Genomic DNA, 59258 nt, shown 5'->3' on the forward strand with positions numbered 1-59258 from the left:
ATAGCGCCACATCAGCACATTTATTAACAAGGCTACTTGTTTGATCACAACACCTCCAACCCCGACTGGTATGGCACTCTGCGCTGCCCTGTGATGACACACTAGCATGGCGAGGCTAGTTCAAAGACAAACCCCGGATTAAGAAGGTCCAATAACAGATTAGTTAGTAGCTCCAGTAATGAATAGAAAAAGAAGGCAGTATTACTAAATGCCAAGTTCCACAGAGAAGTAACAAATTGGGGCGGGTGATGGCGAGGAAGCAAAGAGAAAATATTCAACTCAAAGTATTTTCTCTCGTCCTTCGATGTGACGGCTGATCAGTAAGGCGTGCTTTGATGATGTCACTAGAGTTAAATTTTGAGGCTCGTGATGTTGAACCTCAAGATTCACAGCGTGGTCGTCGTCCTTCTCCAATCAATGACGCAGTTCTTCTATCCTCCTTCCACACAAAAACGGATGGACTGAGGGGGAAACAGAGAGAGAGAGAGGACAAGTTAACATCGAGACAGTGTCGGAATAATACACAAGCAGCGGTTGTTAATCTCAAACGCTCAATTCACAAGGAGGATGCAGGAATGTGACTGACTCCCCTTCCTGAGCAGCCTGAAGATTTTAAAGAATGAATTCATTCATTGAATTTAGCAGACGCACAAGGGCTGAATTAATTGGTCCGCAACAGTTGTAGCCAGTTTCCATGGAATCAATACTCAATTTAAAACATTGACGTCATGTGCATGGTGTTACCCGAGGTGACGGGAACATTTTTATCTGCTACATCTCAGTGCTTTGAACAGAACATCCCAAAAATACATCCACCTCCACTGCACTAGTTAGGGGGCTGGTTTCAGTCACAGCCATCTTCAAAATAAAACTCTCTCTCTCAAACATGTTCAGTGAGAGAAGAGGTCTTTTTGTTATTTGGGGGAATGACCCTTTACCTGACCTAACAGTAGTTTAGATAGGACAAAGTGACATGTAGAGTATACAATGTGCTGCAACGTTGTAGGCACTGCTTTAAATGTTTTGAATAAGATATTCAGGCCGAGTCAATCTTAAATGATCTGAACTACCTGCTGTTTGTTGTTCATGTTGCTTCAATTTGGCTGCAGATGCATTCAAAACAAACAGGGTTGTCTCAGTTTCCATCAGCCTTTTATATATTTATTGCCATTGTCTTCTTTTAATCAATTCAGTGTGTTTTTATTCTTTATTTTTAATGTCTGTGATGGTTGTGCGATACTGCTGGCTGTAAAACAATCTGCAGCTCCGGGACAATAAAGATATCCTTTATCCTTCAAGTAAAAAAACCTTGATGGATCCCTCTTTGAGCTTAAACCTGCATCACTACTTTGAAGGACCTCTTAAAAACCTCAGTCACTGTTTTGATTTCATGTTTCACTTAATTAACATGTACAATTTTTTTTAAACTCTGCCCTGTACGGTGACCTTGAGTGCTAAGAAAGGTGCCTTTAAATAAAATGTATTACTAGTATTATACACTTATATGTTGTGCTTGTTAGTAAAAAGCAGATTAAGATTTTGAAAAATGTGTCGATTCTCACATTTCTCTTTACACTGGAGTGTTTAAAAAATTGAATTCATGTCTTTTTACTTTAACCACTTCAGCTCACTGTCTGTACATAACTCCTCCTTTGCACACTGTAGTCCATGCTAAGGTTTTTTGAAGCTAAAGGTGCATTTCGACCAAGAGTTCCGGGATCTTTTAGCCCCCAGAACTACTTTACACTGAACTAAAAGGTTCCTGTGCCCTCATTGTTGTCTGTGTTTTGACCACAGGCTGAAGTCCCGGGTAGATTGTGCAAATCAGGCCAGTGACGTAGGGAGAAAAAAAATTATTATATTGAATAATATTTTGAAATCTTAATAAAAAACTAAACTAGTATGCATTCCCAGGTACTCCCTCTGTGTTTCAACAACTGTGTAAACTCAACAAACACTGTTTCATTCAACTGAACGTCCCAGGACCTTTGAAAAGTACTAACCCCCAAGCAGGGGCTTTTCAGGGGGGAGATTATGCACCCCTGAACTGAATTTAGACCCTGGTTCCTCCGGTTGAAATGCGCGTAGTTCAGGTGTAAAGTCCCTAGTTCCGGGGTAAAGTTCCTGTGGTTGAAGAACACCTAAAGTTACCTGCGTAGGGGACTACAGATCTCCAAGGGGAATGATTTCTTCGTTGATAAAAAACTCAATGGTCTCCTCCTCCCAGTCTTCCACGTTGCAGTCCAGTTCATCAGATTCCACTCCTGGAAGACAGAAAGGAATGTCAGTAACTGTTGCTAATTAAAGATAACAGCCATGAAGAGAGGAAGGGAAATGTTTCAGGATAAGAAGTGAGGGCAGTCCCACCTCCTCTAAGCTCCAGGCGGAGGCTCTTCTGCTCCAGATGGGTCTGCTGCGCCGCCTCCCTGTAGCGACGGTAGTCCTCCATCATGGACCTGCGCTTGTCCACCAGCTCCTACTCACACACACGTCAAATGATCAGCTTAGTATCAGAGGATGAATGCATTTCAAGCATGTTAAGCATTAAAAGGGCTCTAAAGGAGATACATTATTAAACCATGCTGCTAGTATAAAAAACACAATTATGGTCTGTCAGCTTCTGTGTGATAGAAAGAAAATGACAACAGGTGGATAAGTTAAAGAAATGAAAGAAGTGAGACCTTGGAAGCCTTGGACTGGCTCAGACGATCCTTCTGCTCAAAGATCTTTGAGTACTTCTTGAGATCCTTCTTGATCAACTGTAGGACACAGGGAACAAAAAAGATGAAGACATTCTTTAGACACAGGATCAAAATATTAAAACTTCAATAACAAGTAGAAGACAGAAGACTCAGACACCTCTTTAGACAGTGATATACCTCAACTTATATGGAACTGACTCCTAACTGTGGTTTTCTGTTTGCAAAAGTTGTGAATATCACTTTATTGTGACATCTCTGTCAAAGGGAGCTGAGCTGATGCTGAGTGTGTCGTCCAAAAACTACAGAGCACCGATCAATCACAGCATGGTCACTGGAATCCCCACTTGCACAACAAGGAATGCAAGGGTAGGGATGGGTGCCGAATTCGATACTTTTATAGGTACCGACCGAATTCCATCAGTACTACAGAGTACCGATTCAGGTAAAATCAAATGGTACCATGTTTCGGTACCTAAACGCATCCTTGTGACTGTGAGGGAGTGCAAGAGTAGGCGATTTTCCATACTTTCGCCCTGTAATAAAGGTCGAGACTGATCGGGTGGACATCTCTGCTTTCTGCGCGCCAAACAGAGCCTGCAGATGACGAGCGCGCACACTCACCGCGAGGCAGAGCTGCAGGAGGATTAAGTTGAGACGGACTCTCTCGCTCCGACTACCTGCCCTGTTTATAACTGTTCTTGTGTGCCTGAATGCCCAACAAGTAAGTCGTGTATCCTGTTATTATAAAGAGACGGCGAACTGACTTTTCCCCGTCCGCAGGCATTCACGTGTGTTAATTGATAAACTTCCGAAAGAGCAATTAGACGCCAAGAGCACGTGTCAGCTAATATATCTAATCACCTATATAATCCTGTTTCTGTTCATTTCATGTTGAAGACATTTATATATACAAACAGTTGGAGGTTGTTTTGATATATTTGTTAAAGTTTATATATTGAGAAATAAATATGTTAAATTAAAAAAATTTAGATTTTATTATTAAACAAATTAACATTTATTACCACCTAAACACAAAAGTACAGAAAATTGGTACCGTTGAGTACCAATTCCGATTCCCAGGTACCGGGCAAAGGTACCATATCGGTTCAAATGTGAAAGGTACCCATCCCTATGCAAGGGTGACTAGAAGGGGGACACTAGCTAATAGCTAACTGACCCAAGGGGAAATATAGTGCTGCACAATTTTGAATAGAAAACCTGATTATTGTTATCACAGTTTTTTTTTTTATTCAACCAACCAATTTTAAAAAGGTAGCTAGTTTGAATGTCAAATGCCCGGAGCACGAAGGGCAGTGATCACGACTGGTTTGCAGATGACACCCAAGCTGGGAAATGTACTTTGTATCTATAGCAAGTTGTGACACACCGAGCTGTGCCATGCAGGACGATTGCAATGCAAACATAGCTAACATAATCAATACCTTGATCTGGTCCATGCTGAGCAGGGTTGGAGGTCTGGGTCTCCAGAGTAGCTGACAGAACCGGTCTTTGTTGTTCTTCTGCAGAAGACGGCCCTGGAACGTCCACAGCCAGTACGCATTGTCCACCTGGAGCAAACATGACAAGGTAGAGGAAAAGGTGAATGACTCTTCGTCCGTCGAGCGGGAAGTGTTTTGGCAGGAGAGAAAAGAAAGAACTCTTTCTGGGGTTAAGGAGCAGCACATACCTTGTGACTCCACCAGGAGACGGAGGTGACAATGTAGCGACCGGTCGGGTCCCACTCCACGTCAGAGGCCATGTAGTGCTCGGCTATGTTCATCAAGGTGCAGTCTGACGTGTCCACAAAGGCCAGAGCTCCGTTCATGCTGCGCACACACACACACCGAAGAGATCATAAATACACACAAACAAACACACAGACACCTGGGTGCCAATCAAGAACACTTTGAGCCTCAGATTAGAATTAGAATCAGGAGCTGAGCTCTCATACGAGGTGTCAGAAAAGTTATTTAGTTCGTCATCAGTGGCTTTATGTGTCCATCACTTGCATATAAAACACACAGAGAGAGTTTTAACTAACCTTCTGAGTCCAGCCAGCACCAAGAACTGTCCCTGTGGGCTCCAGAAGATGCTGTTGGCCTGCTGCTTGTCAAACATCTCTGCAGAAAAAGGAAACATTCAGGGGCAATTAGGAAGATATCCTGGTCTGTGAAACAACAGAAAAGGTAACGAGTCACCCGAATCCACTCACTTATCAGCTCGATCTTGCCGTTGTTTTTGACATGATAGAAAGAGACGCTAATTCTGGGAACCTCTCCATGGAGAACAGCAAACTTGCTGCCGTTGGGTTCCCATGCAAACGCGATGATGCCTTCTGTAATGACGAGAAATATATCATGTTAGGGTGTTTCACTTTAATGGGAAACAATCATTGCTCTGTTAACTCATCATGTTCTTACCTTTCATCTCCACCACATCAACAGGAACCTGCTTCTCTCTCATGCGGAAGATTTCAAAGTTGGTGACCACACCCTGAGAGAGAAAAAAGAAACACATTTTAGGTTTGTTTTCCATGTGATGTCTTTGCTGTTTTTCCTCTCTCAATCCACACGTGCGTACCTGTGTTCCCTTAGGAGTCCTGTCCACTTTGACACACAGGTAGTCCCCGTTTCTCTGCCAGTGCAGCTTGCAGTCGACGACGTTGAAGAGGTTACGGACACGGATCTCCTGACGGGAAGGCAGCTGCATCAGAGTCACTCTGGCTGGGATGTCTTTGTCCTCAGGTACCCAGAATGCTATGATGTTGTCACCAGGAGACCAGGAGAAGTCCCTGTAGGTACACACATAGAAACGCAGATTGTTGTTACTGAAATAGAAAATAATTGTTTGAAAGGGTAAGCATTTAATGGAATTGATCTAGGACTCTTACTTGATCCCGTTAATCTTCAGACTCTTCTTGTCGAGCAGGCCCATAGACTGGAAGAAGCAGAAAAATGGCTTTAAAGCGACTGGCACATTTAACATTGATACAGCTATATTTATATTATTTTGTAAGTCAACTCACTGGAGTCTCATAGATGCTCAGAGTGTCTGTGGTCATCCTGGCAAAGAACTTCCCATCGTGGCTCCATCTGAGAACAAATATTGTCCGTTACAAAATATTCAAATCACTGCAGGAGCGAAAAAACATAAGTTGAAAGATCTGAAAAAAGAGAGAGGGAATAAGAGAAAAGCTCAGAGTACTGACTTGAAAATGGGCCAGTGTGCTGAGCTCTCGCAGTGGAAGCCTCTCTTCTTCTGTCCAGTCAGAATGTCCCAGATGATGATGGCCTGTGGGTCCTCCTTGGTGTCCATCAGAGGACTGAAGGTCACCACATACCTGGAAGACATCGCAAGAAGACATGATACATCAGAAACTGCAACAGTCACCTCAAAGGATCTGTGCTTGTTGTATTTAACTTCCAGGTTTTTTATTAAATATCTCATTATGACAAGCTGTGTCAGATTGATCTTAACACTCTTCTCTTAAACTTTTGTTTTTCATAAAATGTGAATTTTCTTTATTCACTGAGCATTAGACTGACTTTGCCCCCCCCCTTCTTTTAAATGTGTTTTTTTACAGGTATCATAAATCATGGGTCATTTCTTCAGATCGGAAAATCTGGAATTCCAGACAAATACAGAAGAATCACATCCCTAATTCATTTCATTACATTAAGCACTGTCAGCTGACAGCTCATTAGAGGTGCTACTAACTAGAGCCTCTAGTTTAGTTTATCTAAACGTCTCTGCTTGAGAAAATTGACAAAAAACGACTGACATAAACCTTGTTTGAAAATGTCCTAGTTAACCAAATTCTGCCACATTTCATTTTTCAGACTTAAATTCTGACAGCTGCTCGAGAAACTCTTAGCAGAAACCAATGCATCGACTTATACTTCAAGTCCTCACTTCTACAAACTGACAGTGAAAGCACATTAGTACTTCAGTGTTGCTTACCTCTCACATGGTGAGAAGTCGATGAGGGAAACACCCTGATGGCTGAACCTCTGAATCTGCTTGAACTTCTCACCGCCCCACAATGCAATGCCCCTTTGATGGAAGGTGGCCAGGTAGGTGCCTTTAGGAGACCAGCGCACGTACGTCTCTGTCCAGCGCTGCAACCGAGTAACAAAAAACATCATCAGTCCACAAGCAAACCATCACTGTGGAATATTTAATGCAACATCGTGAGTGCAGTTCAGAGTCTGATCAGGTGCTTACCGCTCTCTCTTCAACTATGATCGCGTCCTTTGCATCATTGTTAAAGATGGCCGTCCTCTCTCCAGCTTCGTAGATCACACTGAATTGGTCACGGCAGTCTGGGTCCTCGATCCAGTGGCGCATGTTGCCCTGAACAGACAAATACTTGAGTGTTAGAGGTGTTGATATTCAGAAGGGATAACTATAAGAGTGGAAAGATGATCAAGGGTGACAAAATGTGTTTGTATAAAAACAGAAAAATTCTCACAAAGTCTTTGAAAGGCTGCTTCTCCGGAGTTACCCACTCATCACTGATGTTCATGTACCTGTGAAAATAAGCACACAGAATTAATCCACTTGTCACACTTTCTTTTCATATATTCTCCTTTTTTTTTTTAAATCAGAAGCTGTTCACTTACTTGTCAAAGTCAGTGAAGAGGTTGACCCTGAATGTATGCTGTTTGTCAAGTTTGTACCCATCTGCGTTCTTCACCGCCTCCAGAGCCTGAGTAGGAGCGGCATACTCCAAGAAGATGTACCTGCATGAGAGAGCAGCAGGAATTATGAGTCTTTTATGAAATCAAATCCCACATTAAAGCCATCCACTGCCAGAACAGAGCAACAGAGCACAAGAACAAAACACCTACCCTTTGGTCAAGCCTTCAGCCTCCGGATAGAACTCAGTGTTGATTTTACCGAATTTGGAGAAAATCTTGTGGATGACGTTTTTGAGTTTCTCTAAACGCTCCGGGCCAACCTGAGGGACGTTATCCACCACCACCACCGAGTCGATGCCGTCAGCCTCTTGGGGCTTTTCCCTCAGGATGTCTTCCAGGAGCTCTGAGAAGAAACAAAAGAAGGAGGGGAATATTAGAAAGTGAAACAATGTTGGCATGGGTTTGATTATCATGGGAGCGATAATCAGCAGAATGTTATGTAGGAATCAAAGTTCACAGGACTGTGGCAGAATCACAGGACACATCAGCAGAGTAAGAAATGTGACATGAAGGTCCACAGCTACATAACATTAGAGTTAGAGTTGCAGGGTTATGGATTGAGCCTTAACTGATGCATGAAGAGTAAGCTCCACCAGATCAAATTGCCATCTAGAAGGTAGATAACTAAAGACACCAGTAGCTCATAGCCTACATTTGTAGCATCATCCATAACAGAGGATTAAATGTAATTTCCCGTCTGGGGTTAACAATGTTCTACTTTTTCTTCTCCCTCAGATGAAGTGATGTCTCCTTTGACACGTACACACACCTCTGTTGCCATCTTTTTAACTTGTGCAACTTTCTGCTCTGGATCAGAGTTGATCCATTTAAATGCAGTTACAGTGTGTTGAAATATTGGTTTAAGCTAATCTAAACAGACTTAAACATGGGAGTACAAATATTCCTCATTTGAGTTGGGCATTTACACGAATCACTGCAGTCAGTTTTGCAGACCAATCCATTTCATAGAAAACTATCAGTCTATTATAACACATCTGACATTTGTAAAGGCCTGGGGCCCCTTTCTCCAATATGTCCAAAGTACTACGTTTTCAGATATTCAAAGTTAAAGGAAGGTGAAATGATTGTGTATTGTATGTAGTGTGGTAGGATGTGGTAGCATGGGCTCTATTTATTTATTTTTGAAAGTTTGGTATAATTTAACTTTTGGTGGGCTTTTTTGGTTCGCTGTTTTCTTTTTTGTTTTGGAAATTTGGATGTGTGTATGTCTATATGTTTTTGTATTTATATTTCTGTATGTATTTTGGATTATTCATATTGTTATCACACTTTTACCATTATTATTATTTGTACCTTTATTATTATTTTTTTTTTCCTGATGTTTTATGTTAAAGCTGGAGTCACAAGTGTGGTCATTGTTATTTGTAATCTGTTCGACATCAGCAAATATGTTAATGCAGCAATAATTTTCTCTACTATCTCTACTTGTATATGTTTAACATTGTCTTAGGTTGACAGGATTTTTGTACTTTTATTTTTTTTTTTACAATCTAATCATATGTGCACTGTTGATGCCACTATACAAAAGGCACTCATATATGTATCTGTTACCATTACTGTATGATCATGTGAATGCAAATAATAAAATAACATCTGAAATATCTCTGTGTTTTATTTGCTGACATAGGGAGGATTATGAACCATTTGTACCCCTCCCCACTGGGCCAGGTACACCTGATACTGCTGAGAAAGCTGGCCTATATCACCAGCTGCTTCATGCAAACACCACACTGCAAAGTCAGAGTGTTGGTCTTGACCCCTAATGATTGACATTTATAAAATGCAGAGTAATAAACAAGCTTCAGCACTTTTTCATTCCCATAAAATGACAGCGACAAGGCCACAGTGAGTGGCTGTCTGGGGTCTGGGTGAGGCTTCAATGGGGCGTGATAGGAATCGTTGATAATACCGGTTACTTCTGGTTATATGTGGGTGACACGTTTAATATAGTAACGATGTTCGTCCTTTAGTTCGTCTTCAACCTGATAAATGTAGACATTAGGGATGGAGAAGAGACGTGGCAAGCTAACTTTTAGCTAGCACCAGGCCCAAAAGCCGGGGTGTTTCCTGCTCCTGCTTACCCTCATCCTCGACGTCATCCTCGAAGTCCTCTGGATCGCTGAAGGAGGGCTCTTCCTCTTCATACTCTGGGTCGTCCACCATATCCACCGTTTCTTGCATTTATCACGACTAAAAGACGGATTTCACTCCACCACAAAGCAGAATCAGGGAAATTAAGAGGCTGGCGGTCCTCGGCCGGTGCGGCACCATGTGCGATAACGTGAAAATGGACGATTGGACGGAAACGTGACACCGGAAGTGGTTCGGGGGGAAGCACGCGCTGCACGTAATGCGTAGAGTTGTAAAGCATATGGATGGTGCTCTAAAGCGTCTTTTTACCTATCAGTGCTTCTATAAATCACTGAACTGCGCAGTTGTTGTTGCTGCGACAATTTTACTCTCGCAGAAGAAAGAAGAGGGAAGTCATGCGCCGGTAAATGTGAAACTACTTTCCCGCGAGAGAGTAGTCGGCTAAACTACAAGGAATAAAACAACCTGTCATCTTTTAGCTTTCTATTCTTGTTCATTTTAACTTCATGACACAAAGCTGTAGCCATGCTTCAAAGTGAAACGAGTCTGCGTTCACCATGTGTGCCTCAATGTAACTGAACTTAGAGGTAAAGGTTGAGGAACTGCGTGGATTTACTCTGATGGTTCATTAAGCATACACACACACGTATATATACAGTAGTACCATGGATAGAGAGTGTGTGTCGCTGCTGCCCAGAGTGTGTGAGGTTCTGGCGGACTCGGGGAGGTCTCTGCCCGATGACACCAGTCTGGAGAAACTGCTGGACTGGTTCACAGGGCTCAACAACAAGGCTGGTCAGTATATTATGAAAGTTTGATTTGGTTGTTTGTCATTGTAGGTCTGGCTTCTTCTCTTGCTGGTCTGTGCTTTTACACTTGTCTTTGTGTGACAACCAGGGGCGTCACCAGGAATTCTGGGCCCCATCACCACAGCCAACCCTGCAAAATATAACATTGCTGCTATAATACTGGTTTATTTGCATTAAACATAAATATCTGCTTAACTGACTCAAATCCAAGCTACATCTCAATATTTATTTAGTTTTTACAATTTTCCAAATGTAACTGCACAATATTGACCTTCAAACTGTCCACCTCTGTAAACAAGATTATTTGAAGCCAAGTGACTTGTTGAATAACAACAAGGGGGCATTATTTGGTATAATCTAACCTCATCAAGTAAAATACAACTCTATAAACCTACAGTTTACTTTCAATCAGATTCAGCCACACTTGATGCTGTGAAATATGACAATTCCCCACTTTAGGCATGAGATGCGCATCACACGGAGCCGATCAATCTACTCGACAGGAAGAGACTCCCCTTTTTTCCAGAAAGGAATTCTGAATGTTTGTTTATTTATTCAGACAATTTTAGTTATCTTATTACAGTTATAACAAAATAAAAGACAAGTGTAGTAGAAAACACATTTTATTTCAGGCCCATTAAGGGCCCCCCTCCCCACTTGGGCCCTAGTTAGTCAGTCCCACTTTTCCCCCCAATACGACGCCCCTGGTGACAACTTAATACCAACGTAATAGGATGCATTCAAGGATGATTACCAACTACAGTCACTATTACAAGGGCCCCAGACTTTCAGAGTACCCAAAGACTCACATTTCACAGTGAAAATGCATATGAGATTACAATTTAACTTGCCCCTGTTTGGGAATGTGCACCACATGAGCTCTGTGTGACCTGGATCTGCACCTGCATATTGTTGTATTAATATATCCAGCAGTGATTTTGATCCTAAAATGTCAGATAATTGTGAACATGCTCAAAATATTCCACTGAGTCAATGGTAAGACATTGATATAGCTTTACATCTGTCAAAAACATCAGGGTTTTTTATAATGTGATTCAAAAAGGGTGCTGGTTTTCTCTGTTGGTGGTTGCACTGGTTGTGAGATTGATTCCCATTCTCAGCAGGATTTAGTGAATGTCATCCCACATTCCCTCTCTATCTCTCTCTCAAGCTGTTCTGTCTAATAAATGCCAGAAGCCCCTACCTGCAGCAGTTCATTCAAATCTTGATTGAACTGCTGCAGGCCTTGACAGTCTGGGTGAAAAGGCCTGTGTCTTGTGATACTCTCATGGTGTGCATTCAAAAAGGTGTCTTGAATTTAAGCTGCCATACGTGTTGTGGCACAGGCAAAATGATACACACAATATCAATAAGTTCACAAAAATTTGGAGGGACATTGGGGATCTCCCTTACAGCTTTATTCCAGCCATTCTTTGAAACATGTATATCATGTATGCACCACTGTCTGATGTTTACTTCCTCTCCTGATGAAGGTGATTCTCTGCTGGAGTCTTGCCCATGTCTGATCAAATTCATCTCCGCTGTGATCGACGACAAAGACTCAGACCCCAGTGTCCTCTCCTTCACTCTCAAAGTCACAGGATTAATTGCATCCACTGAGGACGGCTTCAAAACACTTCAGGTAGAGTGAAGGGCGTGTACATTAACTAAATTGTTTGGCCTTTGAAAATTCACTGATATGTTGATTACAATTTGTTGATATCCACGTGCTGCAGGAACGCTCGGTTCTGGACGTAGCATTCAGCATTCAGCACTGGAGAGATGCAGAGCTCTGGGAGGATCCCTGTGTAAGGATTGGCTGGATCCAGGGCTTAAATAACTCCCTGCAGCACCCAAAGGCTCTGAGTTTCTTTGTAAAATCAGGTAACACTAAAATATGACTCTTTCCTCATATGTTAGGTATCATATAAAAGAATATTATCAGAGAGAGGCAGGCAATATCTAGGAATAAAGATCTAAACTGTTCCATTTCGTAACTGTCCTCTTTTTTCCCACCTCCCTAGATTTTATTGAACCGCTCCTAAAACTCCAAACAGACTCAAGCTTGTTTGTTGCCTCGGCTGCCAACCATATGCTCGCCCACATCATGCTCTTCTTCCAGCCGGCCTCATCTGCAGGATGTAACAGTGTGTACAAGAAAGACAAAGCAAATGGGAGCACAAAAACCCTCAATATAGACTCGGAACAACCAGCAGCAGATCACACAGCTGTTGTGAAGGTGATCTCTGAGTACCTCAGGGAGTCACTTGTACCCAAAGACAACACACAGCTTCATCAGAGTTTGCAGACCCTCAAGATGCTGGTCCTGCTTCTGGCGCAGGCTGGACATCCTCTGAGGGACGAGCTGCTCCAGACTGTCACAGGGTCTCTGGAGGAGGTGGTGACAGCAGGCTGCAGTCAGCTGACATCACTGCTGATGAACGTCGTTTTGGCTGCATACAGGTAGACCAGCTTTACAGACAGCTATTTACTATTAAAGACCAGCTTGTCCTCTTGGATCAGTATTCTACAGATAGCTTCATTCTAGAAAATGCAAACGGGATCCAAATTCTTTACACAAATTTAATCTGCCTGTGAGTTTGTTTTTAAATTTCCTCTGTAGACACAAATTGAGCCATATTTTTGAATTCAGGCCTCTACACTTACTCCTGTTTTTGTGTGGACTGGGAGTCAAACCACTGGCCTCTGCAACAAGGACTGCAGACTCTGTTCATGAGGCGCACCCTAGTCCCTTAACCATACCGACGCCCCAGTCTCTCTTTGTTCTACAACAAAACTTCTAAGAAACATTTTTCATGCTGAACACACATCTTAAGAAATATAAATGCTTTGTCTCTTCATGGGATATTAGGAAAACACAGCCCCCAAAATAAAAGCCTAAACATCCATTGGCACCTTTACAGACAGAATTTTGTCAATCATATGTATCACCTCATCCTGAAAGGCTCATGTCAATTAATATACTTATATACAATGTCTAAACGTTCCTTATAGAAGACAACACTTATATATCTGTTTTTAAAATGTAATGAAAGCTGCATTTTGTTCAGGAATGTGCAAGATATTAACCAGAGAGTGTAGAATATATAACATAATCCTTTTCATGTAAGAACTGACTTAACATGACCTGGCACAGGGGACTATGTGTTGGTAAGCATTCCAATGGAAGCCCAGAATTAATGTTAGACGATCATTTCAGTTATGCATCCGGGGTTATCATGGTAATAAGTCATCTTAGCACATGATAGGACTTCAGCCTTATAAAATAGGCAAGCCTGTCTAGATTGATAGGCTTCACTTATGTATGAATAGATCTGTTATATCTTAGTTTAGTTTTGGAGATTGAGTGGATGTCTGTCTTTACTTGCCTGAGTTTAAAAGACCAGTCAAAGCAGATTTTAAAACCTGTATATGAAAATAATTAACATACTTGTACAAATTAAATCTCACGTCTTCATGTTAACACTGAGTGAAAGGATTGACTGATTTTGAAGCATAACTTTGCTCTGTGATAATGATGTGATATGATGAATGGTTTCTGTACATTGTCTGCAGAAGCTCCAGCACTGATGAACGTGTCCCGGACCAGCGCGTCGACCGTCTGCTGTCGTCCATGTTGAACATTAACAAACCCTCTGACCTCATTCGGGCTGCAGCTGCCTTTCTTCACAGCGGCCATCAGTAAGTATCTGTTGACTGCACAACTTCACACTCTCCTGCAGAATGTGTTTCCACCCTCAGCGGTGCAAGCTCATATTGAAAAGTTTATGTTCTTTATTTACCCCTGGAGGCTGTTCTCTTCTTCGTCTGTGTTTCTGTGCAGAGATGCTTCCCACACAGCCCAGGCTGTACGAATACTACTGCTTCCTCTTGAAATCATAACTGGTCACAATCTGCTGGACTCTAACACCACTGGTAAAACACTCAGATAAAAACATTGAAGAATAAAGCATCTCTCGTGTTATCCTCCTGATAAGAAATGTAATTTTGTCTCTACAGCCAAAGACCATCAGGTTACTGTGGCAGAGCATCTGAAGAGTAAAACCTCCTGCATCTCTGTGATCTGTACCTGTCTGTCAACCACAGCAAACATCCCCCTCCTGGTGAGGCTGTAACAACGTGACAACAGAAATAAGAGGTTTAAGGGTTTAATGCGAGGCCGCATTACATCACTGTCTCTCTCTTTTTCTTTTCCTCACAGCCCTCTGGCCTCCTCCCCTGTCCTCCGGTTTTAATTATCCCTGCAGTTCTCTCCTTATTGAGGATCTGCAGCGGTGTCTCTTCCACCCTCTCCTCTGGTTGCAGTGAGACCTGCAGGAATGTGATCGGCAGTGGCAAAATTCAGAAATGTGCCCTGGAGGCTCTGATGTCTCTGAGCAGCAGCCCAGGTGAAATTGTGTTTCTGTGTGAGATGATCCAAATAGATAAAGAAGTACATTTATTAATTTCCTTACAGCCTCACTGCAGCTTTATGGAAAACTTTACAGGAAAGACAGACGGACAGAATTTACCTGCACTCAGGAATATTAAAATAAAACAGTAGGGAAGAAGATGAAATATCAAACAAGAAGATTAATTCATTTGAACAGTTTGTCGACAAAATCCATCAATAAATTAGAAGAAAGGATTTTAAATATGACCTTGAACTGACAAAAATAAACGCCTCAGTATAAGAACACCAGGCCTGATACAGTTTGTGTTTTAAAAAACTGTGACACTTTAATGTATCCTCTGTTTTTGTGTTTTAGGAGCACAGGAGGAAGTCGGTGAAGTTTTTGCAGTGCTGATAGAATATCTGAAGAATCCTGATTCTGACCCCACTGTAAGTCGTTTGTTCTTCATTATGATAAACACAGCTTCTTTTATTGTGTCCTGTCAACGTCAACATAGTCAGGAGTAAAGGCCTATAGTTTTAAGGATTTATAAGACTTTTTTTAAATTTATTTATTGGAAAGAGTCATTTTGTTATCCTTTTTTATTCCTTGGTAATGTTTCTTTAATGTAATAGTCACCACACAGCCACACATGGAAAAATAAAAACAGTGCTTGAGATAAAGGACGGTATCAGTAATGAGCAGGTTTGTGTGCTCCAGCTTTTTGGCTGAAATCAAAATTTTCTCAAGTCTCTTAACAATTTTCAGTTTGAGCCTCCAGATCAGGGTGATACAACAAACAGAAGGTCTTTTATTTGGTACCTCTCTAATTCTTTCTCTCATTAAATTGACTTTTACTTTTTCTTTGTCAGGTTCTCCATAAGTCCTACCAGGCCTTAGTAAAGTGGATCAGTGTGTGTAAAGATCTTTCCTTTTCTATCATAACAGACCAGATCAGACAAGGTAAGCTCATCAATTCTGTCATGAGCGATGTTGCCACACACAGCGCACTCCATTTTCCATAGATATTGATGGTGTTTCTGAAACTAACTGCACGTGTGTCCCTGTCAGATCTGTCCAACGTGGTGAGGAAGCGTGTGTGTGACATGCGCTGGGAGGTGAGAGACTCAACCGTAGAGTTTCTGGGACACGTTGCCGACATACGTGTCCTAAAATCAGCAGGAGAAGTGTGTTCAGCGTCTGAAGCTCTGCTGGGAGGCTGCTGTGCCACCTCGCTCTTGAGGGAGGCGCTTCAGGATACAGAGAGTTACGTTAGAGCAAGTGCTGTCTCTGCTCTGGCAAAGACACTGACACACAGCTGGCAGCAGGGGGCAGAACTCACTCAGGAAGAGGTGGGTGGACTAGTAAACATTCAAATCTTTAAAAACAGTTGATTGAAGACTTAATATTCAACATTTTGGTTCATTTTACTTTTTATTATTATTTTTTGCGTTTAACTTCCTGCAAAAACAGGACTGTCATATTACATGGTTTTATAACTAACCTGCATGTGAGTGCATAAAACATGTCGGGGTACGTCTATATTTGGAGTCCTAACATCTTTTGAGCAGCTTTTAAAATTTTATATGACTTGAAAGCTGCTTTTTACTCTTTCAGACAGATTGCTCACAGGGCTGTGGATAAATCAGAGCCCTCACAAGATGATTAAAAAAGCATAGAGGGAGAAAAAAGTGGCAATTCTTTTCAAAACTTTGATTCTAAAATAAGCTTTTAAAAAAAAAAAAAACGTCCTCAGAACTGAATATGAAAGTACCACTAACATGTATATTGCTCCAATGTGTGCTGAACTTCTCACTTTGGCATGTGGTAGTATTATGTATTTATTATTTAGTGTATTTTTGTTGCATTGTTGTCTGTCATTGGAGGGATATTACAACATTTTAATACAACTCTCCAGACCCTTCCTTATAGAATGAGACAAGAGTTATACTTTACAGCACTGTATATGACAAGATGCTGCAAGTATATCTTTATTAGTTATATGTATGAGAGTAATCGTTATTGCTATAGCACTAAAACACGATAACTACTTAAAACCAGATCTACAAGTTTCTTTACAAGTGCGCTTGAAAAGCAACATCAGGGAACATTAGCATGAGTTAAGATTTTCAAGACAGCCAGAGCAGAAAAAAAGTATCAAACAACTTAAAACAAGTGAGTAATCAATCATTAACGAGATTATGAAAGCTTTTTCAATGTGACAATCAGCTGATCTGATACCAGCGAGGACTGTTTCACAATGTTGTTGTAAAATAGTAAAAACATCAACCGTGCATTTGAAGGGTTTGGTCCAGAATCAAGATAAACAAAAACCTGAAACAGAACTCGGGAACACAGAAAGCCTGATTCATCAGAGAATGGCACTACACACTTAATCACATTATCCTCTGTAAATAAACAACAAAAACACACTTGTTAATGTTCATATTTTATATTCAACCTTCTTTTTACATATTTAAAATGTAATAAAGTGAACTTGCACGTTTAGACTAACGTTGGTTTCCTGCTCAGCTGTGAGCTTTCAGAGATAATTACAGAAATAAAAACAGGAGGTTCAGAGCTTTCAGAGTGCTGCAGAAGGTTTGCCATGATAACAGAAATGTATACTCTGAAACAACACTGTTGTTAAAAAAGAAGAGAGTGTGGAAACCTCTTTTCATAATAGCAAAAAAAAAAGTCCCACCTCTGCTTTGTGTTGTTAGCTCACAGCAGCTTCGACAATAATACATCTGTATTTTTTTGTACCTTTAAAAACAAATGAATGTAAATGAAGTTTGTATCATTTTTAACACAAAAGGTGTTAAAAAGTATGAATGTATCAACACTTTCAGCTTCATGTAATGTCTGCTTGGCTCTTCTTGACTGTCCTCTCCTCCGTGTCCTTTCAGACTGAAATTGTGAGCCGGCTGCTTGAAATCCTCTCTCAGGATACAGAGGGATTTGCTAGGAGGGCTGCGGTACGATACTTCATCACCTGGTTTTCCTCCTCCTCCTCCTCCTCCTCCTCTCTCCTGATGCAGAGTGTTCGCTCCATCCTCTCTCAGGGAAGTGCAGATCTGGACTGGGAGGTCAAAGTTCACACTCTGGAGCTGGCTGAGCATCTCATGGACAAATCGTTTTCAGGTCAGAAGGGTTACAGGAAGGACTCTGTCACTACTGATACCCAGCCTCACCCTTATGGCGTAGTTTCTGAGCAGACCTCCACCCTCCACTCTCACACACATAGTGTGGAGTCAGGTTTGGTTGTAGCGTTGAAGGATCTGGTCGAACTGGGAGTCGTTTCAGCGCTGATGATTGGTCTGGTTGATTGCGATCGCCCTGTGGGTCTGAAGGCCTGCCAACTTTTGATAATACTCAGGGAGACAGTCTGCCCTCTGTCGCTGGGTGCACAGGATGCCACCATGGCAACAATTGCTCAAGTGTCCTGTGAACTTCCTGGCTCCGGCTGGGGGCGGGAAATCAGAAAGATTCTGGCGATGAAGACGAACGATTTGGCCCGAGAGGAGGGCAGAAGTTTGAACGGAGCAGGAAGAGGTGGCACTGAAGAAGAGTGTGAGGTGGAGGAAGACAAGAATGGGAAAGTTAGTATGACTGTTGGTGTGTGTGAGGTGTTGAGGTCTCTGGGTTTAGACGACAGGCTGGAGGTCCTGAATCAGAGCAGTGACCACATCCACAACTCTCCCCTCTCTCTGCTGCAGGACATTCTGACTGCAAGGGTGGCTCACACTAGTGCTGACACACAATCGGGGCAGGAGGTGATAGTGGACTGTTACTGACACACACACAAACTGAACCCCCACACACTCTGCCTTATGATGGCTGCTGTCAGTGATCAACAACACCCTCTAATTCCAAGTTACGGTTGTCTTCATGTTTATTGATTCTTTTTCTACTCGAGTGAAAGCTGGATTCCCTTTGTTACTGAATTCTACTTACAGACCGACTCTGACTTGTAACGGAGCACTCTTTATGTTTGTGTTGATGTAACATGAAAAGATATATTGAAAAACATACAGATTAGACACCTCGTAACTCATATTCTCCAACCAAACAGAAAATAGTTTATCTTTGTTGGCTTTTTCCTGACAATATGTACTGTTAATTGGTGACACAGTTTGGTCATATTTGTCTTTCCTATCACCAAAGATTAGTCACAGCTCAACAACCAGACTTCCACTCGAGCACACCTTTCCTCTTGGGTTTGAAAAGTGAAGCTGATGTAGAAATGTGTCGGAAACCTGCACCCTGTTCTAATGGCCAGCAGGGGGCGACTCTACCGGTTGCAGATTGAAGTCAGACTGAACAGAAACACAAAAGTGAACCTCACTAAAAATGTTCCTATTGAGTCTATGCTCTGGATTTATATAAGATTGATCAGGATCAGCTTCATGTTGTGGGTACCTTTTGATTGACTTGTTTGTACCATGACCAGCTATCATTCAGGATAGAGTTGCAAAAGAAAGAAAGAGACAAATGTGTCTATACCATAGACTGTATAAATATGGACGTAGGATCCGTGACGTCACCCATCTGTTTCTGAAGCGCTGTTTTGAGGCCAATCATCAGCAGGGGCTATATTTTTGCTGTCGAGCGATTGTGTCGTAAAGAGGCGGGCTTTGAGCCTCCTAGCCAACAGCTACAGTGTTCCCGCCTGTCAATCAAGGCAGCTATGCCTCTATCCAGACTTCACTCATATTTTGTACCAGGATGTTAACATGTTTATTTCTGCTGTAAAGATCAGCTTTTTTGAATTGGTGTGTATGTGGTTTCCGGTATTTCCAGAGCCAGCCTCAAGCGGATCCTCGATGGACTGCAGTTTTTAGCACTTCCGCATTGGACTCATATTCTTAGACCGGAGGTTGCCGCTTGATCTATACGTTACACAGGAGATTTAACAATCAGACACCTTGTTTGGATCTTTGATACCAGAACTCATGAAACATTTTATTACACTGCGTATGTGTCCTGTAAATCAAAAATGTCTGTCAAGCATAAAGAAACTGTAATATAAGAGCATCATCAGGTCTAACTGTAAACTGTTGCTCTTCAAACTAATTATTATAAATAAATAAAAAGATTAGGGTTTGTAAAAGTGGCTGCTTCCTCTGAATCTGTGCTGCTGTTGTGATGTCTTGTTTTTATGATTAACCTGTTCTGTATTTTTGGTTGGATTATTTTTAGCTGCTCTTGTGACACAGTTTTTATTACACTTCTTAAGAACCATTTTTATTGGTAAAATATAATCCTTAAGGTTTCATAAAATCTGCACTGAATTATACTCAATGGTAAAAAAAACAACACCTTTTTGTTAATACACTCATAGACCCAAATGCAAACAAGGTTACTTCATTGGCTGTATATAGAAGACAATGTTCCTTCATTTCCGCCTACTGTGAGATGTGAAGCCAAAAGACCGTCTTCATGCTTCATGGATGCTGACATGTATCACGCTGGTGCAGCTAAAGTACACATAGAAGCAACCTGGCTTGTGCCTCAGGACTTAAGTGACCGCTAACCAAAACACATATTTACCTTACTGATAGACCGTCAAAGATCCTTCAGGTTTGTACAGTCCACAACAGAACAAATTCTTGTGTTGACCTGAAGCAGACACTCATGGCCATGGAAATGGCCATAATGACTCTTCTGAAAGTGTTTGTTACTTTTTCTCTCATCATTCTACTCTGCTGATATGGTACAGACGCTGCAGGAGCACACATTTGTCAACAGAGCTGTCAATCATCTTTTTAAATTCAAATAACTTATTAAAAGTACACTTCTCAGAAATATGAACACTTGGGAATAAAATAGGATGATAAGAACTGACTCTAATGACAGAAAACATGTTTGAGAAATAATTAATTTCTCATGTATTAAGATTTCATAGTATGACCCATGTTCCATCTGTTAACATGATGAAGGCGGGGTTAATGACATATACTGCAGCCAGTCAGCAGAGGGAACTCTAAATCTTTTTGGCTTCACAGTCAGTGAGCAGTTATAGCATTTATTTTAATATACAGTCCGTTGGTTACACCTCTTATCTGGTGTTCACTCTTTATTGGAGTTAAAGTGGCAGCATATCTTCACAAAAACATTAAATTACTGGCAAAATGAGCTCATTGAAAACCCAACTAAAGCAAAAGTATTGAAATATTAACAAAGTTTCAAAATAAAAACATTCGTTCATCAACATTAAAAGCCTGTTTGTAATGATGTATCACAATTTAAACACAATGTAACTTGTAGCTCCTCGAGGTGTGAGGTGTAGTTGATCACTTTGCATATCAATAGATAGTTTGATCGATGGGATCTCAGCTTTCCAGGCCTTGCCCATTATCTTTCTTGGACAGGGATGATGAACATAATGTAAAAAATAAAATCAGTCTGTTTGATTTCTATTTTCTTTTATTTGTTTAGTGACATATTTAATCATTTGAACTATTTGAGTCTCAAAATGTCAAAAACTTCCTCACTGAAAAGTGGAATGGGACAGATTCCTATAAAGGATCTGAAATGTGGTGCTGTGTAAGCTCACAGTAGTACAGTATTTTACTAAATAAATGCCACCACTGATTTTAATTTTTTTTTGTTTCTGCTAATTTAAATTCATTAAACCGTTAAGATTATGATAAATGATGAGAAACAGCTGGAAGAACTGTGTTAAGCCTTCAAAGATTTATTCTAATCAAATGAAAATATTTATAAACACCTCAGGTCATCGCACTCTCCTCTGAATTATTTTTATTCCTCCCCTCTTTTCTTCCTCTGTCGCTGATTTCCCTCGAGGAGATGTTTCGTTAAAGCCCTGGAGTTTAAAGTGTGTGTAGACTTCCACGTGTTCACACACTCTCCGGCAGAGTCACATGGAGGAACAGAGGGACACACGCGCAGAGCCAAACTCTCCTCATTAACTAATGAGCAGCAACTACACACACACACACTGATTATCTCATCGTGTAATAGAGTGTCCTCACCCCGCTCTGCTGCACTCACACAGCTGTATTCTCTCTCTTCATTCATGAAGTGAAACTATTTTTGTAGCCGACTCTTTTCATTTGTTCAGCATGGAGGCGGTGGCTCTTTTCTCCTTCACAGCATCAGAGGCGGACGAGATCAGTTTCCAGAAAGGAGACATCGTCAAGGTAAGTGTGTGTCTCAGTTTGTGTGCATGTGTGTGAATATTCAGTTGATCTAAAAGTTCAAACTGGGAAAGTAAAGAAAAGCATTGCATGTTTACATCACATGAATAATTGTACATGTGTGTTATAGGTGACAGAAATGGAGGATGATTCTTGTTGGTTCACAGCAGAGATCCAGGGGAAGCGAGGCTACGTGCCAGAGAACTACATTTCCCTTCTTCCTTATTCGTAATAACTCACTTTACTTCATGGTTTCAAAAAAAAAATCATCTATATTATGATGAGAAACTGACATTTCTCTCTGCAAATCATAATGTTATGCATTTGTTTTACTACCAGAACTCTTTGGCTTGTTGCCCCTTTAAAAAATGTCCACCAATGAAAATGTTCCTTTTTTGGATGTGAGCCTGTATGAAAGTTTTGAGGCATGAACAAGTAAAAGGATTTAGTTTTTCACATGACTGACAGCACAAATAATCAATCAAAGCTGCACAAAGCTTGCGATCAATCAAAGCTGCCACTTCTTGGGGACCCACTCCGAGTTTTGGAACCACTGACGTGTAAAACTTTTATTGATTTATTTCATCCAGAAGCTGATCTCCCTCATGCTTACACCACTTAAAACAGTATCATGATTTTCAGTTCTCCTCAGGATCTATTTAAAGCTGAAGACGAGAATATAATTGACCTGATTTTGTGTTTTTTTAAGGTGGTTTTCTGGACGGGTGTCGAGGCTTGATGCTGAAAAGCGTCTCCGCTGGCAGGACACTGGAGTGTTCCTGGTGAGGGAGAGTGAATCAGCTCCTGGAGAGTTTTCTATCTCTGTTAGGTCAGTAAACGCACCACACAAACACAAAGAGATGAGTGTGATTACATGACGTTTTCTGTTTACACATGATGATGGTAATAAATCCTGAAATGTTTGTGCAGCAGTTATATCTGTTGGATTTGATGCACAGCTCTATGTCTTTATAACCAGGGATGGAAGCATATTCTCCTTGTTCCATCTGAAAGCCCATTTTAACACCTTAGAGATGGAATAAATTACACAGCCACATTTAAGCTGGCAGTAGCGTCTACATTTTGTATTATGCGTTGCATTTAGATGTTTGTTTTGCATAACATTGAGCACATTTGCAAGCCAGGGCATCCACGTGTCTCTGAGTGTGTGTCAGGCCAAGTCAGACTATTTAAATATGCTCTACAAGAACCCATTGCACTAAAAATATAACAGCCGCACAGACAGTGTGTGTGTGCGTGTGTGTGCGTGTGTGTGTGTGTGTGTGCGTGTGTGTGTGTGTGTGTGTGTGTGTGTGTGTGTGTGTGTGTGTGTGTGTGTGTGTGTGTGTGTGTGTGTGTGTGTGTGTGTGTGTGTGTGTGTGTGTGAGAGAAGGGATGTAATTAGGTCACCAAAAGTGACGTGGGACACATTTAATCATTGAGGGTACATTCAATAATCAGGCCGTTACATAACAGCACTCAGTGTTTAATTAAACACAGGTACATTATGCAATTGACACATGAACACATCCATGCATGTCCATTCTGTTAGTGTATTAATGTTTAAAGGCTCAACATCTGTCTGCCTTCCAGGGCTGACAGCTAAGAGTTGTCTTTTCTTTAAGTCCATGAACACTCAAGACAGTGAATGCAGCATGAAGTGTAATCCTGAGAAATGTCAACAGAGGGAGGCGGTGTTAAAGAAGATGTCAGAGTCACAAGATGTGCTTCATGGTTTTAAACCACGGAGACTCATTAAAGGAGATTCTTTCAGTTCTCAGCGTGTCTGCGGTTAATACGGATGACACCATGGAAAACACAGACGTGCTTTTTGTGAGAACTTCCTCTGAACTATTCATCAATTATCTACACCTGCCTGTGTCCCAATTACATCATCCATGCTTACTTCTTCTTGTTGAGTTTGATTGAAACTGAATGTGCACACTAAGATTCACTTTATCTTAGAGTTTGATAGACACTGTGAAGTCCCTCTGTATTATGTCCAAGGGAAAATGGAGGCGCTGCTTACATCTGAAGACATCAAAATTACAGTTTTGTTTGTTTGTCATTGTTGAACAACTCAAGAGACACCTCAGAAAACTGAACTTTTATGTGTTCATGAACAATAATTGCTGTTTTTTGCTACCTCTGACTAGTTTTAGTATTCCAAAGGTGCATTTGTATTGGTCTCTCTACAAGCCTCAGTTAAGTATAAAGTATTTACATTAAACGGGGGCACAGATCTGTCTTAAACTGGGTCCTATTTTCCCCTGCTCATCCAAATATGACTTAAAATACAACTTATCTTTTGCTTTCAGTTTTTTGTTTTTTTCTGCGAGTGCAACATTCAGAGTAGATTTCTTTTAACCACTACACTGATAAAATGATCCACCTAAAACTTTCTGATGTCCTACTCCTCAGATGATAAACCCTTAAATTTGGAGGCCATGCAAGCAGACACTATTACCTCCACATTAATGAGCATGTGTTCTAAGTGTATTTGAAACACACTTACCCTCTTGATCATTTGCAACTTGAACAGTAAAAAAAAGCAGATAACAATTTCTAATAATGTCAGCAAACAATGCACCCTGTAACAGGGGGATGAACCTGATTTCCTGTAAACAAAATATGCAAAAAATCATTGACTACAAACATTATCATCATGACAGAGAACATTCTGAATGCATTTAAGTTTGTAATTTGGAATAAGGACACAGCATTATACAGAAATATTTTAAGAAACACACCTTTGAGCAGTTTAGAGGCTGTAATTAACCTATTGAAGTGTCTTTGGACTGTGGAAGAAAAAAAAACTGGAGAAACAAGAAGCACAAAAAAACTCTGTATAGAAGATGGAATCAAAGTGATGACCCTCTGGTATAGATAATGGATGGATGGATGAGAGAAGGGGTACACCCTGGACAGGTCGCCAGTCTGTTACAGTACTAACAACAGCTCTAACCACTGCAGCCCCCAAAATACCCAGAGCCCTATATCATCCTGACATCTCTCAAACATCTCAGTAAACAGGCCTAATGAGGGAATCATGAGCAGAGCCGTCCTCCTCTCAGAGTCATTAAACTATTACCTTCAGGCGTGTAAGGGAGGGACACTAGAGCTCATTGTGCCTGTTTGTTTTGAAATGTAATTGCATTTCAATCTTAAAAAGAAAAACAACACAAGGGCACGTACTCTGTACAAATGTCCAGCAGAAAACAATACAACTAAACAGAAGGTTATATAAAGGTGCTGATTAAACCTAAAACTCATTACACCACCCTGTCTGACAAAACATCAACCAGGAATGTCTTTACAACAGTTTCAACTCGTCATCCTTAATTCAGTAGATTATTTTCTCAACCATTTCATGTTTAAAGGTTTTTTTTTTTACGTTATATTTTTGGGCATTTTTGCCTTTATTGACTGGACAGCTGAAGAGAGACAGGAAACGTGGGGAGCAGAGAGTGGGAGGAAGAAATCCAGGAAATTGTCACCTCTGGGAGTCAAACCAATGATCTGTGACGAGGACTATAGCCTCTGCACATGGGGCGTGCTTAGACCGCAAGGCCAGCAATGCCCCGTTTAATGTTTAAAATCCCAAAAATGAAACAGTTACAGTAAAGATGTCCACCGACAGAAGATCAGACAGATGTTTATCAATTTTATTTTTTATTTTTTATTTACTTTGTTTTACCAACCAGAACCAAACCAGAACCAAACCAGAACCAAACCAGAACCAAAACGAACCGAACCAGATCCGAACCGGAACAGAACCAGAACCGAACCAGATCCGAACCAGAACCAAATCAGAACCAAACCCAAATTCAAGCAAACCGAACCAGAACCAAACCAGAACCGAACCAGAACCAAACCAGAACCGAACCAGAACCGAACCAGAACCGAACCGGAACCGAACCAGAACCGAACTCAAGCAAACAGACCAGAACCAAACTCAAGCAAACAGAACCAGAACCAAACTCAAGCAAACAGAACCAGAACCGAACCAGAACCGAACCAGAACCGAACCAGAACCGAACCAGAACCAAACCCAAACTCAAGCAAACCAAACCAGAACAGAACCAGAACAGAACCAGAAACGAACCAGAACCGAACCAGAAACGAACCAGAACCGAACTCAAGTAAACAGACCAGAACCAAACTCAAGCAAACAGAACCAGAACCAAACTGGAGCAAACAGAACCAGAACCAACTCAAGCAAACAGAAACAAAAACCAAACTCAAGCAAACAGAACCAGAACTAAGCTGGAGCAAACATTATTAATGTCCTCAGTGCAGGTTGGCATTGAGAAAAATCAGATTCCTCAGCTTGGATGGGCTGATCCGGTTTCTCCTCTCAGTGAGAATTTGCCCTTTCTTTGAGAAGAACCCTAACCCTCTCAGAAGGAACAGATGAAGCCACGATACGCAGCCTCCCCTCCATCACCTGTATCCTATATCCTCACATGGGATTGGCCACATGGCTGCCATGCTGACCAATCAAAACAGAGTTCTGCTGTGAGCAGAGCTGAGGCTGAGCACTGTGAGAGCTAAGCAGTGAAAGGAAAAACTGGGAGCCGGCTCTCTCCCGATGTGAGAGCCGCAGCTTATGATCATGACACATCACTAATGTGCTTAATCTGTGTTACAATTATGAGGGGGCCTTGGACAATTTTCTCACCTGTAAGGGGTCCCTGGCTCCAAAAAGTTTGAGAACCCCTGGGGTAGGGAACCGGTATAGAGTGGGGGAATGGCATCCAGTGGGGCCACTGGCTGGAATTGAACCTGGGCCGTCTGCTATATTGGTGCGCAACTTAACAATTATGCAAAATCTACACCCAGGACAATGATTTTTAAAAGTAATCAATGTAATCAACAATAGTTTTTGGTGAGTTTATGAATGAGTCAGCCATAAATTTTTGGTCTTCTATACTTCTGCCATGTGCTTCTGTCTGCTTAGTCCCTTTGTAGGTACAATGAAACAAAAAACTTACTCACCTCTGAACTACTGGGAGCTTCTGAAAACCGCCCAGACTAAATTAATGCGTGTTTATTCACGTGTATGTGTTGACATTTAAGCGTCAGTGCTTGTGAATTTACCGCCTGTGATGATTGAGGAGAAACACCTACACACTTCAAGTGATTGTGGTTGCCTTTCCCACACTAACGGGGATGTGCATAAAGAGTCTGCATGAGTATAAAAAGAACAACAGCCAGAGGAACGAAAACTGTAACCTCAAGGTCCAAGGTGCTTCCCGCCTTTCTTACTTCTCTCACCTGACTTCTTCTGCAGCTATGGTGACAGAGTGGAGCATTTCCGGGTGCTGGAGGGGGGAGGTCAGTACAGCATCTGGGACGAGTCTTTCAGCTCTCTGAATCGTTTGGTGGATTTCTACAGAACTCACAGCATCGCCGTGGAGAAAGTGGTCCTCCTCAGAGACCCCCCTTTGTCCCCTCACCTGCTGTCCCACCCTGGACGTAACCCTTACCCCAACCCTTACAAAAGCAGCTCTCAGGAGTCCCTCCCCTCGGCCCGCCTCTTCTCTCACCCCTCTCACCCAGAGAGAGAGCGTCTGCTTGAACCAGTTGTGGCGGTACGATGAATCATTGTGTACACTGCTTTAAAATAACACACCTGTTTTTGTGATGTCAGGGTTTAATCTGCTTTGTCTTTGTGTGTGTAGAAGCCTCGTCTAGCTCACGCCCTCTGCGACTACACCCCCCCTCACACCGCACACCTCCACTTTCTGCGGGGTGACATCATCGACCTGCTGGACTGCTCGAGTCATCTGTCCTGGAGGGGGCGCTGCAGAGGCCGAGTAGGAATCTTCCCGCCAGAATTCGTCCAACCGCTGTACCACTGACACCATATCAGACTGTAGTACTGTGGCTGTATCACGATCATCTGTCAGACTGTAGTGACCTTCCTTGTTTATCCAGCGACTGAACTACAGATGAATCAATTGGTCCGATCAATTGATCCATTAATAGCAAATAATCAACAGCAGTTTCTGTTGTTGATTAAGCAATGTGTCTCCCTAAAGAGGTTTGAGGCCAACTGTGAAAACAACTGTTTCCTGCTAAAGTCAGCACAGTTTGGGTTATTTCACATCAGAAAACGTGTTACCTCACTGGTTTGAAGTGGGTAAGGCTTCAGGTGAGGAAAAGTGATGTCACATACCTGTGCCATTCAGCATCTAGCAATATATAAATGAAATGAAAGCTGGCAAGTGTTTTCAGCCACAACCACATAGTATTCAGTTCTTTCAGACCTTTATCTATACTCCCTCGCTGTTATGTCAAAGGTTATTCTCTGAGGAGTTTTATACCAGTTAGAAAACAGACCGGAATTAACACCTATGCCTCCATAGGACCTGAAAAAGCAAATAAGACCATCAGCAACAAGACTGATTATTTCTACATTATTTTTAACACAGGAAACCGCTGCCACAGCGTAGGTGTCAGTTGAACTGATTCACAGCACGCTGCAATAACAGCCTTGTTTACTTCCAAAGCAAGGAGGCTGAATGAGTGATGAGCTTCACTGTTAAAAGAAAGCATGATGAGTTTTATGTTTAAAAAGTACTACTCACAGGGTAAAATCAGCAATGAGATTACAGGTCCACAAAAATGTACAAAAATATGACAAAGAAATATCTAAAAAAATATATAAAATCTTGTTTCATATTTTGAGGGTTATGACATACAAAGTTTAAGAAAGCTGTCATTGAGCTGTATAAAAATCTGATAAATTACCTCAAGTGAAGTCACTTAAGACAGCTGTATTGGACCGAAGACTTACATTTTAAGAGCCTGTGTCCACTATCAGCAATTTGTGTGCTGGCAGGGCCCACAACCTGAATTAAAGAGTGCTTCTCATCAGTGCTTGCTGTTGCTAGATTGGGAAATTTGTCCAGCATCACTACCACTTCTGTTCTGTAGGCTTAATATTTTCTTTTATTTGATGGAAAAGATGTATAGTTTAAAAACAATAAAACCGAGTTGTAGCATTAGCAGCAGCTCTGAAACCTGGAGATTGTACCCTTGAAGTGCGGTTAGTTTCTCCTCAGTACTGAACTTCAGCATTGTTGTTGACTAAGTCAGTATCAGAAGTCCCGCCCCTTCTTGATTTTGGCTGGTTGGTGATGGAGAAGTGACATTTATGAGTGGTGTTCCAAAAGTTTCAAAATCTATTTTTAACTGAGAGTGCTGTGACCGCAGCTACAAAAACAGATGACACTTACAGCATTTTTGCACTTCTACAGAAAGAACTAAAGTGCTGAAAACACTGAACTGTTTTGATGTTAGAAAGAAAATGGCAACTCAAAAGAAACAAAACACTGTTAGTGGACACAGGCCCTAAAAGTAAATTAAACATAGGATATTAGAAGTTAGAATAAAGTCAACTTAGCAGACCTCTGTAGCTTTCTTCATTGAAACATTAGCATAATATATAACACAAACAGATATTCAACCAACTTTAGCTCAAGATGCATTGTGGGAAATGTAGCTTATTATCAGGCCCGGGCAGGGAAAAAAAGGTGGTTCTACTGTTTGATTATTAATATAAAAAACATTCAATGCAAGTCTTACAGTGAAATACGATTAAATGGTAATTGATGCAGGACTCTTGTGATTTCAAACCAAGGTTTAAGAGGATTTTAACATTTCTGTCTCATCAAGTATGGCAGCTTGCTGGATTTTGTTGTTTCTCCCTCTCATTATTATTACTATTATTATTATTAATAGACATGTTTAGAGATTTGACCATTGATTGTGCTAAGCTAGGCACTTCAAAGATGTTGCTTCTCAGTTTTTGGGTTTCAGAAATGTAACATTTTCACATTACACAGACCAGTGGCTTAATCTTAAAGGAATAGGACTCAAAGATTTATTACAAATTAATCTAATAGACTCTTAAATCTGTGGAGTGATTTTTTTTTTTTTTTTGCCATACAGTCTTGCTTTCATGAATAGATTGAATTATATTAATGAAAATTTAAATTTAACTTAATGTTTGCTTTTATACCATCTTGTGTGTCCCCTTTCTTCTTCCTCTTTGGTAAATGTAAGTAAACTGTACAGAAGCCAAATAAAGAATTGTATTATCTGCTTGTAAATCATCTTACATTGATTCATTTGCGGACAAATACTTTGGCTTAAAATTATGCTGCATGCTGCCAGAAGGTCCCTGGGCATTGTGGACATTATTTGATTGGATAATACACAAAGGAAAATACTTTCACAGACAAATTGGATATGTCATAAAGGAGATTACTTCAGGGGGACATCGTAAATAGGTCGATGTAAAACGGATACAATCCAGTAGTTGGTGGTTATCCAAAATTGTCAACCTCCATAAAACTCAACAGAAGAAGAAATACACTTTTGGCTTTGATGCACATATTTCAGATTTATTTGAGCATGCATAAGGCCACAGACATTACTAAAGAAATTCCATTAAGAATATAGACTCAAAAGTGTATATATTTACGCAAATCACATACAGTCAAAACAACACTAATACATTCTCACTGTATAATCTTACAATGTTTGGTACGTTCTTAATGCCCTTTTATTGAGTGATCAGTTTAATCCAACATTTACTGCATATTCGCTTTAGCTCGCTGAAAGCCACAAGCTTTATTGTGCACAAAAATGGGAACGGAGGATTTTGGAGCAACCCAATGTCCTATAATGGGGCGTTAGTAAGATGATAAATATAAGATCAAATATCTGTAGAAATACTTTACATCCAAGAAAGAGGTTTAAAAAAAACACAGAAACATTTAGAGATAGTTCACATTTTGACCCTCGGCATTGTACTTCTACTCAATGAAAAACTTGACAATGTGAATCTGATGATTTACCCTCATTATGTGTAATTTTACAGAAATGTGGAGATGATTAAGATCATCTTCTAACCAAAATAAGCCATTAGAGGTTTGTGCAGCCCTTAGCAGAGGTATGTGCTCTCTGACTTTTTGTCTGGTTTAAAATGTGCATCATCTGAAGCTATACCTGCATGATTCACTCATAATCCACTGCATTGCTTTGATTTTGAAGTATGTCTTAAATCTGTTAAAGGATATCCCAGTTTTCTTCTACACCTTCTTGTATCTAAAAAAATATCAGTGACTGTTTGGCAGACAGGCAGAGTTTCCAGTTCATGTTTGAAAGACTGGCAGGAGTTCAGCACGAGGGTGAGGCAGGATGTTAAATCGGATCCTTGACTCAGGCAAAGTATGCATAGAGAAAAATGTTAATGCTAACCAGCAGGAGAGCGTTCGCGCAGCAGAACCTGGACCAGAACACGCTCTCTCTGACGCTGAGCACTCTGGGAGCTGGAGTCTCCTCTGACCGCCGTGCTGCTGAGATACACAGTCCTGCAGCCTGACCACATGTAACCCGGCGGGTTGGCTCAGAGCCTGTAGGATCACACAAACACACACACACACACACACACACGCACACATGCACAACAGACACATTCACAAAGCAGAAACAGGAAGTTACTCAAGCAATATCAACCCAGATGACTCTAAATCACATGATGGCTGGTTTTCTTCCAAGCAGCCTGAATAATCATATCCTCACCCTGGGAGCTACGGTGGCTGACAGAGGACACTTTCTGAAGAGGAATTTCTCTTTGTGGCTCTTCAGTTATCGTCCACCAGGTCAGATTACAAATCTAGGGGTTGAGATAATGTAAATTATACGCTTCATTAGAATAAGTTAAAGGAGAAGATACACACCAACATTTCATATCTGTGCAGTAAATATAAAAACATTAGCCTTTCAGCTTAGCTTAGTTTAGCACAAAGAATACAGACATGATGTTAATTATTAAACATTTAGGGGTCCTTGTAGGTGAATCTTCTATTTCAGCAGGACCAGGGTAGCCGTTCCCTCTGTATTTAGTCTCAATGCTAAGCTAGACATTCCAGCTGTTGTCTGGAGATTTATGTTTAACAAACTGACAACAGATTGGTTTCAATCTCTACTGCGAAGTCTCTAAGAAACAAAAACTAGGCGTGTTTTAAAACTGTTTCATTGATGATCAATCAGGTCAATCAAAACTGGTTTTGTTTCCATGTGTGATCCAGTTTTATACTCTCTGAATATTCTGGGAAATAATCAAGCAGCAACCTCCTGTCTCAAAATATGAAGCCCATGCGGAAGTGTTATAAACTGCAATTCATCGAGAATCCTCTTGAGGCTGGCTGCAGAAACACCGGAAACCAAATACACACCAATTCAAAAAAGACGATCTTTGAAGCATGAATAAACATTTTTACAGCCTGGTACAAACAACGTCTTGGCTCTACATAGCTAATTTCTCTATCGCCACACACTGTACGGGGAGTGAATTGTTTTCTAATGCAACGGTTCAGAAGATATTAAGATTACGAGTTTTTGCCCAAATAAGGACATGACTGACTTGACTCCCGGACGGGAACACATAGCTGTTGGCTAGGAGGCTCAAAACCTGCCTCTTTATGTCACACTATGCCTGGTTGAGATCCGCATTTCCAATATGGCTGCCGCCGCCTGACTTCAAAACAGCGCTCAGGAACAGATGGGTGACATCACGGATACTACGTCCATTATTTATAAAGTCTATGGAAATAATTCCTAAACTTCTGAAAGTGTCACAGGGGTTACTGTAACACCTTTAACATTTGCAAATGGAAGTGGCCACACCAGCCAAGCACCAGAGCAATCTGTCTGAATGTGCACTAAGTCTTATTGAGTTTGCCTTTAATACATTGTCACTAAATGTACTCTCACACCTGTAAGCTGTACATCTCTTCTTCAATGTACAAAACATCTGTGGCATGTATTCTACGGATTCGTCTACTCAGTTGAATTCAGAACTGAATAAATTGTACTGTGATGTTATTCCATCATAAAAAAGACAGATAGATGAAAAGGTAGAGCTATCAAAGTTTGCATGGATCATATTTTCAATGCGATGAGTCTGACCATGAGTAGGTGTAACAGTCACTGAATATATGTCTGTGTGTTGTCTCTTCTGCATACAGGGGTGGTGAAATCTGCCCTTTTACAGCTTTGGCTGATCCCCCTGAAATGTGAACTGTGACAGAGTATTTCATCAGAGCGGCTCCTGTTTGCACGGTGAGTTCACACACAGGCCAGAGGAATGTCAGATGAGACAAATGGGTCACCAGCTTTAGTAAAGCTTAAAATATCTCTCATGAAGAATATATGTCTTTCTATTGAATCTGAGAATAGTTCCACTGTACTGTAAAGAATTGGTCTGTGGTGGTTGTTCTTCTGGATTTAGATAAGCCAGGCATATGTTACTGTCAAATAATACCTGTTCCTTCACCTCAGATTCATTTTCATTTATGGAGATTGAATTACATGTGTTTCAACAGCAAATTCTTTCCCTATTAAGTTCTGTCATTCTTTACGTTTATGTGTACACACCTGTTCGTGAGTGGGTGGTGGTGTAAGCAGTGTTACTATAACCACAACGATAGTGGTCAGCCCACACAACAAGATGGCGAAATGGAGGTAGTGGACGCTTCGCAGCACTGCAGGAGCCGAGTCCAGGACGCCACATCTGGCAGGCGGGAAGGCAAACTCCAGCACCATCCTGCACACACCTACCACCAGCCCCACCATGAGGCCCCAGAATGCCCCCTGAAAACACCAAAAACACACACATAAACATATTCAGGTTACATTACATGCCTTAATGGATTGACAGGTTTGAACTTCCTGCAGATAAAAGTATCAGAATAGTTCCTGCAGCAAGCCCAGGTCACACTTGGGTGTGTTCAGCTTGCAGCACTCTCACTTTCCCACCATGATAATCTATCATTGTCGTGTCAGTTCTCACTTAAGTACACACACGTGCTGCAGTGACACAAATATCTCTCAGTCTCCTTTCTTTAACCTTCAGCAAAGAATGTGATCAGTGCTGTTTGACTAAGCACTAATGAAAATAATGCAAATGTCACGAGACAAAAAGGTGAAACAACTCTAACCTACTTTCGTTATCCTATTTCTCTCTTCGTCGCTCTGAAAAACATTTAAGTTATTATCAAGTTGCATTTCCAACTGCTATGCAGTGATCTGACTTTAAGGTTTAATTAATCTCTAAAGCTTAAAAAAGCAATTATTTTTTAGAGGAAAATTCCTAAATGTTAATTCCTAGGATTGATACAAAGAGATTGAGATAAAAACATCACAAGTACCACATGAGCTTGATTTACAGACATGATTACAGGGTAAATAAGTGCTTTATGAGTTCGACTTGCAGCTGTGGTTCAAAGACACGTCATGTTCCCACTGAAATAGTTTTGCGTTGTTTGCTCTCTGCAGTGTCAGACTAGTCAGCATGTGACACATCCTGTGCACTAATGTGTGGCCTTTGACCCCATGAGTCAACAACATTTAGTTCTTACGGCGATTTGCTCACAGCATTTACACGAACAAAACCCCCCCACACACCTTTTATATAACAGTGCTATTGACCCTTCTCAATAACTTTTTTATGAGTTTAAAGTGAAATGGTAACGGATGGCTGTGACATTTAACAACCCCTCAAGTGAGCATCAGTTAGGTCATTCGCAGGTCTACAGACGTTAAGCAATTCAGACTATAATGTTTACATTTAAAGACATCTGGGTCAAACATATGCTAATTTCAACTGCATTTGGATACTTAATTTTGAGCATGACATTAGCTATGCTGTTAAAATACGGCTAACACCTGCTCACAATGTCAATGCCAACACTGGTGATATGTTGCCATAATGTTAATCACTGTCATTTTCTTACTTTTGTGTGTTAGCATGCTAATGTTTATTTATGAGCACTATCATCAAACCACAGTTTTAGCTGCATCCTATTGAACAGTTATTTTGTGTTATAACAAACAAATCTATATAAACATTATGGAACAAATAGGCACTAGATGAAAATTTAAAGGTTGATCAAAATCATTAAAATCCATCCTCAGGGGGACACGAATGTTGTTAGCCTACCAAAGTTCATCATGTTATCAAATGGCTGTTAAAGCTAGGGTTGGTAGTCACAGAAAACTAGCATGAATTTGACTGTAGCCTGTCCTCAAGACTCCATCTAACTCCTCCCCCCTCCCCTCAGAGCTCCTCCAAAACAACGCCCCCACTCACATGCACGAGCGCCGCTGACCATATGATTGTGACTGATTCATAACCGGTCCTCAGCACATCGTTACTGTTTTGCACTACATCAACTCATGTCTCACTCAGCCGTAAGAAAACACCAAAACATTATCATAGTGAAAGTTAAAACACAATCAAATATGAAATGTATGCGCAGGAGGCGGGCAGAACGGCAGGACAGGATTTGATTGGTTTCATAATTTGGCTCCTGATGGCTGGGATTGGTTCTCCGGCTGTAGATAGCGACTTTTTTTCGGTCTTTTTAAAGAACACATTATGTATTGATTGCCATAGGGACATAAAGATCCCTTTAACCAGTATAACAAAAAGTGTATCTAAATCTGACTACCAACCCCAGCTTTAAGATATTTTTCAAAAAATGTCAAGTTGCTTGTCGTGTTGTATCTTTGTTTCATCTGGATTACTAGTTATATTTAGAAGAGTTGAGAAGTTAATTATATTAGTGAGTTTTGCTGTTATATTAGTGCTGGAGAGGCTACAGTCATGCTAGCTAGCAGCTGTGTGAAACTGCAGAAGCCAATATCATGATGCTAACTCCATCACAATGACAATGCTTGCATTCTATCGTTAAACATCTGTATTACTATCATTTAAACTTTTGTGTAAGCATGGTGAGACCCGGTGAAGAGAGCACAATTTGTATCATCTTCAATTTCCTATTTTTTTAAACTAACACACACAACAAAAATGCAAGCAAAGCAGCTATAGCATATATAATCCTGTATCTAAATTGTGTGTATGCATTCTGACATTTGCTATTTAGCACTTTGAGGTGAGGTAAAATTGCTCTGGGTGAAAAACTAAAAGGTTTCCTGAAGTCATTGGAGCTCATCCTCAGGGGGATATGAATGTCTGTAGTGTCGGAGTTCATCTTCAAGTTTAAGTATGTGACATTTTTCAAAACATGTCCACTATATGATGGTTTAGCTGTAGATAAACTGTGGGAAGCACCAAAGTCAAGGGCTTCTCCTCTGGGGAACATGAATATCTGTTCAAAAAAACATGGAATCCATCCGATTGTAGAGATAAGATACTCAAGTCTGGAGTAAAGGGGTGGGGTGAATTACATTACCATTCAGTTAGCAGCTAGCACAGCTATAAGCTAGATCATTTAAAAGAGTCAGTCAGCAAATCACAGTGTTTGCTGGGCTTCTGCCAGTCCCTGTTGTAGTGCATAAGATAGGAACTGACACAGAGCCTTTGAAACTTCATTCTGAGTTACAAAAGGAAAATATTGACATAAGAGTGAGGGGGAAGAACCTTTCATTCTGAGAAAAACAGAGAAAATCCTTCATATTTAATAACTAGACAGCATGTCCACAGAGGGCAGACACACCCAGTCCTTGCTCTATTAAAACAGATTTTTAAAGCTTGCTTTCCAGCAGACTGGTCCTTACTTGTAGTCGAAAGATGTCTCAACATGTGTGTTATTAGCTCTCGGCTGATATGCATTCTTAGCACAGAGGTTTTATCTCATTTGTCTCACTCTGTAAATCTTTATCTTTTAATAATCACACTCTCCCTTCCTTGCACTTTGTTATCAGCCAGCAGCAATAACTCTGATTGTTCCAGTGAAGGAGCTGCACAGTCATGTCGGTGACTACAGAGGAAATGATAAAACAATACACTTCATAAAAATGAGTTGCTAACTTGCACGGATATGTCCTTGTGCACACACATCGACTCTCACCAAGCAGTAAGGGATATTGGCAGCTGGATCCCATGCGAGGCTAATTAAACTGTCCTCCAGTACAGTGGGGGAGGAAGGACAAACAGAGCGCTCAGGAAAACTCAAAACTCCAGAAAGTTCTGATCTGTGGTTTGTTGTCAAGAGTCGAGTAAAATCTGAATGCAGGTTGTTTTTATTTGTGCTAATGTATGTTGGCTTTGTGTGTTAAAAAGCAGTCCTGTGTTTATTTTTCTTTTTAAATGTAATTGGTGCCGTAATGTTTTGTTTATGATTGGATTATTATGATTGATTAGTAAATGCTATCGATGTTGTTTGAGTCATTTCAGTCAGAAACTTCACATCTTCTGGTTCCAGCTCTGTAAATATTAATACCTGCTTTATTCATCTTTTTTATTATATGTGTGAGTATAACGTACTGGGGGTCTGGTCTGTTAATGACACATAATCAATTTAGAGATATCCCACTCAGCATTTTGAATATATTTGCTGAGAAAAAAATGAAAATATTTGCACCTTGCAGCTGTAGTTGTATCATATGGACCCTTGTTGGGCTTCTGTTACCTGCTCATTGGTCCTCTTCCAGAAAACAGCCAGAGTGAAGACAGCAGTGACGGGCGGAGCGAGGTAACTAGTCACAGACTGGATGTAAACATACAGCTGGCCACTGTTGGCTGACTGCAGGATGGGGATCCACACCACGCTCACCACCACCAAGATCACAGTCACGATCCTTGAAATGAACATGCAGCTCTTTCAATTTCAGTATCCACAAACTTCCCTTTTCTGTAATGAGCCTGGGACATATAGTTAACCCTTCGCTCACATGATCAGAGTGAGTGTTTCATGTTTTGATCAGGGAGGCTTAAGCAGTCTTACCTGCCAACCAGTAGCAGCTCTCGCTCTGAGGCCCGTGGACGATGTTTTTTCCAGATGTCCATGGTGAAGAGAGTGGAGCTGCTGTTGAAGATGGAAGTCAGGGAGGACATCAGAGCAGCCATCATCACTGCTATCATGAGTCCCCTCAAGCCTGTAATACACACATAAACACACATACAGATAGACATATTCAAAAATTAAGACTCAAAGAAACTTTTTTTTTTTTTTTTTTTAAGCCACAGTGTTCTCACCGCTTGGCATGAGTTCAATGACCAGTTTGGGAAAGGCGATATTGGAGCATCCAACCTCAGCTCCACACACGCGCACACACTCTTCTGGATCCACACATCCCACAGAGTCTGAAATACGAAGACACAGGTCACAGGTTGAAACAAAATATTCTACTCCTGCAGAATCCACGAGTCTTTGCTCTGCTTTCCTTCTTATGCAGCAGAAGTTCAGAATCTGGGGCAAATTCTACTTCGAGAGCAAAGGAAGCTCACATAAAGGGGCAACATTTTGTGTTTTAACATTCATTCATGTTGGACTTTATTTCTGCATTTGAATAATCTTGACAATGTTCAATGTTTTGATCCCAGTCATGAGGGACTATCACAGGTGAAGACAGAATCATTAAATGTTACTGTGCTGAAAATGACTATCACTGATTGATTGATTGATAGGACTTTATTTTCAGAATCTGAAATGTTTCTAGCATCACAGCAGCTCTACTTACAACAAGGAGGACAAGTTACAAAGATGCGCATTAGTCACAACTTTTCAAACACAAGGCAGCCTATTCAGAGGCCTTCATCTTACTTTTGATCTGGGATTTAGCTCAATATTCAGTTTCAAGATTTAAATCTAGGCTGGGGACTTTCTGTGTGGAATGTGATCAAAAATTTTGATCTACCAGAATGCACTGCAAAGTCAGTTGACCTAAACAAGCAACATTTGCTTGGTGGTGTACTGGCACAAAGGTTAGCACTGCTGTTTCAGTGTTCAAATCCAGACTGGGGCCTTTCAGAGTAAACTATAGTGTTCCAGCTTTTTCCCACTGAAGTGTGGTCCATGATTTTAAACTAACAGGATACATAAAACCTTACTAGGCAGCCCCGACAGGTGGCACAGCATTGTACTGGATAAGACTGCTGCCTATTAGTTAAAACAGTTCTGGGTTCAAAACCTGGACTTTCAGATGAAAGGCCTGTTATCAGTTCCTTTAATTATTTTGTTTTTTGTTGTCTTTCATAAAAAATTGTTTGGAAAATGTTGACTCAGTATTGAATAAAAGGACATTTTGTTACAAGACATTTATCTTACAGGTTGATGATCAAAACACAAAAAAAACAGCTTTGTTCTTTTGATAAAATGAGATAAATGATCCCATTGTCATGAGAAAAATAAGTAGAGATTTCAAGATAAGTTTTGTTTTCCTAAAGAAAACTGATTAAATGAATTGTATTTAATCACATCATTTTAGGGCTTCTGTATAACAACAAAGTGGCAACATTTAAATCTTCTTCTGTTGAATCCTTAAATATGAAACAAAAGATACTTGTTCAAAGTAACAATTTAAATTACTTACAAAAAGAAAATATGTTACATTGAAATGCAAAGAAAGCTGTTGTAACACATTCTTAATAGTTTATTTGACTTAACTACTGCCTCTGACAAAGAGAATACCCAATTATTGTTCTGGAGTTAGGGGTGACATCTGGGGAGTAGAGATGTGACGTTCACGAATGAATCGGTCTTTTGAACAGCTCTTTTAAGTGAACCATGCCCATGCTGCCTTCCCATGTTACCTGCATGCCCCATGAGTCTGAGCTGTCATGCCGCCTTCACGTGAACGACCAAAGCCATCTCCAAGTATGAGTTGTCCACAGCACGCTCCATGCACGTGAACGCGCCTACATATTTATATATTCGCAGATAACTTAGGAGAGGAGATTAGTCAGCGCCGCCGACTGGAGTAAAGACATTTATTTACTGCTGTATTAGGGAGGAGGAGATATTAATGAGTAGGGACTAAAAAAAACAACACAAAATGAGTCAAAGGAAACGTAGCAGCATTTGGATGCTCTTTTCTGGGGACGACACGCAAGGTGAATAATGAAGGTCCATCCATCCATCCATCCATTATCTTGACGGCTTATCCCGCTAGGGGTCACGGGGGTCTGGAGCCTATCCCAGCTGGCTTTGGGTGGAAGGCAGGGTACACCCTGGACAGGTCACCAACCTATCACAGGGATAACACAGAGAGACAGACAACCATTCACGCACACACTCACACCTACGGGCAATTTAGAGTGATCAATCAACCTAGTAAGCATGTTTTTGGACTGTGGGAGGAAGCCGGAGTACCTGGAGAGAACCCATGCATGCACTGAGAGAACATGCAAACTCCACACAGAAAGGCACCTGCCTGGCCGAGGATTTCAACCAGGAACCGTAGCTTTGAGGCAACAGCGCTACCCACTGCACCACCAGGCAGCCCAATAATGAAGGTAATAATCAATATTTAGGAATAATTCCCACCAATAGAGTATATATATTGGTAGCATGTGTACATTTGAATTATTCTGATCCAAATCTTATCTTATAACTGCTACCAGTGATTGTTTCCTTGATAAAAACGAGTCTTCTAAAAAATAAATAAATATAACAATGAGCCAAAGAGCCAGTCTTTTGAACGGCTCTTTGAAAGGAACGGCTCCTCAAGATCTGGTTCCCTTCAAAGAGCCACAAATCCCATCTCTACTGGGGTGGCCATTTGATTTGAGGAGCCATGGCCACCCCCTTTAACTGCCCCTGTCAGTTACATCCTACAGTAACACTCTGCCTCTGAACTTATCGACTGTTCTTTAATTAATAGGCTGTTAAATGTTTTAAGCTACACCAATCATTTTACAGACCAAGCCTTCCCAAGGAAAGAATGCTGTTCAGCCTCATTGGTTTTTCTGCTGCTAATAATAAACAATTAAGTCCGGTTGTTTGAGCAAACTTGTCACACTGGGTTAGTTTCTGAACTGTGGAGGTTTCCTCTCCGTCTGTGCAGACAGGAGGGTGGAGTTTGCAGCCTCTCTTTCCTAACCAACTACCGGACACCCCCGCCTTTCTGTCCCCGGCATCAGAGCTTCCGTTGCCGAATTCCAGGGTCAGACACTCGCCGGCTGCTCTGGACTCTGGTGAACTTTGTGTCTGGAGGACTGGAGTTTTTAGAGGAAAAAGAAACGACAAACTGACGTGATCTCGCAACAAGAGGAAGTTGGGACTCACATGCGCCACGTCGGTGTTTTGAACAACTTTAGGGGGCTTCGGAGAACTCATCAGAAGTTGCCATTTTTTGTGTCTGTAACAGCTGTTTGTGTTCAGACTTCAACAAAAGAAGAAGAAAAGTGATTCGTCAGCGCAGTAGCTCGCCTGAGTCACACTGAGTTTCAACATTTAAAAGGAGGATTAATGACTTATTTCTTTATCTCAAGTGTGGGTTCCGCTCGGGCTTGACTCACTGGCAGCAGACACACACATCTCAGACAGCTGCCTGCCTACATGTCTGCCGGGGCCCGAGGCTGGAGCAGCTGAATCGGGTCGCTGGAGTCGTCCGGCCCCTGTCAGGTGAAAGGCGTGGCTTTCTGTGGAGGTGCTTTGTTCGGGAAACACCTGAGTATGTGTATGTGTATGTGTGTGTGTGTCAGTCAGTAAGATGAGACCTCAGGTGAGCTGAAGTCCGTTTTGAGGAACTAAAGGTTTGTCCCCTTCACATGAGAATCTTCCCCCAGTGGAGGAGTCTGTTTACCACACCAGGTCACACCAGGTCCAGGCGACGCGGACGCAGCATGGACCGTTCTGAGAAGTCTTGTTTTCTCGAAGTTTGACTGTTTGGACCGACTAGAAAAAACTGGGTCAGAGTGGTTCAAGTGCTTAACTGTTCACTGACCGCTGGATATATAACTTATTGGGGTCATGGCGTTGTCACAAGTCCAGTGCCTGGACGACCACAACGTCAACTGGCGCGTAAGCGAGAGCAAGCCGGAGTTTTTCTACAGTGAAGACCAAAGACTGGCTCTGGAGGCTCTCATCACCAAGGGCCGCGATGCATTTATGGACTACATCCGCGAACATAGCATCCGGGACTTCCTCTCGGAATCGGAGCTGGAGCGGATCTCACAGGTAGCGGAGGTCTACCGGCCTGGGCATGAGCACCACGTGAAACCAGAGACACCCATCCCAGGGTGCACCAGCCCAGGCCTGGGGAATATCACCCCGGGGTCTGGGGACTTCGGAGGGGACGGTGAGGTGTCGCTCCAGTACTGGCCAGACCGGTCTGAGGCCTCGGTGGCAGAACTGGACCTTGGTTGGCCCGATTCCATCTCGTACAGAGGGGTTACGCGCGTAACAGTTTACACCCAACCTCCAACCGGGGCGCAAACTCACATCAAAGAGGTGGTGCGGAAGAGCATTGCATCAGCCCAGAAGGTAGGGAGAGAGGAAGATGATGATGGTGATGATGATGATGATGATGATGGTGATTACAGTGCAGTGTTTAAAGGAAGTGGCCTACAGTAGATCACCAATGAATCAAACATGGAAAAGAACAGAAACATTTCACAATGTTTGAGTGAAGAGAAACTGAATAGTTTGGCAGTTCACCAGTCCTGTATTACATAGTTTTCTTTTTGTGAAACTCAAGATTACACTTGTGTTGTTGTTGGATTTCATTATTTTTGCAGGGTTATGTTTGGCACTTCCATGTATGCAGGTCTTGTGGACAAAAAAACACCTTAATATGAAACAATCCAACACAAAAACACATGAAAGAGGCTCAAATTAAGCCAGCGTTTGCAATTTTGCATTAGTTGTTTTTGGATTTTGCATAGCATGCATTATTTTGCTGTTCCCATTCACACTGCTGAGAGCTATGCAGTTGCACACTTAGTCATAACTTGCAAAAGTTATCTCTGAGTGTTATCCAGTGCATCTCTGATTTGCAGCTGTCAAGAGTTAACCTTTTCTATATATTATTTAATTATTTGTCAGTCTTTTCTAACAGACCTACTTTCCTTGCCTGACTCTCTCATACCTTGCACTCACTCAAACATGCCATCAGCAAAGCTTTAACGCAACAAGTCTGATCCTGACATGCCAGTGGAAAAAAATACTCTGATGTCATTAAACACATAGTTGATGCCAGCCATATACACCCCTCTGACATACATAAATACTTGCACATGTTGTCACGCTTTGACCTAAATCAACAAGGACTCAAATTAATTAGACTAAGCTCCAAAGTAGAGTACTTTTTATGACTTGGAAAGCACTTGAGGCAGTGATCCAGCCAATAAAATTCCTTCCATAGTGCTGTTTTTCAGCCAAGCTTACCTGAGCTTACATTGTTCTTGGTTTTAAAAGTTTTGCACAAGAGGTTTTACAAGTTAGCTTCTTTTCTAATTTTATTTGGATTGACGTGACTATTTTCCATCGTACACACACGTTCACTGACAATGCTAGTTTTAAATCTGTGGTTCACTACTCCTCCAGGCCTCTGTAACCACTAGTTTTCTCAGTCACTGGTCTTTAGGGCCACAATTGTGCAGTTCTAAAAATTCCAACTGGGTCAAGTGAAGAGTGAATGGACAGCTCTGTGTGAAGAGGTGCCATGCTGTCACTAGTTTTGCTCTGTTGTCGAACCCACATTGTCCACACTCTATCACCGCTCTGTGAAGCACTTTGTCTCCAGCAGTTTCTTTATGGGATCTTCTCATTCTCCCAAATTCTTTCACTTTTGGGGGTTTAATTTACTTTAATCTGGAGTCTCACAAGTGCACAGCTTCCTTTGAGGATTTATTGGGTATAATACAGAAGTCGCACAATTCTGAACACACCCTCACAGAGCAGGAAAAAATAAAAGTTTCTGGTTTCCTCTGTTTTTTTAAGGTGATAGCCGTGGTAATGGATGTGTTTACAGACGTGGATATCTTTCGAGACCTGCTGGATGCAGGCTACAAACGCAGAGTTCCTGTATACATTATCATTGACCATGCTGCAGTCCCATCCTTTCTTTCCATGTGTGGCAGAGCTGATATGCACCGTGGACACCTGAAGGTAAGCATGCACACACACACATGCACAACCAGATGATGTTTTGATAAGCGGGGGGATGAGTTCGTCACATAGATGGATACTTTGGATAAGCGTGTAATAATAGAACTGTTTGTTTTATAAAGCTTAAGGTCCAACATTAGAAATTACATTTTTTCCATGAAAGACACTTTTTTTAATCTCAAGCATATCACTATAAAAGGGAATTAAATGAAAGTAGGGCAGCTGAAGATGAAGGTGTGACATGTTTCTGCTTGCAGGTCTTGGCAGTGTGCATGCACCAGCTAGTTTTTCACCACGGGCTGAATGTCTTTGTTATTCTTTGCCTCTAAGAGCTGAACTGGTTAAGGCACTAACAGAAATTACTTTACGTGTATTTGGGAGCTTTTTCTAGAAATACTTAGGACTGCAGGCCAAAGTAAGACACTTCAGCACATTCCCCTCTGTGCTGCAGGCAATTAGAAAAACCATGCACACACTCTTTGACATTCTTTTCTCTCATTTCTCCTTCTCCTTTCCTCATAGCATCAACCGCCAGACCTCCCCTCTTTTTCAACTGCTTTCTTATCTGCCATCTCTGCTGTCATCATGAGCATTTATGACTTCTGTGCTTTGCGTCTCCCGTGAGATTTCGCACTGAACGTTTACTTACGAGGTAATGCTCGGCCAGGAACCACACCCTTATCACAGGGCCAAAGACAAACACAGCAGGGTGTGTCAAACAAGCATGCACATATATCAACACAATCCGTGCTCTAACCTGTAGAGTCATGGGGGTTATGTGGATATTAAAGGTGAAGGGCTGTTCTTGAAAAGTCATTCTTTTCTGCTTCCACATTCTCTTGACGCAATTATTTCCCTTTTGTTCACTCAAATCCTTCCTCCCATTTACACTAAATCCCCAAGAGCCTCCCTGTACGTAGCATTAACCCTTTAGTTATGTGTGTGTTCATGTAGAATCTGCGTGTTCGCTGCTGCGGAGGTGTGGAGTTCTACTCACGGTCGGCACAGAAGGTGCGTGGATCACTGAGCCAGAAGTTCCTCCTGGTTGATGGAGACCGAGCCATCTCTGGCTCATACAGGTGAGCAGTTAGTTGCACATGCATATTGTAACTCAAGCCAATGAGCTCATGTTTTTTTGTCATTTATTTGCCCTTTAAGCACAATTACAAAAAATATGCTGGCTCAATTGACATGACACTTGGTGGAAGCAAAATAAAGGTCCAAAGAGAACTCCAATTGAATCTTGGATCATAGTAGATCCAGCTCATCAACAAATAATGATTTCTTCCTTGCGAACAGCTGAGGTGATGATTATTTGAAAGGAACCGCCCCTAAAAGACAAACCCCTGGAAATCACCACCAGAATCTGCAGCTCCCCTTCACCCCACCAAGCGTCTTAGCATCTTGCAGCTCATTGTTTTGGAGTGTCAAGTCAAGTCAAGTCAAATTTATTTATAAAGCACATTTAAAAACACAGCAGAAGCTGACCAAAGTGCTGTACAATACATACAAAACACAATGTGAGACCAAACCAAACAATTATTTAAAAAAGAGACAAACTAACAACAAGGAAAGCATTTGGGATTGAAACCTATTCGGGGCTAGAGGACTTAAATGCTAAAATATAGAGGTGTGTTTTGAGGCGAGTCTTAAAAGAATCGAGAGAGGGGGCGGCCCTGATTGAGGAGGGGAGGCTGTTCAAGAGATGCGGGGCCTTTACACTAAAAGTGCGGTCTCCCTTCAGTTTTTATTTTGACCGGGGAACTGCCAGGAGACCCATGTCAGAAGACCTCAGAGGCCTGGAGGTTTTGTAAGGACTCAGGAGGTCACTTCTATAAGGTGGGGCCAGACCATTCAGAGCTTTAAAAACGAAAAGCAAAATTTTAAAATCAATTCTGAAGTGAAATTGGAAGAGTGTGTCTAAAGTGCTGCTTCACTTCACTGTTAAGCTCAAGTTTTCATCCAGTCTCATCCCATTCAAGCAGCAGCAAAAAAAGTAAACAGGCAGCTCTTGTCTGACATGTTTCCCTCAACAACCTGATAACAAAAGATGATATGTCAATATTTAGATTACAGCTTTGTCCGCTGCTCCATACTTGGTGCAGAATGTAGACCTTTATCTGTAAGTTCAAATCTGAGTTGATGGATCCTTCTCTCTCATGGAAACGTTCTCTTTAACACATGCACACAGCCTTATTGTGGTTTGTAGCTGCCTACAGGATTAATCCACACCTCAAGAGAAGTGTGAAAGAAACACGTGAGCAGAGATAATAACCTTGATCATAATGTAATACATGACTTCAAAGTAAAAATATGTGGTGTAATCATTAACTTATAAAAGACTTTCAGAGTAAGAGGTGTGACTTAAAAGAGTTTAGATGGCATAAAGCTGCAAGGGGATAGATAAGTTAAAAAGAATATGAACTCTGAAAAACTCTTTGGATTAATCCATTTAATCTACTTGTGAGCAAATTTGTGTGTATTCTTTCATAAGGATTTTAAGCTTCACAAAAAAGTGCCTTGTATCTGCACTCATACTCTGCACGTATTATTATGACATTTTTACTGAAGCAGGGAGGCAGGGCCACTGAGAACAAGTGCTCTTTTATAACGACCCTGATTACAGTGCATATAAAACAATAAAATGTTACAGCATCAGCATCAATTAAATAAACAGCAAACCGGGCAAAGACATCTACATTTAGGACAATGGTGATACAAAGACGACACGTGTTCACGCTGTCCTATGTCAGCTAAAAGAGATTGTTAGCTATGGTTAGCTCTTCTAATTTTATAACCCTCTGCAAGTCGTGTAGTGTTTAGGAGCCAGTTTCCAAATCTCACTTCTGAACAGATAATTACAGAGAACCAAATCATCTTTCATCGTGGTGCAGTGTGAAATTTATCCATAGTTATAAAGGCATCTGAGTCACCGGGGAGGTTTGCCAAGAGGTTCTTAACAACTAAGGAGAAAGCAACTTTTACTGCCACCAAGAACCACGTGCAGTATATTTCTTATCAAGTCAACAATGCTTTCTCAAAAGTGATGATACACTACATTAAAGGCTTTTAAGGTACTTTCAAAATGTTGTGTAAAAATGTAAGATGTTAGATGATGGCAAATGATATCAGTTGAAGAATAGGTTGCCTGTACTGAATTTACAGACAGCCTGTGTCTGGGCTTTGCTGCACTTTGTTTGTTTAGCCAAACAAAATGATCCAGTCAGTTTAAATATTGTGAAAATGACTGTGCTCAAAGAACATCAGATAATGCAGCTACAAACAGCTGCTTCCCAGAAACACAGAGATAAAATTCATTGAGCAATTTACATTTTACACACTACCTACCTAACTTGGTTAGATAGATGCATGGTTGAAAATGGTGAACAGTTACTTTTAAAGTAGAGGCAGTGCATCCAATTCTATCTCTACAGTTAAAAATAGATTTTAAAAAATTGCATTGAAGATCTGTTTTTGTAGTTCTGGGTAATATGTGCCTTATTTTTTATAAGAAATTACATTTCTTCTAGTTAGTAAAGATGCTTCTGATTCTGGTTCTAACTGATATATTTCTGTGTTTTCCAGCTTCACCTGGTCATCCTCTCGTCTAGACCGTAACCTCATCACTGCGATCACAGGTCAGGTGGTGGAGACCTTCGACCTACAGTTTCGTGAGCTCTTCCTCCTGTCCAGAGGTGTGTCTCTCAGCAAAGTTCCCATGGAAGATGAACCAATCCCTGATCCGATCCCTCAAATCACTCCTGCTCCGGTTTCAGCTGCTATTGCTAGGAAACTTATCAATCCCAAATATTCCCTCGTTACTTCAGGAACACACACAAGTCAAACCTCTTCTGATCAAAACTCCAGCAAGCAAGTTCCCCCCGGGGTAAAGATTGTAAAGGGACGTTTGAGGGGGGTTATTGAAGAGCCACCCTTACATCCTGGATTAGCTCATCTGGAGAAAGCATACCTAATCCCATACCTGCCCACCTGGCCAGAACCAGACCCACCAAGCGATGTGATTGGCTTCATCAACATCAGGGATGAAAAGCGAGCCCATCAGGTTCACTTACAGAGGTCTGAGATGTTTCAGGTCAGCCAGGCTATACGCTTCACCTCACCACTGACTCTACAAGCACAGACTGAGGGACCTGCTCCAGGCAAGGATGCTAACAAAGCAGGAAAAGCAGAAAATCCCCCTGCTAATAAAGGTACAGAGGTCTCATCTCCAACCAAGAAACAGCTTACACAACCAGTTTCCAATACAGACCAAACTGATGCAACAGACTCCAGAGGACCTCCTCAGCAGCAAAACACACCTGTAGCACAAGACACACACAAACCAAATGCACAGACTCAAACATCACCAGCCAAAGTTAGTGCTGAATCAGAACCAACAGCGAAGGCAAAACAAACTCCAGAGAACCCCCAAACTGTAGCGCCTCCTATTCCTAAGCCCCGCACACTACAGCTAATCATAGACCCCGCCCTGTCGGAGCAACCTGGCAAATCACAAGTCACCCTGATGAGAATGGGCCAATCAGAAGAGGAGGACGTTGAGATGAAACCGGGCCGCCTCAATTTAACATCAAAGGATGACGGCAGAGACTCTGGCAGCAACGGTAATGACAGCCAAGACAGCACAAAGGTCATATGTGACCGAGCAGCCGTTGACGATCCTTCTAGCAACTCCACGGCATCAGAGGAGGAGTTTTATGATTGTTCCCAGCCGGGAACTAGAGACCCATTGACCAATGGAGTGTCTTCAGGGTCAGGTCGCGGACATCGTCTTGGGGATGGGGTCAACATGATGGCTCGCCTCTCCCAGAGCATGTTGGACTTACGGGAGCCGAGCAAAGTAGAGGACAGCGCTGACCTGATCCGCCAATCACAGCAGCTCCGCAGACACGCCTCGCCACATAGGCACATAGGACAGGTGAGCATACAGTAGAAATCACTTGATATTTCTTATTGTAGAGGTTTGAATAGGGCTTCTTAATATGATTATTTGCAATGGGTTATGGGTTAAGGGTACGGATTAATGTATATTAAACAGGTGCTTATGCAAATTAGAATCCTGATGGGGTGAGCAGGACCCTGATTTGTAGTGAAGGGGTCTTGGGTTCTTTAGGCTTTGCAGTTCACACACCTTTAATCTTAATTAAAGCAAATGCTAACCAACATTTTTGCCACAGTGTCAACAGGCAGATGTGGAATATGCTGGACGCTTTTACATGAATTTATATAATATGAAGGCGTGACCAGGTTGTCCCTGGCATCACTTTTGCTATTGAGAATTCATTATTGTTGGGATTTTGACCAATCAGAATCAAGTATTGAACAGTGCTGGCTTTAGAAAATATTTTATGTAAACAAGGAATTCTTTCTCACTTGACATAGTAACTATTGGATGATGGCCTGGATATAATGGCAATACTGTCTCACCATTTTGATGCAGTCAGGTGATGCTTAAGTTAGCTTTTGGTTACTCTCAGATGAACTGATGAAAATTAAGTTTAGATTTAGGAGGCACATGTTGTAAACACGGGCACTGTGTGAAACAGGAAGAACAGCAGAGGGACATCAAATCTGTGAGTCATACCCATTATGCACACATTAATATTTGTTAGCTGCTCTTTGTATAGTTATTGCATTACAGAACAATGCTTTCACTCATTTCTCACATGGGAGTCTTTGCTCCTTTTTCAACTTTAAAACATGTAAATCTTCAGATTTCGTGCTGTGTTTTGAGTCTGGGTTGGAACTTCAAACAATGATTTTCAAAACCTGTGATGAGTGTTTAACTGGTCAGGCTTGAATTAATACTAACGCTTAGTTATGACCTATAAAAAGCAAACCAGACCATAAGGAAGAGGGTTGAATATTTCTCTGTTGGTATTTTTGATGGCTCTGACTGCTGTCGCTTGAGTCAGAGTCAGAGCAAGTACTTAATAGCACTTGATCTTGAAGTGCCTGCATTTACACTCTCATGTTTGACAGTTAAAAATGGAAATTTGGTGTCATAAAACACTACCTTCACATCCACAGGGAAAGAGATGAGATTGCTTTTGCTTTTCTTGATGAGAGCAAATCGTCTTTGTTTTTCAAATGAAATATTTTCTTGTTCTGACAAAACAAGCCCAATGAAAACATACTCATGGGAACCTTTAATGGTATTGATACACTATGTTCAACATCATAAATCAGACGGTTATCATCTTATATAACACTGAGAAGTAGATGTTGACATCATACCTCTCTTTATCTTTGACACCTTTTAATTATTCATGACTGATCCCTGTGAAGGAGTTTACAGGATTAGCATTAGTTTTGAACAAGTGGCAGCACAGTTCAGTGATTCAGGAAAAACACGAAGCGAACACATTTACACAATCCTAAAAAAGGTGTGCTCCTCAAGTGGTGTCACAGCAGGTTAGTACCTGCTTACAGTAAACATGTCAACCCCTTTTTCCTATTTTAAAGGCGTGTGTCTCTGTGTGAAAGTGTCTGTCCACATCTGTGTGCACGCACCTGGATAGAGAGCTCGGCTGATCATTCCAGGAAGGACGATGAAGATGAACGGCAGCATTTTAAGATAGGCGGCCAGGATTGATGCTCCTTTCACATGACTCATGTTCTTGGCAGACAGGGATCGTTGTACAATCACCTACACATACAAAAAAAAAGTAACGATTATTGTACCTGACAGACACAAGAACAATGTAAATAATGTATGAAGTACTTTCAAGTTAAGACATTAAGTAAAGGTAAAGGGATTTGTAGTTTGTTTTAAGTGATTGAAATAAAAGAAGTCAAGGCGCATAATAAATTCAGATTTAGACTATGAGAATCTAAAATTATGTGTTTTTGAAAATGTTAGTGAGTCCCTGTGAATCTGTGGAAAGGCAGTTCAATTCATGCTTAAAATGGTACTAAAACTGATGCTTAATTGTAGGCACATCTGAAAGGGTACTTGGTATTACACAGAAAACTTTCAGGGGATCTTGCAAGTACGTTTGATAGTTTGTAATGAGCCTGATAGAAGCTCTTTAATCTGGATGTAAAACGCAGATGGATAACCATTGTTTGAACACTGAAAAAAAAAAACATTGTAAATGATAAATGTGCAGGGCAAAGTAAATCTGTTAAGATATAAAGAAGTTCTAACAAATGCAGCAAAATGTGAACATTTTTCGTATTTCAAATAACTAAAATAACATTGATACTTGGGAATATATCGCTGAAGCCTGCCAATGTTTACTAACTGGACACAAAGCATTGGTAATGCAGCTTTAAATAGGATTCACAATGCTGATGATTTAAGGAAAGTAGCTTTCACACATGAAGAGGAAGTTGCTTTATGTTCAGGTTAAAACAACCTTCACCTTTATTTCACTAGGGATATTTCCATTGATATGCAACATATCCTTTAAAAGAAGTCCTTCCCAAGACAGCAGCACAAAAGTTTCATACAGAGAATAAACTGTAGACAATAACAAGCAGAAATGATGTTCAGCATGGGCACTGACATTCACTGGTCAAATGATCCTTAATCCTGATTTTAAAATCTTTTAAGTTAATAAAACTCTAGTTTAGGTGACTCTGTAAATGGGACCAAGATAAGGAAGCAAAAGCATTTTTAACAAACACAGAGCAAGTTCATGGAGTGACGTACATGATCTCTACATGAAACCAAAGGTGAAAGACTCTGCTCTGGGTCTTAATGTTTGAAGAGAGGAAACTGGAGGCTAAGATTCAAGTGTCAGACTCTTTGACTATCACTTCTGACTTTTCTGAGATAGCTGAAGGAAGTTTGGATTTTACCTCTGTAAAAAAAGGAGACGTGTGGTGTGCTTAGCTTCAAAGTGAATCAAATATAAAGTCAATCTAGGTATCAACTGCATGAAAATGGAAATGGAAATAGTAGTTCTGTGATGTTTGAGGATGTAAGCAGAGAATGATAAGGGGCTGAGAATTGATCCCTGAGGTACTCCATGTGTGAATTTGGTGACCGTACGCTGCTGGCCTCCATGATAACCTACATGTCTCTCTCTTCATCCTCTCTTTGTGTAGTTGTTCCAGACCTCAAGATCTCCAGGTCGTGATGGGAGACTTAGAGGAAACACAGTAGTTCTTGCTAAACCGGGAAGTTTTCACCGTCCTGCCCGAGCAGCCGGTCCTGTGATTGGTGGACACCGTTATTGGCAGGGTCAAACTCTGCAGCCGGATTCGTCTCAGCTGCGTGTGGATACACGGTCTAGCCGGTCGCCAAGACGCCACAGTCCTGGTTACAAGAGGACAGATCATGCCTCGGCACAGCCACCAACCAACCCTTCAGGGTTCATGGGAGTCTCTTTCTCGAAACTGAATAATTTAAAACACTTAAGGGCAAGACCTGGGGCGCCGCAGAAGAAACCGTCTCAAAATAACAAGGCTACCAGGTAGAACTGTCGGCAAGCACATGTACAAAACGGTGATTTAATATTAACAAACTGGTGACTCTTGAGTGTAGAATATTTTCTATTTCTGGTGTGCAAAGTTATTTCCTGCTTGTAAACCTTTAGGCTCAACAAATAGGACCACTGTAATTTCGATGTTTTGACTACGTCAACATGGATTGGCAGTTCTTTTTAGAGGATTTGTTTGAAGAGGTTTTGTCTGTAGATAAATTACATAACCTTTCAATCCGGTGTTTAGTGGAAAATGTTTTCTGATTGTATTGGTACAGTTTTAGCTTGTTGATAATGAATTTTAGAAGCAGGAACACATATCTGGAACAAAATAAGCTCTGACAAAGACACATCAGAAAATATTTGTGAGTTTCCAACTGTGTAGATAAACACTTTTGAGTTAGTTTTCTGAAATGTGTTCATCTAAGTTTTGTGATAAGATATCTTCTTTAAGCAGGGTATATATTTGTAAGTGAAAACAAGTCTTCAGAGACACTGTGACGGTGCGATCATTGCAGATAACCCTTTGAACAAGTATTTCTTCATTACCTCAACTGCTACTCTTTTCAGAATTGTGTACTGTAACCAACACAGACAAATGTGTTGTATCTGTGACATGTAAAGTTAGCTGAATATGTCTCTCCCCACTGATACATGAGTCTTGCTGTAGTGTTGATATCACTGTGATTGGTTACTGATGTTGTGAGGGAAAGGCTACTGTTTGTATTGCTTTAACATGTAATGGATTACTTGTGGAGAGAGAAGTTTAATCACTGATGTGGGACCAAAAGGGAAGGTTGTAAATAAAAAGACAGATTGTTGCTGACCAAATGCTTCTGTTGTCTGAAGGTAAATCAACAAAAGTTGATTCTATAAAAGAACAAATGAATCCTTGGTCAACTCAAAGTCTTGGCACCATGGAGGAATTTTACTGTCTAGTAGGGCTACTTATATGAACAAAACCACACTAATTTCACCATAAGATTGAAAGGCAATTTTGCCTTGCAAACAGTTGTCATAACAGTCTTACCACAGGGTTTCATTTTTGCCTGTTCTGCAGCAGTGATGCACTCAGGCTGTTTGAGCGTCAGAGGCAAAAAAAAAAAAAGGGCACTTCCTGTATGCCACGAGGCACCAGCGCACATACATTTGTGGTCAACAAAGATCTGCCTGTACCAGAATTTTAAAGACCAGTTTGTATCTCTTCTGTCTTGTCTTAGCATTCTGTAACCATAAGGAGGCTGCACAACAGGCCTGGTTCTAGCCTGTCAAAAACAAGGGTTGGTTACATTTTAATTTGGGCAACCTGGGCAGTGGGTAGACTGGAAGTTACAGAATTTGACTCATTTTGAAACCCATGATACACACAGTGTTTGGTTCATTTAACAAGAGAGACGTCTTGGGGTCCTTCCCCAGGAAATTATCAGCATGTTACACTTAATTCCCTGCATTTTGGGAAATATTTATGGTGGAAATTATATTTCGGAAAAGGAAAAATCAAAGTTTTAAATACATAATTACCAAAAGAAGTAGATTTTATTTTCTCTGAGATGCATTCTGTTTTCTCCAGCAGGATCATTTAAAACTGAGTTATGAGCACACTGGATTAAAAGAGAAGACTTTCTTGAGTATTAAAGTAAACTAGAAACCTGGCATGATAACCAAACATGTATAACAAGTTCAAGTTACCAATAGGGCACCAGTGGGCACTTTTTTTTGACATGTTATCTACTGAAGAGGCTGAGAGTATTTTTGTATGTATTTTTCCACTAATGGGGCACCAGAGAGGGCACTTTATGATGCTTTCTGTACTCCATGAGGCCTTTAAGAGAGCACCTCCAAGGCGTTTTTCAGACATGAGGGCACCAGGGAGGAATGCCCCCCTTGCCTCTGAGTACACCACTGGTTGAATACTTCACCATACTTGCTTCAGAGAGAGAACAGAGACACAAACTAAAGGAGTTAACAAAACTATGCATGCTTGCAAATGCATCATCAATTCTGACCCACTTACCCACTACAATAAAAGTTTACTCCAGAATTTTGGACATACTATTAAATTAAATTACTAAAGGTAATAAAGGTAATTTTTTTTATGGGAATCTAGGAGGGAAAGGGGGAATTTTTACCAGACGTGCAGGCTGGTGGTTAATTTTCTCTTGCAGATCAGTCTACCCCCCTCGTTTTAACAGGTTATCATTCAGCCTGAATCAAGTCTAATCAATTACATGAGTACAGAAGAGCCTCTTTGAGACACTTTCAAATGATAGGTAATGCAGGGTTCTAAACTTGGAAGCTAACGGGGTCAGGCATTGGCAGTAGTTCACATTAGATGCAAAGTAGGTCTAAATAATGTCTTGCTGTTTGACTTGGATTTTGAAGATTGGCTACCTAGTTTAGCAGCCAACGTCTACTTCACATATGCTGTTGCCTTGATTGGTTGTGGCATGGAGAGGTATTCTGATTCATCCCTGGCCTTATTTTACAACTTCTCGTTAGTGTAGCGAGAGCTTTTGTTGCAAGCCTCTTCTGGCTATCGTGGGAACTGCACTTTACAGCACATCTGCAGCAGTGTTTTTGATGTCCTTTATTTTTGCCTGTACTTTTCCTGCATGTGTGTGTAAATGTACCTGGTCAGAGCACCAGTACCAGGTGGCCAGTATGGTGAGTCCCAGAGTCATGCCAGGCCAGGGCAGGTCTCCAGTGACGGCGTCTCTGAACAGGTGCATGGCGTCCTGACGGGGTAGGTGGCAGGTGCTGTTAGGAATGATCTTACTGGGCACTGCCATGCTGTACACACGCTCCAGGTTGCCGTAGCCGCCGATCTTGTTGAAAGCTGTGGATTGGAGAAGCACAACTCCAGCACGGACACAATCCATATAATAACTGATTATGTGAAATATGACATTTTTACAAACCAGTGATTGTTAGGATGATGGCTCCAATAATCATGACAAATGTCTGCAGAGTGTCGGTGTAGATTACAGCAGCAAGACCACCTGAGAGGAAAGTTGGGAACCTTTCAATATCAGCTCATAAATATCCAGTACATCTAAAAAGCATGAAATTAGTTCTATGAGATGGAGATGTTTAAGTGTGTCTTTGGTTGTTTGTGTTGGCCACCTGCAATAGTGTAGAGAGCAGTGACGACCAGCATGAGGACAGTGGACAGGTAGAGGTTCCATCCCAGACACACCTGGACAAACAAGGCTCCAGAGTACAGGTCAGTCTGGTGATGAAACACAACAAAAGTGTCAGTGCTAGCACAGATAGACTGAAAAAAATATTACATGTGTTGTTTTATATGTGACATTGTCGTACTGATATCTTTGTGAAGACAGACAACAGCAGCGAGAGGACAGCCAGGTAGGTCCTGATCCTCTCTCCTCCGAAACGACGGCCCAGGTACTCCGGCATTGTTACAATCTGAACACACATTTCAACATCTTCAGCACAACAGAGCAAACTGAAGAGGGTCCAGACAGATTAAGAAGCTCAATATGATCTGTTTGTTTTCACACTGTTTTTAATATGATAATTATGTACTGACAAATACAGTTATTTATGTTTCCTAGAAGACAGTTGTATGTGCGTGTTTGTGTATGTGTGTGTGTGTGTGTGTGTGTGTGTGTGTGTGTGTGTGTGTGTGTGTGTGTGTGTGTGTGTCTACTGTGTGAGTAATGTAACACCCTGTTGGGGAATTTTGAAGGCGGGGAATGGTGATAAGGGGAATGTCTCTTGGCACCAAAATGTACCTGCTGAACCAGCCTTAACAAGCAGACTGTGTGGTTGTGCGTGCATGCATGTGTGTGAGCGTGCAACCTAACCCCTGAGGAGATGTAGACAGGCACAAACACCCAGGCCAGGGCCAGCAGCACATAGGTGGCCTGAGAAACGGGGACAGAATTGCAACACAAAGAGGTTAGACTACAGAAATATCTTGGACAGCCGCCTAAGGATGTAGAAGTCTCTCTAGCACAACTGAGGTCAAAGCTTGACCTCTTTAGATACCTTGCAGGCTTTTGTGCAAGCTTCAACTGCTGTTGTTCACAATTTAATACAGCTGGATGTCATATAAAATGTTCCAGTGCTGCCCTCTGCAGCAAGCAGCCTGCTACAGCTGTTGAAGGAAGTTCAACACAAATGCACATTGCAAAGATAAATCTAAGTCCTTGTTCTGCACAGATTTGATAAAAAGTTATTTTAAATGCTAATGTCAGTTTCACTGTAGCTGTTTGTTATTCTTTTTTTGACACACATGGCCTGTGTTTGTGTTGTCAGCCCCATAAATACTGCACACAACAACAGAAACAGCGTGTAGATTGATTAGCATGCCTGCTCAGCTTCATTCCTGACCATGCTGTGTTTATTGAACACTAATTGATGATTAGAAAGCATCTCATAGTTTTGTGTTGAAGCTTTGATGTTGATGGATGTGCATGCGTGTGTGTGTGTGTGTGTTTCCGCTCACATTCCATTCAAAGCCAGTGACAGCGATGCCTCCAGCAGCTCCGGTCCCAGCCAGACCAATAAACAACCCGGAGCCCTCTGAACTGGCAAAGAGAGACGCTCCAATCTGTGCACACCAGTGACAGAGGAAGTGTGCAAAAGCACCAGAACAGCAATCAAAAACTCAGTTGCAATAAAAGTTTAACATTCATACCTCAGTTAAAATATGCTGAATATGCTTAAAAGATGAATTTAGAGAAAGTTCTTGTTTTATTATTACACATAATGTTAACGATGCTGGTGTATTGATACAGAAGCATAATTTTACTGATAATTCAGAGGGTTGTGACCCTTCTTACCTACAAATTTGAGCTGATTTATCAATTTTTTTTTCTTTAATGTCTTTGGATTAACAATTAGAACAGGCCAAAAGTGTTCCCTGGCCATAGAGCCAAAATAATTAAAGCTCCCTCTACTGTCTGAGTGCAGTAAAGGTCATAAACCCTGCCTCCATAATGTCAACAGATGGAACAGAGGCCAAACTATAAAATTAAAATACATGTCAAATAACTTTTCTCAAACATGTTTTCTGTCATTATAGTTAGATCTTCATTGTGCTGATTTTTTTTTACTAGTGTTAATGTTATACTTACGGTATAAGTTTAGTTTTAAGTTAGTTATCTAATTTTCAAATCTGTACCAGATTATCAGAGTAGAGGAGTAAAAGTGAGAGAAAACATATCAAACACTTACACAAGACTCCAAAGCCATAACTGTCTGCTTCAAAACAACACATAAATCTGTTCTGCCGTGGACTGCACCCTCAGGAGGGATCTTTGATGTTTTATTAGTAACTGCAATGTGTGTTTTGGTTAGTGTCGCAGGCAGTCAGTCAGTCAGTCAGTCAGTCCCAAGACAAGTGTTGCCTCTGCACATGCCTTGGTTGAGTCAGAGCAATATGTCAGTGCACGTGGATGTGGTCGTTTGGCTCCACATATCACAATACGCAGAAATTAAGTGATGTTTTCTATTTTATATGCAGTCAATGTTGTTGAAAACATAATCAGGAACTGTCCTCAACATAATGAACCTTAGCTTTGTAGATTAATCTAAATGTACCTATGTATGCTGTCAGTTTGTGCTTCAGAGCTTTCACTCTTTGTAAAATCACAGCCACAGACTCTCAACCAAAGACTAAATTGTGGGCGGGGTTGTCAAGTGTAAAGTCTCTGACCAATCAGTGGTCTACAGTGTTTTATAAACTCCCCCTTCAGAATCAGTTTAGCACAGCACCCCCGGTGAAGTTGGAACTAAAGTGTATCGGGCACCATGCACTGAGCGCCATTTTTGGCATTGAAAAGCGTAAAAGAGCGTTTCCAAACATGATGAGTTGAGCCAATGCAAAACAGACTTTTAGTGGAAATGAGGCAAACAACTTGACTGATTAATTATTCAGCAATGTCTCAAAGATTGCTTTTCTTTAAGAGAACCCTTGATCTAAACATGAATAAGAAACGTATTCATTTCTTTCTGAAAAAATCTACTCAGACAGGTTTGTCCCATTGAGATCAAAGATGTTTTTAACAGGGGCGACACAGCCAAGAAAAGCAGCGACACAAAGTTTAAAGAAATATAGAAAAAAATATCTAAAAAATAAATGATCAATTAAAACATTCAAACACAGAACACCTGGAACAAAGACATTTCACTAAGGATCTTTTTAAAAATCAGATGACCTAAGCTTTCAATTCTCCACACAGTAGGTGCAGAAAACCTAAAATCTTTCTTCCCTAACTCAGTTAAGATTATAACATCATCACAAAGTAAACCCACCTATCTGGCAATGCAGCAACCAAAAGTTTCTTGAGTTAAGATTGAAACTTTTTAAAGAAACTTAGCAAGAAAAAGTAGCATGCTGCATTGATGTTTGTATTCATCACACACATTCAGACCTGATGTTTGGCTTTCAGTATCTTGGAATAAGATTTCTCTCTGGACTCATCAGTTGAATGTGACTTACATGTTTTACAGTAGGTCCAATGAGATATGTTGACTAGAAATTAGACAAACACACTCGCTAAGATTTATCCCAAATATCAGTACCACTCATACCGCTACAGTCATACTCAAACAGTAAGAATAATCATTGCCTGATGCATCAGACAAAGTTTTCTTCCAACTACACAAGACTATGAAACTTCTCTCTTCCCCCCCACGCCTACAAACATCAGTGTTCAGACTCACCGGCCACCAGGCCATGTCCCGTCCAGCCAGGAAGTATCCACTCAGAGTGTTCCTGCTCACCCTGCATGATGACTGACAGAGGAAACTGTTACACACACGGACACACATCAACTGAACTTTCACACTCGTGTACTCCTCCGACTCTCACCCAGATGCCAACTGCGAGGTTGAGAAGAAAGTAGGTTGCTATGACGATAATGTCAGAGATGCTGAAGGACTGAGGCGAGGCGTAGAAGTTGATGGTGGAGTTAGACATCTTCACTGTTCCCAACAGCGCCGTAACACGTTTAGAAACGCAGAAAATGCACAGATTTACACACACACACACAACACACACACACGAGAATTTGATAAATCCAA

General features: G+C 41.2%; 5 protein-coding genes and 1 non-coding gene across 6 annotated transcripts in view; 3 read left to right on the forward strand and 3 right to left on the reverse strand.

Annotated features, from left to right (window-relative positions):
• Window positions 1-9735, reverse strand: part of eif3ba (eukaryotic translation initiation factor 3, subunit Ba) — a 9831-nt gene extending 96 nt beyond the window's left edge. The window contains exons 1-19 of the mRNA XM_034686967.1: window positions 9505-9735; window positions 7553-7745; window positions 7325-7444; window positions 7174-7231; window positions 6927-7055; window positions 6663-6820; window positions 5911-6042; window positions 5728-5794; window positions 5593-5639; window positions 5283-5493; window positions 5123-5195; window positions 4915-5037; window positions 4744-4822; window positions 4390-4528; window positions 4145-4270; window positions 2682-2759; window positions 2368-2476; window positions 2152-2264; window positions 1-461 (exon numbers count right to left, since the gene is read on the reverse strand). The exon at window positions 1-461 is cut by the window's left edge and continues 96 nt beyond it. Of these exons, the coding sequence (XP_034542858.1) occupies window positions 2164-2264; window positions 2368-2476; window positions 2682-2759; window positions 4145-4270; window positions 4390-4528; window positions 4744-4822; window positions 4915-5037; window positions 5123-5195; window positions 5283-5493; window positions 5593-5639; window positions 5728-5794; window positions 5911-6042; window positions 6663-6820; window positions 6927-7055; window positions 7174-7231; window positions 7325-7444; window positions 7553-7745; window positions 9505-9604 (2043 nt within the window). The 5' untranslated portion in view covers window positions 9605-9735 and the 3' untranslated portion in view covers window positions 1-461; window positions 2152-2163. The remainder of the gene's footprint in view (window positions 462-2151; window positions 2265-2367; window positions 2477-2681; window positions 2760-4144; window positions 4271-4389; window positions 4529-4743; window positions 4823-4914; window positions 5038-5122; window positions 5196-5282; window positions 5494-5592; window positions 5640-5727; window positions 5795-5910; window positions 6043-6662; window positions 6821-6926; window positions 7056-7173; window positions 7232-7324; window positions 7445-7552; window positions 7746-9504) is intronic.
• On the reverse strand, window positions 4611-4692 carry LOC117816706. Its single transcript, XR_004632002.1, has one exon. It is a non-coding gene; the product is annotated as a small nucleolar RNA SNORD60 (small nucleolar RNA).
• On the forward strand, window positions 9238-19848 carry brat1 (BRCA1-associated ATM activator 1). The gene is made up of 12 exons (XM_034686966.1): window positions 9238-10309; window positions 11817-11965; window positions 12060-12207; window positions 12348-12786; window positions 13900-14025; window positions 14168-14259; window positions 14344-14447; window positions 14546-14732; window positions 15093-15166; window positions 15590-15680; window positions 15789-16069; window positions 17627-19848. Exons 1-12 carry the CDS (start codon window positions 10180-10182, stop codon window positions 18512-18514), a joined length of 2709 nt encoding a protein of 902 aa, XP_034542857.1. The 5' UTR covers window positions 9238-10179; the 3' UTR covers window positions 18515-19848.
• A 1957-nt stretch (window positions 19849-21805) lies between these two features.
• On the forward strand, window positions 21806-27744 carry LOC117816344 (GRB2-related adapter protein-like). Its single transcript, XM_034688556.1, is given in 5 exon segments — window positions 21806-21883; window positions 22011-22108; window positions 22590-22709; window positions 27174-27334; window positions 27560-27744. Coding segments are annotated over 5 exon segments (642 nt in total).
• Window positions 27745-30273: 2529 nt separating this feature from the next.
• On the reverse strand, window positions 30274-58984 carry slc5a10 (solute carrier family 5 member 10). Its single transcript, XM_034688590.1, has 14 exons — window positions 58899-58984; window positions 56677-56781; window positions 56033-56092; window positions 55527-55631; window positions 55329-55434; window positions 55124-55204; window positions 54836-55041; window positions 50287-50422; window positions 37899-38006; window positions 37648-37798; window positions 37333-37501; window positions 33335-33550; window positions 31478-31571; window positions 30274-31308 (listed from the first exon to the last, which is right to left on the reverse strand). Exons 1-14 carry the CDS (start codon window positions 58911-58913, stop codon window positions 31115-31117), a joined length of 1746 nt encoding a protein of 581 aa, XP_034544481.1. The 5' UTR covers window positions 58914-58984; the 3' UTR covers window positions 30274-31114.
• LOC117816369 (protein FAM83G) lies at window positions 40577-53036 on the forward strand. The gene is made up of 5 exons (XM_034688589.1): window positions 40577-42129; window positions 43588-43755; window positions 44710-44834; window positions 47341-48691; window positions 51829-53036. Exons 1-5 carry the CDS (start codon window positions 41617-41619, stop codon window positions 52198-52200), a joined length of 2529 nt encoding a protein of 842 aa, XP_034544480.1. The 5' UTR covers window positions 40577-41616; the 3' UTR covers window positions 52201-53036.
• Window positions 58985-59258: the final 274 nt, after the last annotated feature.

This window comes from Notolabrus celidotus, chromosome 7, assembly GCF_009762535.1.
Source record: "Notolabrus celidotus isolate fNotCel1 chromosome 7, fNotCel1.pri, whole genome shotgun sequence".
In the NCBI taxonomy this organism is placed as follows: domain Eukaryota; kingdom Metazoa; phylum Chordata; class Actinopteri; order Labriformes; family Labridae; genus Notolabrus; species Notolabrus celidotus.

Excerpts from the sequence above, each read along its gene's own strand:
- LOC117816369 (XM_034688589.1), top strand. The coding sequence starts at position 41,617 with ATGGCGTTGTCACAAGTCCAGTGCCTGGACGACCACAACGTCAACTGG. Across the intron at positions 42,130-43,587 it reads GCATTGCATCAGCCCAGAAG|GTGATAGCCGTGGTAATGGA; the intron begins GTAGGGAGAGAG and ends TGTTTTTTTAAG. Across the intron at positions 48,692-51,828 it reads CACATAGGCACATAGGACAG|TTGTTCCAGACCTCAAGATC; the intron begins GTGAGCATACAG and ends CTCTTTGTGTAG.
- brat1 (XM_034686966.1), top strand. The coding sequence starts at position 10,180 with ATGGATAGAGAGTGTGTGTCGCTGCTGCCCAGAGTGTGTGAGGTTCTG. Across the intron at positions 12,208-12,347 it reads GAGTTTCTTTGTAAAATCAG|ATTTTATTGAACCGCTCCTA; the intron begins GTAACACTAAAA and ends CCACCTCCCTAG. Across the intron at positions 15,681-15,788 it reads AACAGACCAGATCAGACAAG|ATCTGTCCAACGTGGTGAGG; the intron begins GTAAGCTCATCA and ends TGTCCCTGTCAG.
- slc5a10 (XM_034688590.1), bottom strand. Across the intron at positions 55,205-55,328 it reads TGCTCTCTACACTATTGCAG|GTGGTCTTGCTGCTGTAATC; the intron begins GTGGCCAACACA and ends CTTTCCTCTCAG. Across the intron at positions 37,502-37,647 it reads GAGCTGCTACTGGTTGGCAG|GATCGTGACTGTGATCTTGG; the intron begins GTAAGACTGCTT and ends GTTCATTTCAAG.